General features: G+C 32.2%; 2 protein-coding genes and 1 long non-coding RNA gene across 3 annotated transcripts; all 3 read left to right on the top strand.

Moving 5' to 3' along the window:
• Positions 1-10,372: 10,372 nt before the first annotated feature.
• LOC132745715 (ankyrin-2-like) lies at positions 10,373-38,872 on the top strand (the record flags this gene model as incomplete). Its single annotated transcript, XM_060734677.1, has 10 exons — positions 10,373-10,471; positions 13,232-13,288; positions 28,101-28,163; positions 28,955-29,023; positions 29,274-29,521; positions 31,010-31,298; positions 34,284-34,370; positions 35,835-35,926; positions 37,282-37,422; positions 38,755-38,872. Coding segments are annotated over 10 exons (1,263 nt in total), but the record flags the coding sequence as incomplete, so codon positions are not given.
• A 1,006-nt stretch (positions 38,873-39,878) lies between these two features.
• On the top strand, positions 39,879-40,867 carry LOC132745716 (uncharacterized). Its single transcript, XR_009627896.1, has 3 exons — positions 39,879-40,011; positions 40,259-40,383; positions 40,733-40,867. It is a non-coding gene; the product is annotated as an uncharacterized LOC132745716 (long non-coding RNA).
• A 13,550-nt stretch (positions 40,868-54,417) lies between these two features.
• LOC132745719 (transient receptor potential cation channel subfamily A member 1 homolog) lies at positions 54,418-62,487 on the top strand. The gene is made up of 7 exons (XM_060734682.1): positions 54,418-54,500; positions 57,137-57,312; positions 57,976-58,093; positions 58,568-58,714; positions 59,065-59,265; positions 61,937-62,107; positions 62,410-62,487. The coding sequence occupies exons 1-7, from the start codon at positions 54,429-54,431 to the stop codon at positions 62,485-62,487; spliced, it is 963 nt and encodes a 320-aa protein (XP_060590665.1). The 5' UTR covers positions 54,418-54,428.
• The last annotated feature ends 8,019 nt before the right edge of the window (positions 62,488-70,506 follow it).

Below are 70,506 nucleotides of genomic sequence, written 5' to 3'. Positions count from 1 at the left end.
CGTGCACAGCTTTCGACATTTCATCGTTGGTGGCCACTTTAGGCCACCAAGGCCGCTCATCCATCTGCAATTCTCCCCTGCTCTTTTTCAAGCAGTCCCAATTTTTCACAATGCTATAGGAAGGGGATTTTTTTCCAAGTTGTGTCTATGGAAGTTCTTCATGGATTTCCTTGGGAGACATCGGCCTTCTTACGGAGGTTTTCTTAATGACGGCTAATCAACTTTCTCGATTTGGTTTCTAAATTACAACAATAACCCTCAACTGATTCAAAGTGTGTTTTATGTTAAACTTAATCTGTTTAAAAAACTGCGTGTCACTCAGTCAGTTATTTTCAATAAGATTATCGGTATTTGACGTATCGTGTGGTGTCAGTGTAAGTGGTTAGAAAGTATATTGGGGTAAGAACTGTTTTATTATTAGTTCGTATTTTGTATTTGAGATAACTCCGTAATTTTTCAAAACTTTGTACCTTTAGTGCAAGTTTTGGTGTTTTGTGGCATAAGCAAGTGGTTTGTTCTGGCCCCGGCGTAGTTTCACTAATGTCACATTCTTGGTCGTCCTTTCTAACAGAATTAAGCGGAGCTGATTTTCAAATCTTTGTGCTCAGCTTTTAAAACTTAATGAACATATTTCTTAGGAAGTCATTTAAAACAATACTTTCTGCATCCTCTCATTCTTTCCACACTTTTCTTTTGCAAAGGAAATTTTCTCTTACTTTCCTGTAGGTTTTTGGTTTTTTTGGGGTTTTAATGCGATTTTGGTTTGATGGCCCCGCTGACGACTTCCTCACCTTAACGCCCAACATATTTGCAGCATATTGGATTTTAAACTTGTACTTCCCTTAATATATATCCAGCAACAACTACAGCTAACTGCTATTCGCCCCCTTTTTATCACTTGTTATTACACCTTTCCGTCAGCCGTAGGCAAGGCTCAGTCGTAAAAAATGCCAGTAATTGAAACAATAAAGTTTTTCCCTAATACTTGAATGTTTACTTGGGCCTATATCAGCAGCTCTCATGCTTGCTCAGACTTATATTTTTGGTGTTCCCCATGATTAAGAATTTTTTGCAATTTCTCTCAATTTTCTTTCCCTGAAATGCTTTGTTGTATTTCCTTTATGGTTTGGGCCTTTAGCTGATTTATGTAATTAATCTTCTTCCCGGTAGCTTTTTGGTCTGCCTCTTATTTTTCTTTCTATTTCCATCATTTTTGAACAATCCATTTCGTAAGTGAACTAGGAACCTCAGCGGTTACATCTCATTTACTGTACATGGAATAAGCATTTCCTCCAAAACTAACTCAGTAGCCTTTGCTCTAAGTTGCCTTCGTGCTTGCTCTGTAAAATATTTGCTTTTGTCTTAGTTTTTTTCTTTGTCTGTCTACTTCTTTAGCACCTAATTTTTTTTAACCTTTGTGTAGTACTTTTTCGTGCATTTGCTCTAATTTTCTAACAATTTACCACGTGCGTCTGCTTTCTTTCACTCCCGATACTCTTTCTGACGTTGAGCATGTGATTGCGCCATTATCTGCAATTACACGTTTACATTGTTTTAAGGTATATGTGGTGTGAGCATGTACTTCGTTATTTTTGTATGTTTCATGTAAATAATAGCTCCATATATACATGTTATAGTGATATATGATTTATAATTGTATTTATATATCATAATTATATTGAATTATTATATTTATAATAATTCTTATTTATTTTAGAAAATATCATACATCATACATATTTCAACAGTAATAAACAAACTGGTTATAATTACTTTACACAACATACAAACAAAATCTATACTGATATATATATTTCATATTGGGTTCTTTATTATTTTTTTCCACGTACTATGGAATATTGCCCCGGTATGATACCTGTGAGAGTGATACACACGTTAAAAAGTTTTGAAATTTACAAATTTACTAATACTAATTAACTTGAATTTAACGTGACACTTTTAAACCACATACCTTGCTTTGTAAAAAACACTATATCAATAATGTGGCAATATATTATCAAATTTTCACAAACATAAGCTAAATAGGTTTTTTATGATAATTATTTTAGTATTACATAACAATTAAAAACAATACAATTTTGATAAAAAAAAATACCTTGCGTATTTCAGGCTCATGCAAATGACGCCAGTAAACATTAAATGACGTCATACTATTAACCGATCCAATGCTTTTTTCGTTGTCGTCCACTGTTTTAAGTGCACTTATAGCAATATCTTCACGTAAAGCTTCAATCACGTAAAATTATTTTTTGCTTAGAAACATAATATTATCATTATTTTAGCATTGGCTTTCATTAATTTTGTTAGAATATGTATGAACCATTGTTACATGATTTAAAAGTACTTTTAAACTTGAGTAATACTTCCAGAGGGCTACAATGCACCGTCACGTAAAGGTTCATGGCAAAAGTCCCATATTAATTAAATTAATTTTAACCTTAATTGAAGAAATTTCTGAAATTATTCAGAAAAAAAGTATTGTTTTCAAGTGAAAACTTTTTATTATCCCTAAACTACTTTTATACGACGTCTACGTATCATTTTGTCCATGTACGCATTATTAAAAACCACTGTCACGTAAAATACGTTCATATTGTGAAAAACCATTATTTAAGATATTTTTTTAAAACCATACTACTTCCATTGGCCGACTTAGAATAAACTAGATAGTCTTTTGTTATCAGACTCATATTCGTATCTTTTAATCTATGTTTTTCTGTATAATATATTATTGATAATATGAAGTTTTATCTTGAATTCTAAGGAAAACTTGTAAATTGTTACTGTTATTTTTCTCACTGTACATGTGTAGCATTGTTAATTAAGCGTAACTGTCAAGATTAATTGGAATAACACAAATAAGACTGAAAAGGAGGCAGATCAACAAATGCTTATACAAAAAGTACAAATTTAATAAATATATCACAAATTGTAAACTATCACATTTTGCTTAATACAATGGATTGAAAATTAGATATTTTGAAAGCACGGTTTCATTCGATTTATCATATAAACAGTATTCAAATGCACTATACTCAAATGGTAAAAGAAGTAAAATAAAACCTCATTGTTACTTGAAATTATGCATCATGGGAATGGTTCTCTTATCATATTAATCATTGTATTACACGTATATCAGTATCATATCTTATGTACTATGCTGCATTTTTAAAGTCAATATGATAAAGTATTGTAAACTGAATTGAAATATCACCATAATAATAATCAAAGCTGACTGTTAATGTAACAATTTTAAAAAATAAAGATAATCAGAAAGATTAAACAAAAAGCAGATGTTAGAATTCTAAATACATGTAATAAAATAAAGTTTCAAGAGGTAAAGCCACAACGTTATTGTTAGAATTCAATCAAATGAAATGAAGATATACGTATCGTATATAGAGAATAATTATAAATGTTTTACATTAATTCACAAAAAAGAGTAACAAAATGTACAAGAGATGAAAATAGTGTAATAGCAAAAATTAGAAATAAAAACACAAGATTAAAAGAGATTAAACCATAAGGATTTTGTAAATACATAAAATTTCAAATACTATCACAAGGATTCCAAATAAGACAGTAACGATCCAAGAAATAAAACCACAACGCAATTCAAAGAATTCAAAAAAGTGAAAACAAAAGAACTCTTCAAAAGGTAAAACAATAAAGATATTGTAAGAATTCAAATAAAGATATAAAGATAAGAGATTAGACAAAGCGTTTTTATTTTTTGTTTTTGTTTTTTTGTTTTGTTTTGGGGTTTTTTGGGTTTTTTTTTTTTTTTTAAATTATGAAATATAGCTTTAAGAAATAAAAATATAACGCTTTAAAAATAAGCTCTATATGTAAAAAAGTAACAACGTAATTATAGGAATTAAAATTAGTGAACAAATCGGAGTTGTTGTTCTTGGTGGGTTTGGACCTTCAGCGATGAGAGGCAAGTAGTTTGAAGTCAACGACCAAAGCCACTTGGCAATGGATACGGCTAATGGAAAACAATTATTGATTTCGTTAAATTGTAATAATTTGAAATGATGAAATACAGCTTAAAGAGATAAAAGCACAATTTTTATTAGAACCTTAACCATGAAATAAAGTGTCAGCAGAAAGCAGTGGTAAGAATTCAACATACATGTATTTTGATTATGGTCTAAAAGATAAAACACACATGATGCTGTTACACGTTTTTAAAAATAATTTTAGATCTATTAACAACTAGTGTGTAAGAAACTAAGTGTAAGGACATGCATATGCAACAGCAGATATGAAATTTTACTACAAGCTATTTACCAAGTGCAACTAAATAAGGTTTTTAATTCTTTACAAAACAGGTGTTTAGTATCAGTTGAGTATGGTTTGTAACTGTCCAATTATATTTTGGACACAGGGTAATTCCATCATAATGTTTACATAAGATAACATAATGTCACACTTAATAACATGTTACCATTGAAAAACAGACGTTTGCATTCAAACTTTAGTTTCAGTTGTGTTTTTTCTAGATTCAATTGTACTCCATACCCCTGTTTATTTATTTTTAAGTCCACAACATCATAACAAAAACATTGTTAAACTATATATAGCCTTGTTTTTATTTTCATAGTCCAAAAATCTATGTCAAGTCATTATTGTGCTCAAAAGTAACAAAGTCCTTTCAACCTGTCAAAAATCTGGTGATGTGAGAAAGCGCGTCATCTAATTGTTTATCTACAGCGTCCAATAAAATTCAAAATTGTACTTAACAATGTATAAATGTCTTATTGTATTGGTCCGTGATATCATTATGAGTAAAAGTAGTAAACAGATAAAAAATGACATGGCTAAGGAATGTACACAAAATAAGGATATAAGTTAAATGTGCACTCTGATACATTTGTCAGTATTTCAATATCTCATAAAACGCATGTAACTTACCGGTTAATTGCAATAAAGTCTATTTCAAAAAGAAATGACAAAACAACAGAAACAGTAATCGATTCAACGCTACATTTGACATAAAATATTTAACTTTCAGCTGCATTACTGCCAACTGCATCCAAAATTAATTGCTCGTCTACGTATTTATATTTAGTTTTAGGAGCGTTCATTTTTGTATCCAATCGGGCAACTATTCTTAAAGTGTCATCCTGTAAATAATAATAAACACCGTTTATATTCATATCTGTTTATTTACCATCAATGTCATCAAAACATATAAATATGTTAAATTAGAAAGCATAAATACTGGAACTGTTATTTCCCGTGGATAATCGTGCAAGATCTTTTCCTATTTTCATCCGTAGCATTTGCTAGAAATGTCGCATCATGTGTTGGTATCAGTTTTTCAGCGACTATTTTACTGTTGTGTTTTGCTGCCATTTGGAATAACTGCATATCTATGTTATCAGTCACATTGTTTTTGCTTTCATCGACAAGAAGATCAAACACTTTCACACTTTCGGATCTAACGGCAGTCAATAGAGAAGTAAGCTTTCCTTAAGACAAGCTGAAAATATGTAATGATTTATCTTTGCATTTGGTTTTATTTCCTGGAAGCATGTAAACAAAAGTACTACACACACAATACTATTTTAACGACGTTATATGAATGTTCCTCTGATTTTCTACGAGACCGTGTCCCATTTGATTTAGTCCATTAAATGATTTCAACAAAGTGATCGGATAAAACGGCTGAAACAACGGAAGAAATATCATATTAATTTAGAATGACTTAACACAAATGAAGGAATGCGTTTTCTTTGAAAGGGTTTATGTTCTGTATTTAGAGAGTGGAAGAGAGAGAGAAAAAATCAAAATTTGTCTTACTATGATTACATTGACACCAAACAACAAAAATGTCGTCGTTAATTGATTAAATAAAAATAACTGTCAAATAATATCAAAACTGCAATTCAAAACACAAAATATGACCCCTCATTATCATCAAATTATTACCAGGTTATCAGAATGACGATTTATTGTCTGTTCATAATTTGTACATAACTAATTAATTCAACTTTATGGGTTGTGGGGTTTTGGCGTGTGGGGTTTTGTTCTACATTCTTAGTTATTTCCTAGCAGCGTCATTTCTAACCAGTCTCATGAATTGTTTACATTTTGCAGGAGTCAACTTGGCGATTAAACTTATAAAATATCTAAATTCTTGGATATAAGCTTATACAAACAAATAACTGCTTTGCCCAGGGACGGGACCTACATTGGCCCCAGAGGCATGATAAGCATCACTCTGGACAAGTCTGCAAGGCGATGCTACATACAAAATGCATTAAGATTTGTGCTTTTTACCTTGGGCATGGACAATTTTTATCAAAAAAAACCTGCTTTCTGCTCATTGTCTCATTTTTATATTAATTTTACTTTTTTGCTAAATACAATTTTTATCGGTTCAAAACATAAAGAGCAGACACGAAAATTTGAAATTATTACATAAATAAATAAGTGTGATCTTGCACTTAACATGAGGAAATATGCGTATTGCTTATCGTTTCATGATAGTAAATAGTTCTGCTAAGTGGTTTTAGTTTCCTTTCAGCGGGTACACAACGTTTTTGTTAAAGACATATCAAGTATGTCAAAACTAAATTCGATTATATGTCTGCGGTAAAATTGCCGAAAGAAAACTTGCCTTTTGCAACTGTGAAAAACTTCCAATATTGTTTGTAAGTAGTATCAATAAAATATATTATGATTAATTTTCATATTGCTCAAAGCTGTCTTTAAAATCTGATTCGGTAAGAAACGCGATTGTGTTATTCGTATTGAAGGTTACAAATGATAAGTCCCTACTCTGACCTTTTATTTGAATAAGAATAGATTTAACCACAAATATTAACATGTGATCTTTTTTTAACAAATATGGGGTTGTGATATTCTAATTGTATCTACTAATCTGAATAGACCTGTCAGGGATATATGCATTGGTATCAAATTATCTGGATCTATTATACACTGACACAATTTCAATACCGATACCAAATCTACGATCAAATAAATACCCATTTAAACCCCTTAATCGCATGGTTAATGTTTAACCGCGCGTTCAGCAAGATAAATGTTGTTTTTAATGATTTCATTGTTATAATTTTCTTATAGTGAGTTGGTATTATTGATGTCAAATAACATTGGCACTCATGTAGGTTTTTAACAATACTATCATTTAATGCTATACCATGAGACGGAATTCGACTTAACTTACATTTCAACTTAGTTTGTATAATAAAATATGTTAAACTGAAGATAGCTACAATTATTAATGAGAAAAAATCTTATATATGGAGAAATGTTTCAGATTTTGACGTTTTATAAACTTACCCGTTTAATTTCAAGAACAATTATTATAGTATAAGTGCTCAGGAAATGTAATGTTAAGTGTGCGATGGACTGAACGAAGAGTGTTATACGCTTTGTTTAAAAATGTTACCACTTAAAAGCAAGCAAAAACGGCAGTAATTCAAATACTAACAAGAGCACCGCTAGGCGGATCATTATATGCCCGAAAGTGTTTTTTTTTTAGTTAGGATGAAGCATTTGTAAGACATTACATAAATTATTACCTCCTTCAAATAGCAATCCTTCAATAAAGTTTAACTATTGTGGGCCAAATGGAACTAAAGTTATGATCTGGAAACTTTTTTCAGTCTTGAAGTAATAGCGACCTTGAACTTTGACCTTGTGACCCCAAAATTAATAGGGGTTTCTACCCAATATCAATAGGAGTCTTCTAACCAATATGGACAATCATCCTATGAAATTTGAATATTGTGGGCTAAATGGAACTTAAGTTATGCTCCGGAAACCAAATTGCTAACGGACGGACAGACAGACGGATAGACAGACAGACGCCAGGGTTTAGAACATAATATGGCCGAAATTTTGTTTGGGCATATAAAAACAAATAGAAAATAAATATAGAAGAGTTATCCCAAAACGTATGAACAAATATCATGACAAACGTTTATCGACGTATGTTTTCCTTCTATAAAACCTCACTCAGACTTTATTTCTTTCGCATAAGTTCTCACTCAGTAAAATCGACAACTTTTACCTAACTTTAGGTAATCTTACACTGTTCTAGGTCAGAAATAACAATAAATATAACAATATCTTTCATCATATGTATACATGATAATAATGTAGCATATACAAATCGAACTTTAATTATCAACAAAATGTATAAAGAAAACCGGTTATGTCTCCTCTATGTCCTTTAGATAATATCTACATAGAACATATCTATTCTATTTTGTTATGCATTGACTTCACAAAATTGAGCCTTTTGTATAACATAAGATCACATGTGTCAGCAAATTTTCATAACAGCACGGTAGGTTAAATAATTACCTGTTTCGTAGTCTTAATTTATGACCCATTAGATCATTATGAAAGACATACGTTGGCAATGTTTGAATACTAACAATATTCTAAATATAGCGTAACCTTTAAATACGTATCAGTAAACACATACAAAAACATTCAATTTTAAATTTTGATTTGCGAGCTTATTCAAAAACTATCAATGTTAAATTTTGATTTGCGAGCGCGACTATACTTGCAATTGAAAATATCACATTATTGAAGATTTTCGTGTTAACCAATACCTTTTCGGACCAAATATGATCATGGATTTTGCTTCGTTTTTAAATTATTAAGTTATTTTAAAGTGTCTTTCATTCGACCCTTAATAGTTGACGTAGTGTTAAACCGTTCGGAACACATTTTAAAAAAAGTTTATTTTATTCATACCGATATTTTAATAAATAAAGCTCTGGTCATGGATGTCCTTTTATCACATCTTAATAACTTTTTTCAGGTCAGTTTGAGAAAACAAAATTGGCGGCAGTCATACACGATAGATAAAGAGCGGGTTGCTTTTATCTGATAAAAAGTTCAAGAGTTTTAAAATTTGTTTTACCTGAGTGTGCGAATTAATAAAAAGCAAAATGACAATTTTAATGTCAGACATTGTTTTATAACTTATTTGCGATTTCTTGTTATTTCCTAGTCTTTAACATATTGTATGAAAAGAAATCACCATTTCCATCTTCATACTAAACATTGTTCTCATTAGCAGCCGTAGCAGCAATAACAGCAGCAATTTCAAGATCTTTATTATATCTGTCTCGCAAGTCTAAATTTTGCTCGAGATCATTAACTACCTATTTGCGGGTTTTCTTCTATCGTTTCTTAACCTTGAATATATATTTCTTTTAAACTTTGGCCGTAAAGATAATTTAAGAAATATCCAACGCGAGCTATTGAACGCGAGGCATACAATTGTGAACGACACAATTGAATACAGTATTTTTTCCGTTACTATCAATATTTAAAAATGCATATTTTTGTCACAAACAAATTATATTGATTAAATATTTAACGAATATAGCCTGCCTCGGAAAGGTATTTCTTATTCTTGTTGGAACAGAATTCTGCTGACGCTTGTGGTCCGTGTGATTTACAATAGGAGCTTTTAGAATTTGTATCATAACAATGGAGGGAATAACTAATTAAATTAGATGTTAACAATTTTTATACTTTGTAAAGGAAATATAGGTGAGATAACAGCAGCAGTTCAATTGTGTGTTGTTTTAGTTAAGCTTGGATGCAAGATTATGTACCATTTATTGCAATTATAGGCCTAGTATAATTTGATAAAACCTTTATATCAAAGGAAGTCTGCTAAAGTTTTTTTGACATGAAGGAACGGGACACAAAATTTTCAAGAATTTTGTACCATTTCATGTAGGTATGGACGTAAAATTTCAAATCATCCCCTTACTCCGTTTTTACAGAATATTTATATTTATTGTTCAAATTATCAAAACCCTGAAAAGCGATTGAAACCGGGCAAAACACGTGTAAAATCGATTTTCTTTTTTTATTCTGAGCATATTTCTTTATTTCTGTTTCCTAGATTATTCTATTTTAGTTCAACATTTGATCTATGCAAAAATTTCAAATTTTATGTGTTAAGGATGTTTGACCTCGGTGGAGCTCTTTTAAGTTTAACGTGGATATTTTCGAGTTTATACAATGTTTCGTCATTGTTTAACATGATTTTGAGCTTGCTAGTTATTTTCTGAAAGAAAAAGATGGAAATTTTCAAAACGAAATCAGTATTGGATCCAGTCTTTTCGATTTTATCTCGTTTTCATCTTTAAAGTTAAAAAGAAAATTATTAAGTATGAATTGATTTTTGCTTGAGTTTGTATCTTAAGAGTTCCATAGAATATATTTTCAAAACAAAAATTGCTTAATGCTTGGTAATACATGAATGGTAATCAGCATTAATACTACTTTAATATATCATAACATATCATTAAATATCTTTAATTATCTCTTTGTATTACAGTTGTTGTTGTTGCTGCTGCAGTCATCTTTTCCATGTGGATTTGTTCAAGAAAGTGGCAAAGAAATGTTTCGAGGAAAAGTGCATCCTGAAGAAAAACAGGTTAGGATGTGAAATTCGTTTTCATTACAATGAAAATACCTGATGTTTGTGTTACGCACTACAAATGTCTTAATCATTTAAATAAAAAGAATATTTCCAAATACAACGTATGAACTAAATACTTGAGATTATGTTCTTTAAGCTTACAGGTTCCTACACAAACAAACTCAAATAAATTCTTGATGACATAAGCTCAGGACAAAGGTCTAGGATGATAAATAAAAAAAAAGCAAAGAAGAGTTTCAAAGATAAAGGATTTAATTTAAGCTTTGCATATCGTGCATTTAATAGATGCTTAAAGGTCATTGAGACCGATTACATGTTATTTTGTTATGCCCTTTGATCAAGGGAATAATTATTTTTCTTTTATTAGCGCATGCATGGATCGGGGAGTTTGCAAATAAGCATACCTTCATATCTGTGTTTGAACCGGTACATGGACATATTAGGGTTTTAACAGTTTTTAAAGATTAGTTTTCAGAAATTCAAAATTAAAACTTTTATAAGAGAGTTCTTTTGTATTTTCCGAGGATTTCAAGATAGTCAGTATGATATTCAGATTGTTTTAATTAGTACGGGTGTCGCGTTATTATCATAAGCTTGGTAATATTACCACGCGTGTTACGTGACAATGTAATAATCACACGGTTAGGAGAAGTTCTGTAATAGTCATCCGTACGGTTTTAGAAACACTCCAAATAATTTAAATTATCTACAAATAAAATCGAAAAGAAATTCTGAAGCAAATGGTACAAATATTGTGCGAATGTGATGCATGGGAACAGTAAAATCACAAAGATGAATGGATAAATTTATAATTACGGCCGAGAAAATGCAACATTTATTGAACGAAATCGATAACTTGAGTTAAGAATACGACCTTATTATCCTATGAAAACTCAAGTACTATTTATTAAAAAAGGAAGAAACAAAAGTCGAGCTATCGAATTGACACCAATTTCTTAAAATTAATGTAAGAAAACGCCTGAAATTTTAGGCATTACTTTTTACAACTGCTTAACATGAAAAAGTCATATAGATAAAGTAATAATGCGGTGCAAAAAGATATTAATATTATGATATCAATCAGATTAGATTTGCAACGGGATAAATGCATACTTAAGTTCTGGACAGGCACGGTCAGCCCAAATACGCCGGAATTAGATCTGCAACGAATAAAATACACACTATAGTAACAGGCATGTACGGTCAATCAAGTGTAGTACTTACAAATGAATTATTATAGTAAAATAGGTTAAAATCCATATTCCTACAAAAATATTAAGAAAAAAAACCTTAGGCGCATAATGAAGTTCAATTAGTTCGGGAATATAGTTTGTACATATATAGTTAGTAAAACCATGCTTTAAGATAGTCATTGATTTTTTCCCAAAGTGATATTGATTTTCATGTGTTCGTCTTACAAATGAATTATTATAGTACAATAGGTTAAAATCCATATTCCTACAAAAATAATAAGAAAAAAACCTTACGCGCATAATGAAGTTCAATTCTTTCGGGAAAATAACTTGTAGATAAATCGATAGTAAAACCATGCTATAAGAAAGTCATTGATTTTCCAAAAGTGATATTGATTTACCGTTCACAAGCAGAACAAATAAAACGAAACCAAAAACAGACAGTTACTTCGAAAAATAACGCGGACCATCATCATATTTACACAGACCGCTGTAAACACCCAGATGCTGAAAATGCGGAAATGGTTGAATTTGAGTGACAAAACCAGAAAAAAAAGAAATACGCCTCCATATATATACTTGCCATATAGTGTATAATTATACTGCAATGTTATTACTTTATAGTAACCTTAACATTACCGGTTCAATGATCATATAATTATTGGATACGATCTTATGTTTGGATATTTCATACTGAATCCTGAGATCGATTAATATGTTTTTCTAAATGACTTGTAATAAACGTTTCTAGGATTATAAAAGGAAATATTTCTTATAAATCCTAATACAACTAAGTGTCAATGAAAACAGCAGTCTTTCATTATTATGGTCAGAGTCACATTGATTTAGCCTAAATTCCATAAATAAGCGATTTAAATTGGCTTGTTGATAAGACAATAGTTGAGTTCAAATCCTGAGTACGAGGAGTCAATTGTCAAAAACATTATGTATGGCCATGGTTGAATGATTCGAAATTACTGAATTTTTCATGAGCATTTAAATCAGAAAATCACAAAGATGAATGGATAAATCTATAATTACATATAATTGGTAATATAACTATACAAACATAAAGGAAAACTAGGTTAAGGAAAAACTGTTCAAATTATTTTTAAATTCAAGTACAAGTATTAGGAGTACAATTATTATGTTGGGTTTTTTCGTTGTTGTTGTTGTTGTTTTGGGGTTGTTTTTTCATCTTTTATACGCTCTGTAAATTCTTAGTGATGAAATATAGTTGCTATTATTAAAATTTATTAAATACTGCCATATAGAAAATAAATTTATTATAAATTATCAGAAGTTACATCTGGTAACTGTTTCAAACTTTTTTGTCTTAACTTGTAATTACATCAGAATGAATTGTGAAAGTTGAAAGAGAATTAAACATATAAGCTGACCGGATAAGAAGATTCTCCCAAATAGTGAGATTCAAACATGTGATCTCCAAATGAGGAGTCTGATTCATTCTCTGCCCCAATACTGTCACACTTTCATCATAAGCAACAGAAAACAGCTATTGAACTATAAAAATTATAATTGTTTGCAGATTTTGTTTCAGGCTCCTACACTACAGGGAGTTTATAAGATTTCACCAGGGTGTATGATAAATATTCCAGTAAGTATATTTTACTAGTTTTTCCAAAGAAATCATGAGTCAATCTTTTCACTAACAAGACAAGTATTTGATATAATATTATATTTATATATTATTATATTTATATATAATATAATCTACAAGCACTGGATCTGTGAATGCTTTCTTCTTAATAGTTTCTCAAAGTGCTTAATAACATTTTTAACTGAATATGTTGTGTGAAACTACCCGTACGAAATGCAACGGAATTATCACACGAATTCCGCTCGGAAGTACAGTTATCAGGACACGTCAAATAAAAAGCATATTCTGGGCGGGGTCAATGCAGAATCGGGAGGGACTTTGGCACGAAGTATGTAAATGAGTAGAAAATGTGTACATGTGGAAAAACTAACAAAGATTCAAGGCAGAATCTTGGCACGGAATCTGGGCAGAATCTAGGCATGGCATTTTAGCGGAATCTAGGCACGGAACGGAGCCAAAATTCTGTATAAAAATATGTTTCACTAATTTTGGATGTATACTTTTTCATCGACCTTTTGCGTGACAATTAAACTTTTAATAACTGGTTAAACAATTATATTTAAACTAGCTTTAACTAGCAGAGGTAACAAGTGTGCATCCGAATTTATTTGTTTTTAATACTTTATTTAATATTCTTATAGTAAACTTCTGTAAAAGTTTATGGGTGTATGTTTATATGATTACTCTCAACAAAATCAATTCTTATTGTATTATAATAACCCAACTTTAACATAAAAAATATCTCATTTTATTTTTCTTCATAAATAAACATCCTTATGTTTACATACAGAATACATCAAACATTCACTTTAACATAACAGCTTTTCAACAAACAAGTATTTGTAGATACTGCTGCTTTCTTTGTATTGATCACCTTGTTTTCAACTATTATATTGCACTTAATCTGTCAGAAACCATAAATTCCTTCGAATTCATTCACGATGATCATTAAAATCTAAATTTTGGTTCAATATGTCAGCTTCAGTCCTTTGCAAGTGTTTCCTGTGGTCAAGTCTTGGGGTTGTGTTCATCTTCAAGGACAAAATTTACGCTTACTTTAAAGAGATTGAAAACAATACAATTGTTTCATATTATCTCATACATTGTTGAAACACAGTACTCAAGCAAATTCACATTCAAATAAACTAAGGCTGTATTGGTTTTAGTCACTTGTGATGTTAAAGATTCATGCTTTTTTATGATTAATTAAGTAATTACACAATTGATGACAAAATTGATGCTCTTTTTTGCAAGGAAACGTGTTCTCTAAGAGCGGTTTGCTAGATGTTTAAATATATATCTTTTCAGACTCCAAGATAGCTGGTCAACTTAAATACTTTATTTACTTAATTTTCACAGTCTATAACAGCCCCGGTCTGCAATTATATTCTTATAATTTCAATTGTATGTAATATAACCCCAGGTCTTTAAATTGAAGAATACATAATTTATTGATAATAACCCTACAAACAAATCATTTTGGCAATAAATATTGATGTATGTCAATAATCATTCACAGCATGTAGTTTAAAAACTAATTTTACAACCTTATTTTAAAGTAACATTTCTTTGCTTGCTACCAAAATATAATATGATTGTTTAAAATAACTTGTTTCGCCATAAACTTGTCTAAAAATTAGGAAATTGTTTACTATGATTCCTTTGCATATCTTCTTGCTTCAGGTCATTCTCAATTCCATTCCGTTCAGATTCTTGTCACACTTAGATAAATATTATTTTTGAAATTTCCAAAATATGCACCCTAACATTTTAAGCAAATAATATCTCCAAATTGCTTTGGTCTTGGTGAAAAAGTCGTCTTAAAAATAACAACGTCACAAACTTGAAAAATTTGGTTTGTGGTCCCTATCGACCGTTTGTATTCTGATGAGGTCAGATACTCGTGTTTCCAACGGCGCCAGTATTAATAAATTAACTCCTCACGTTGTCTAGCACATTGCCGAACAGTCGCTGTTGTATCGTCAGTAAACTAGAATGGTAGAGTTGCCAGTCTGCATCCATGCAGTAAGTGTGAAGGTGTTAGGGGCTCTGGACCATCTCTAGCAGATGAAACGTTGGTAATTAGTTGGTCATTCAGCATTGCTCTATTTCCGTAACTTTTGTCTGGAGGCTTGAGCTTGGCCAATTATATTTTGATCGCTGTCTTCATTACACCAATAGACGCTCCAAGGAGCTTTTTATACTGCCAATATGTTGCTCTTTCCGTAAGGGCAGTTTGGAGATTTTGAGAATTGTAGAGTTGACTGATTTGATTGGTTACTGCATTGTGGTATCATCAGTATTGGTAGTGATCGTCTGCTAATAATTTATCTTAAAGCTAACATAAAAAAAAACATCGCAAAGATCAGGAACTAATTCAAAGAGTACAACGCATGTTTTGTCTGTTGGACAAGTGTATTGATTTCTTCTACTCTGTTAAACATGAAACGTTTCAGTGTATTTGTATTTGACTGTCGGATCAACATGTGATTTTAATGCACTTGACTGCAAATGGCCACATGTTGGTTGACACTTGCACCGATGAGTGCTGCAATCAGTTCTTGTATGGGTAAAGTTATCTCTTTGACAGGTTCGATTCTGTTCTTTGCGAATATAAGAATAGATATGTGAACGAAAGTAAGATACGCTACCGCCCATAAGCACGTGTAATTGTATCAACAAACACGTGTAAACTAATATCTGCGGAACTTGATTTATAATTAGTGTTGGGCAAATTTGTCTCCGGACTTTTGTCATATTTGCGCTGTCCATGTCATTGCTTATAACTGTCAATGTGTTTGTTATATTAGCCAGAAGTGGTAATGCCTAGTCGAAAATCTTGTTCCATAGTTCATGAACTAGTTTGGTACGAACAGTTACTAGTCTTAGAAATACCAAAGGGTTCTAATATAACCTTGAAATCAGTTTGAAAATGGAATGTTAGTGTGTTCTCTCAGAGTGTACCATTGTGCGCTGTACAAACGAAATGTCGTTAACATCCTGATCCCCTAGCATTTGTAATACCTTCACAACATTATCGTTTTCTAAGATATGTTCAGTTAGTCTGACAGTCCATGTCGTTTACTAGAGTTTGAAGTTCACTATCGTAGACGGAATCCTACTTCATAAACGAGAGTACGTGCGTACCTGGAAAAGGTAAGAATATCTCTCTTTTTTTGGGACATGAAAGAACATTGTCGACGTATAGGTCTCTGGTAATAATTTCAGTGGCAGGGTTACTTGCATTCAGGGTCATGTGTTTTAGCAATGTAGTATTGAGGATAAACGGAGCTCCAAACAAATAAATAAAAAAAAACAATTCGCAAGCTGGCTCTTGGGATCTGTAGGGTCTGATAACCATAGAAAATCTCATTACATCTCTGTCATTTTCGTGCATATTGCATTACTATCAAGACAAGACGGGCGATGTTGAAATTTTCTTTACTCCATTATTGGGTATTAACTGTACGTGTTTTTCTGTAGAACTTTAATATTCTCTTTCAATGGAACCTCGTTGTTTTTTTTCCTGTATTATTTCGTTTCATTTCATCGACAATAAGTGCTTTTGACTCAAGCGTTTTATTGTACACTTTGTTGTTTATTTGCTATGTCACAGTTCGAGGGAAAAGGCTGATGGCTCTGTTTTCATGGCAACATTGCTGTGTAATATCCGTCTGAGAATGAAATGCCCTTTTTTCTGGTACTGTTGTTGATGAGAAGGGGCATCGGTATCTTCACAGTCTCCTTTTTTAGTACCTATAGATTATATATTCCAAAATCGAGTGAGGTGTGTCGATGTGTTTCAGATACATGGGTTGCTAAGACGCCCATTGCATTGAATGAAGTAGGCCGGACAAGAAGTAACCAATTTGTGAACTTACAGCAATGGGTCAATCACCCCTGATAATCTTGTCGCCAACTGTCTGCCAGAAAAAGGTGTGAAGATCCCCGCCAACTTAGAGTGATATTTCAAATGTGGTATTCGTGGTAACAGGGTCAGCAAGTCTGAGTCCTTATTGCTCCGCGCCACAGGCGTTAAGCTATTTGTGTTTACTATTTTTGTGTCCATGGACCCGATTTTTATCAATTAATCCCTTTGATTTACCGCTAAAAATATGTTCGGAAGCAAGAATTCCTTCCGATGTCTATTATGTAAAGTCGTATTTTGGTTTCCCCTTTGGTGATTCGCAGCATGCTATATTAATTAATGAATGAGAAGGGGAACAAATTTCAAGTATAAAAAGCAGTATTAAAGACAAAGAAATGCACTTAAATTCGGTAATTTATTTCTTACATTTGTATCATCTACAGGAAATTTCTAATTATTTTGTTGTACACAGTGGGTTGTGTACATGTATGTATTTATTGCTGTACTTTGATTCGAAAGCTTTAAATAGATTTGACCGTACCATTATGAAAGTCCGAAAATATCTTTATAGAAGTAGTTTAACGCTCATTTTTGTCGCGCTATGGTTATAAATAACAAACTGGAGAGTTTTGCAGAAAATGAAATGCAAACACATTCAACCATAAATTGCACTCTTTATCAATTTATCAAAAAACAAGAATGTCGAACGACACATATACCCCCCTTTCTAGCCATTGACTCACATAATTGGATAATTTTATTACAGAAACTTGCCAAAAATTGGTACATGGTGTTCAATTATGGAAAAATCAACGAAAGCCATTTTGACATTAAAGGCCCCTGTGACCTTGACCTTTGACCTAGTGACCCCAAAATCAATAGGGGTCATCTACTAGTTATGACCAATCACTATGTGAAATATGAAGACTTTGTAATACATACTTTTCAAGATAATCAGCAGAAACCATTTTGACATTTAAGGCCCCTGTGACCTTGACCTTTGACCTATTGACCCCAAAATCAATAGAGGTCATCTACTAGTGATGACCAATCACTATGTGAAATATGAAGACTTTGTGATACACACTTTTCAAGATAATCAGCGGAAACCATTTTGACATTTAAGGCCCATGTGACCTTGACCTTTGACCTAGTGACCCCAAAATCAATAGGGGTCATCTACTTGTGATGACCAATCACTATGTGAAATATGAAGACTTTGTGATACATACTTTTCAAGATAATCAGCGGAAACCATTTTGATATTTAAGGCCCCTGTGACCATGACCTTTGACCTAGTGACACCCAAAATCAAAAGGGGTCATCTACTAGTGATGACCAATCTTTGTGTGAAATATGAAGACTTTGTAATACATACTTTTCAAGATAATCAGCGGAAATTATTTTGACATTTAAGGCCCCTGTGACCTTGACCTTTGACCTAGTGATCCCAAAATCAATAGGTGTTATCTACTTGTTATGACCAATCACTATGTAAAATATGAAGACTTTGTGATAAATACTTTTCAAGATAATCAGCGGAAACCATTTTGACATTTAAGGTCCTTGTGACCTTGACCTTTGACCTAGTGACCCCAAAATCAATAGGGGTCATCTACTAGTTATGAACAATCACTATGTGAAATATGAAGACTTTGTGATAAATACTTTTCAAGATAATCAGCGGAAACCATGTGGTCTACCGACGGACAGACCGACAGACCGACCGACAGACAGACAGACAGACCGACAGACCGACATTAGCAAAACAATATACCCCCTCTTCTTCGAAGGGGGGCATAAAAATATACGGCCTTGATTTTACTCCTGACAAATATTTTAATAGACCCTCATTTCCCGATTTTTTGCTGTAAGAAGTAAATTCTATTTTGTTCCAATTGCTTTTATGGTGGTTTGAGTGGAATGTTGATTTGCCGAATACTGTAACATTTTAACAACAGAAACTTTGGTCTTCAGTTTAAACATTAGGTGTAATGGGTGGTGTTCAGGATTCAGAAAACCAAGTAAGAAATGCGCTGCAATCTTGTAATTTCGTTTATTTCACATCTACAAAGTTCATATAATTGTAGCTATGCGTAGCGGTTCGATTCTCAACAATGGTGTCCTGTCAATTTAATTAATTTCTTCAATCCTGAATATTTACTGTAATAAAAATATTTTACATCAAAAACCGCTACCGTTAATGTCTTCAAAAAATAAACTTGTTTGTAATCTTTTTATGTAACTTCTGGAAAACTCTGCCGTCCGTGGCGTCGCTAAAAAGGCGGCAACGTTAACGTGACGCGAGAGCTTTTAGCGCCAAAAAGTGAACAAAATTTTAAGAATGTTAATTTATAATTCTTACAGTGCCCTCCATGAAATGTCTTAATTTCATCAAATAAGAATAACACTTAAGCAAATTTTGTTTTCTCACAATATCAATAATTTACTTATCAAATATATATGAAAATAATGTAGTAGAAAAACTAATAGAAAAAAATACTAAAACGTTGTGTATATGTATCAAAAATATAAAAATCTATATGCTTAATATTTTTTGTAAATGAAAATAAAAATAAATATTAAAAAAAACCAACCAATTCGCATATATACGTAATTATTTTGAAAAATGTAAAACATGACACAAATATAAATATCATCAAAGATTGGAATTTTTATTTTTTTTCAATAATTATAATTTTCAACCGCTATCAAGTCATGGTAAGAACATGCTCTTGCAAGAAGTACAAAATACATATTTATAGCTTATAAAATTCTTTTTTGGGTTCTTAAAATGCGAGAAAAAAAATAAAATTAAAAAAAAAGGATCTTGTACATCAGTAAATGTATATTTACTCCGTGCCTTCTAAAAGACATAATTTTGTTATTGGTCTGTTAAAAGTTGTTCCTTGGCAAGAGCTTTCAAAATGGTGCGTGTAGATCTTATCATTCTCTCCCATGCCCCACCCAAATTGCTCGCGTATGGTGGATAAAGTGCCAGTCTACCTTATTCTGCAACAGATATCTACCGATCTTAGACTGGTTCCACTCTTCTAAGGATTTCTTAAGTTCTTTGTCTCCGCTAACCAAGTTGGTACCGTTGTCACTAAATATTTTCTCTGGTTGTCCACGTCTGTATGTAAAATGCTGGTAGGCAGCTATGAATGAATTTTTTGTGTCAAGCAATGGGCTACTTCTATATGCACTGCTCTCGTTGTCAAGCAAGAAAATAGATAACCATATCTTTTAACGCTAGATCGACTTAATTTCACTATCAATGGTCAAAAGTAGTCCACTCCGACAAATGTAACGGTGGTTTGCAAGGTATCGTCTTCTCTGGGATAAGTGGCGCCATCTGTTGAGTAAGTAATGGATCTCTCTGTCGTTTACAAGCAATGCATTTTCCTATGGTCTTTTTAACAGCACTAGGACCACGTAAAATCCAAAATTTTGACCGTATTTCTGCTAGAACGTGTTGCCATCCTATATGTCCATTGTTGCTATGACTATTATCAGCTCTGTCACGTGATCATTGTGGGGAAGAATTATAGGGGCTTTTTCAAAATCATTGAAATTTGTCTTCCAGACATTCGGATGAGTCCATTTTTCATCACAGGGTTAAGCATAGCTAATCTGCTATTCTTTTCAATATGTCTTTTATTTCTTGTTGGAAGTTGATTTTCTGTACATACCGAACAATTGCATGAGTAGCATTATGTATCTCAGCTAGTTTGAGATCTTCACAATTTTGTTCATTTTTATTTTGACTTCTGCAGTATGTCACAAACCTCTGTAACCAAGCGAACGCTCTTAGTAGTCTGTTCCAGTCTGAATAATGGTTGATGATGTCTCCTATAGTCGGCCCAATGTATACCCCAGTGGCATTTATTGCTACGTCTCTTTTAATTTCGGAGTCGTCGTCGGCTATATCGTTTATGTTTACAAATTTAGGTGAAGTAGACTCGTCCTGCGTCAGATAGTCTGGTCCATTAAGCCACAAATAAATGCTAGTTTTATCGCCAGGATCTATACCTCTTGATGCTATGTCAGCGGAGTCCGAACTGGAGTCGATATAGTGCCACTTTTCTGGACTCGTCATTTCATGAATATAACTAATTCTATTCCCGACTAAAGTCTTAAAACGTCTTGTAGTGTTATTTATGTATCCAAGAATGATCATTGAATCCGTCCAGAAAACAACTTTGTCAATTTTCAAATCAAGTTCTTCTATCAGCTTGGCATACAGACGGCATGACACAACAGCTCCACACAGTTCGATTCTCGGTATAGAAGCTTGTTTTATCGGGGCGAGTCGGGACTTGCCAAGCACTAGACAACATTCAGTGTTATCATGTTCGTCAGTAATGCGTAAATATGCGCATGCGCCATAACCCGTCTCAGAACCATCGCTAAACACGTGTAAATGTATATTTTTTAAAGTACTGAAATATTTTGGTTGAAAACAACGGCTTATTCGAACGTTTTCCAAACAAGGTAAGTTTAATATCCAACGTTGCCATTCATCATGATCAATTTGCGGAATTGCTTCATCCCAAACAAATTTCCTTCTACACAAGCTTTGAACGATAGCTTTTGCTCGTAATGTCACTGGTGCTAAAAGTCCTAGTGGATCAAATATCGCACTAACTATGGAAAGCCTTACGCGTCTAGTTACAGGTTTATTTGTTTTCTTGATTTTGAATGTGAGGAAATCGTCATTAACGTTCCAATTAATGCCTAATACACGATCAAAAGGAACTTCGTTTTCGGGACTGAGGCTAACAATCGTCGGTGCACGTTCATAATCGGGAATTGTATCAATGACTGACCTGCTGTTGCTGATCCACTTTGTAAGTCTAAAACCTCCCATTTTCATCAGTGACTGTAAATCCGCTGCTAACTTTGTCGCTTTCTCTTCTGAATCTACAGATATCAGGCAATCATCGACATAGAAGTTTCTTTTTACAGTTTCTATAACTTCATCTGGAAATTTATTCGCGTTGTCACTGGCTGTTCTTCTTAATGCTGCACAGCTAGGAGATGAAGTGGCACCGAATAGATGCACCTGCATACAGTAAGTTTTAGGAAGTACAGACATGTCCCCATCAGGCCACTATAGGAGTGCGTGACAGTCTGCTTCTGTCACATGAACTTCATGGAACATAGCCTCTTTATCAGTAAACATAGCTATCTTTTCCTCACGAAATCTTATAAGTACCCTACTAAACTGTTCATTAAATCTGGACCTTGGAAAGCTGGCTATTCAATGAAGTATAATTGTATTTCGCGACAAAGTTAAGTACCACATGAACCTTTCCTGGTTTGTTAACGTTCATCACAGGGTGGTGGGGTAAGTACCATATGCGCTTAGAGTTTGTACCGTTATTATCTACCTCTTTTGCATAACCTTTATTAATGTACTCACTAACCGTTTTGGTGTACATTTCATGCAAATATTTATCACGAGACAAATTGTGTTTAAGTTGATTCAAACGTGCTAAATCAAGTCGTGTCCTTACAGCATATGGCTGATGACTGCTTCCAGAACGCACTTTATGTGGAATATGTGCTTCGGGGAAATCTGTACCAATTAAAATCCGGACTTCATTAGCATTTACTTTGGGAATTTCTAAATCGGACAAGTATGGAACGCCAATAATGTCATCACTTGTCACTGCAGAACGTGTAGGGATAGGTAACTGTTTAACCGTCCAAACATTGTTAAGGTTAATTTCACCATTTCCAGAAACTGGGCAAAGGCTGAGATCAACTTCCTGTCCACAAGTGGTACGTCCGGTCGAGCTAATGGTCAATATCTGGAAGGTGACAGGCCGGCTGGTCAGATGCAACTGCTGTATCAGACATTCATCACAAAGCGTTTTGTCTGCTCCATCGTCGAGCAGAGCATAAGCTTGGCAAGAGTAACCGCTCCCACCCTTAACAGTTATAGGTATGATCCCTAGACAGATTTTAGCAAATTAACCATTAACTGCCGCACAATTAACAGAATGTTGGGTTATTGAATTATCGGGACGTTTTGTGGACCAATTGTGTAAAAGAAAATGGTGTTTAATGGTACAATCAGACACAGTGCATAATTTATCCCGCCTACATTTGCGTGTCATATGATTGGGTTTGAGGCAATTAAAACACAATTTAGATTTTATGACAAACCTGTTCCTATCTTCTAAAGACAATTTTCTAAATTGATCACATAAAGATTTTCTAATGTATTTTGACGTTTGGTTTTCTGTGTATGTAGTTATTTTACCTTTTGTGGTATTTCCTGACGCAGACGCTTTATTTCCCGGACATTCTACTTTTACAACATCAATGCCGTAAACTGAGCTAGCAACACGGGACCTTTCATCAATAAATTTGGCCAATTCAAAGAAATAAGGTTCTCTCCCTGATTTAAAAATAGAGTGGACTACCTCTGCCCATCTTGATCTCAAATGCATAGTGAGACGTCTTACAATGCGCCTTAAATTCTCAGATTTAATAACGTCAGAAACAAACCCTAGTTGTGAAAGTGTCATTTGACATTTTTGCATATCTAAAGCTAATTGAGACAATCCTTTCACATCAGATGCATTAATATTAGGGCCAAGCAACAATTTATCAATATGACTTCACGCAACAACATGTGGCTTACCATAACGAGATTGCAAAATTGATTTAGCTCGGTTATACCCTACATTTGAATCAAATAACACACAATCTTCTATTCAAGATTTTGCCTCACCAGTGCAATATTGTATTAAATAACTTAATCTTAACCTATTGTCACTTACTTTGCACTCAATGATGGTCTCAAAATTTTTAATGAACTTACAATAATCAAGCGCAGAACTGTTGAATGTCAATAACTCTGGTTTTGGTAAATTAAATCCTTCTTAAATAATTGATGCAAGTCGTTCCACTTCTAAACCGGAAGTACTATTTCCGCAATCTTGCTTCGTAACATCTCCGAATTTACGTACTTCTGCAGCCTCGTGATCTTAACTGGAACAAACACGAGAATAACGTGCCGTATTGCTATCGGCTACATTATCATTTCGATAAGTATGTCCAAAATCCATTTTTTGGCACAATATGTCCATCTTCTAATATGTCGTCTGCTTCTATCACCGTGCTTCCGTCTGCCCACATTGACTCCTCCAGCCTCGCTTCCATCAAAGCACTTTCTTGATCCAGTAGTTGCGATTTATCTTTGAGCTGCTTCTGTATTGCCTCTTATCGCAATTTCTCCTTCTCCAAAGCTTGTTTTTCTTTAAGAGCCTTAAGTTTTTGTTCTGCTATAAGGAGCATAACTTTTGCGTTTCTTAGCCGAGTTGCGGATGAAACGGCACTACTGAGTACTGATGCTACGGGATTCCATTTGGCATATCTTTCCTTGAATACTATAAAGTTCACTCTGCAACTTTCAAAGTTCTTCTCTAGTGTTTCTATAGTTTTTGGATCTTCGCAAAAGTCTAAACATTCAAAGTGTGTTGATTTAAATTTCTCGTATCTTTCACACAGTCGATCAAACAATTTTTTACTTTTTGCTCATTTTCAGTGCTTAACATCAACTCTTCGAGTTCTTTATAAATCTTGGTTAACTGAGCCAAATGCTCTGTCCGCGATTTCCGTGCAGTATCGTAGTTCATTATTTTCTTTTAGCGATTATAGTCGACAGTGTTGTGAATTGTTCAGGATTCAGAAAACCAAGTAAGAAATGCACTGCAATCTTGTAATTTCGTTTATTTCACATCTACAAAGTTCATATAATTGTAGCTATGCGAAGCGTAGCGATTCTCAACAATCCTGTCAATTTAATTAATTTCTTCAATCCTGAAAATTTACTGTAATAATAAATAAATATTTTACATATTTTTATATATATATATTTGATATATTTATATATATATAATATATATTTTTTTATCAAAAACCGCTACCGTTAATGTCTTCAAAAAATAAACTTGTTTGTAATCTTTTTATGTAACTTCTGGAAAACTCTGCCGTCCGTGACGTCGCTAAAAAGGCGGCGACGTTAACGTGACGCGAGAGCTTTTAGCGCCAAAAAGTGAACAAATTAAAATTTTAAGAATGTTAATAATTCTTACAGGTGGAGATTTTGAAGCAATTCAACACAATAGTAGATTGATCTCCTAAAAAATCAATTAACAATAGATCTTTGTTTATAACCAATGTTAAGAAGCTTTTATATATTTGACTCGCATGAACATAATGTTAGTAAATTTCCTCATGCCTGTCTCAAAATTCTGGTAACAGTCTTCCATTGATAGATAATGTTTCACTACATCAACATATCATGCAATTTTTTATGATTTAATGTACCTTTATTTTTGTTTACAAAATAAATCCTACATTTGGCCTTTTTGAGGGTCGTCCAAAATATTTTATTCCAGTGTGTGTTCTACTTTCAGTATTTATCTGTGACTTAAAATATAGCTACTGTATATTAGGTCCCAGGTATCAAAAGAAATCAGTTTTCCTTATTTTACATGATAAAAAAGCATATAAAATTACTATAACAGTCCCTTTTGTTACTATTGATATAATGTCTGTATATTTGTTACAATTATTATAATAACAAGAAGTATCTTTAAAAAAGATACTCGGCCGAATTAAAACTGGTTTATTTGCATATCGTATTATAGGAAACATGGAATAGAAGCATGATCCTATTATGGCATTTTACGTTTAAATTTTTGAAATATTAAAATCATATGCATGTTTTGGCACATCCAAAGTATTTTAGATAGAAACAAAATGTAAAGTCTGAAGTAAATCAAAATTTCAAAAGAAAACAATACAAATAGAAAATACATGGTTGATGTCGGGATGGAAAAGGTTTATCCGGTGAGCGAGAAAGTGTATCTTGGCGAGCTTTAGCGAGCCAAGATTCACTTTCGCAGCGAACCGGATAAACCTTCTCCTTCCCGACATCAACCATGTATTTGATTTATCCTGCTTTTTATCATTTTTTAGAATAATTAAATGGTTTCATTCTTCTTTTCCCCCGATAAAATAGCATTTATAAATATGCAGTTTTGTTTTGCTGCTAAAGATGTGACGTCATCATGTGACGTAATGACTGAAGATAGATAAGTTTATCCGGCAAGGCTTTATCCAGCTGAGCAGGATAAATACCCGGATCAACAGATTTCCAACACCTTTGGAAATAACAAAAGATACATAAAGTCCGAAAAAAGAATCGAAAGTAAGCTTTGTAATCTAAAAATACGTCGATAAACAAACCATTCAATCGTTAGCAGTAAAATAAATTCTTCATAAAATTGTTAAATATATGAAAATTATCAACTTTGTATCCATTTCACATCAACTGGTACTACCGGATAAGTTCGTTTACTTGTGTGTTTTTTGCCATATTTATGCGCATGAGTACACGGGATGTAAGTGGTGGTTTCGTTAATGTTTGACAAAATTTATAGTCCATTAAAGCAACGTAAAATAATCTGTATGAAGATGTATGGTAATATAGAACTTATAATGAGTTGGAGAAGGCATTGTTAAACAGAAGTTATGTATCTGAAATTTAACTTGATAGTAAAACAGCTTGTATATGAATTTAGATAGTTCGTTCCCAGAACTCCTTTAGATCAAGTAAAGATTAGACGCGTTTACCTTGTAAGAAAAATTCCTTTATGTCATTTTACTAAGTTTACAATAGCCATTCAGATTTCAGATTGTAATTTTTAAATGACCAATGGAATTTTTACATATATTAAGTTCTTCCCTGTAAATTTTATAGGAAGTCCAACTAAAATTAGATTGCCTCCGGCCGAAAAAAATCCAGACTTTGTTCATTTTTACTACTGTATTGTATGTTTCACAGAAAATACATTTAATATTCTTATCTCTAGCAAGCCTACCAAAGTTCATGATGAACAATGTTTTTCGTCCGCCCATTCATCTATGATATACATGTAATATTCTGGTAAAATCCAATTAACCATTGAAAAGTTTATAGAATATCTGGTCATCAGATGTTTGCTAGTTCATCGTCACTTGCTGCATTTCTTGTTTGGACTCCCTTTAATGCTTTGCATGAATGCCTTTCTTGTTATAACATGATATACCATTTGCCGCGAAACATGTAACATTTGAAAAATAAAGTCGATGAAATTTTTTTTTTTTTTTTTTTTTTTTTTTTTTTTTTTTTTATTTACAAATTTTATGCTTGTTTGCATCCCTTCACGTTACATTTAATATTTCAAAGGATGAGTTAGCATGAGAGTGTACTGAACAATTGTTATCATGAAATTAAGTGGCTAAAAAGGGTAACTTATATTAGACTTACAACTTAGTGAGTATAGGGCCATTCAAATATTCATTTACTATTACAACACTCAATGAATCTGAGGATGAAAGTTCAAATAAAAGAAGATGAAGTATATACAAAGTCAGCAGATGTATTACATATCTTCCTAAATTATTTTACTTCTTTTTTAATTAAGTTCAGTGTAACTACATCTCGACTGACTGATAAAAGGGCGGTTTCTTATAAGTTGCCCCAAAACTTTCAGATTTACGTCCCATGAATTTCAAATTGTCATGAAAATATATTTTATAACTTTTTTATTTCTTAATGTATCTCTACTCAGTCTTCAAATATATGCTACTTATCATAATACACATCTTATTTAATAAGATTCATACTACTAGCACGTATATCATCAGAATAATCATACTTGAACTTATAAATATATTATAAAAAATGTTTGTGTTCTGAAACTTATTTATTTCTAAAGGTATCGATTTAAACTTCAAGTACGAATATGTTCCATATTTTGACGCAAATCTTGTGTGAAAAGATCCAATACTCTAGCTTGACTATTTTCAGAAATTAATGAAATTTAACGTACTAATAACTGTTCGAATGTGTTCGGTATATGTTTATCTTTTAAGGAAAGCGATTTTGCAGATTGCATCCCTGACAGTCATTTTTCTAGAGAATCTGAATACTCTGAAGTAAGTATCTAAATTTGTTTGTTTGTTTTAGTTTTATCAAGGGTGTGATCTAGGGTAAATTCTGTATGGGTCGGAATACAGCTTCTACGCCGAAGAGAGGAGATATTGCCCATCTATTAAATAGCACAATTCATCAACTCTTAGTACAGTATTTTGAACTAACCCTACTGGATTTCTGTTAGCATTCGCAACTGAGAATTTGTACACGTAACTATACTGTCAGTATTACATCATTTAAAAGCACTGCTAACATTTGTTCATAAATACAAAAATCCGAAATAATTCGTTTAAGTAAAAGTCAATTTATATCGACCACGTTTCTTTTTAAAGACACTTTTTGGTTGTTTTACTAAATTAATTATACATATTAATCTATATATATCCGTGATAAATTTTGATTATGGTAGTTGAATATGTCTCATTTATATACTTGTATACTGTCAGTATTCTGAAGTTTTCGAAATGTATGTTATCTTCATTTTATTATATATAGTTGTTTTTAGCGAGTCGGCCATATTCTTGCATTTAGCAAGTTACATCATAATATAAAATAGGACATGAAAAATTATGCAAGATTAAGATTGAGATTAAGATACACAAAAAGATACATAGATATTATTTTTAATAGACAACAAGTTTCCAAAAATTATTTACCTGGAAGCATTTTGCAAAATGCCAAAATTGCTTACATACGATGAAATATTTTCAAAACAACTTGAGGAATATTGCTATCAGGGAAGATATCGTTCTTTATAATTTAATTTATATGTATTTTTTACCATTCTGTCAAGGATGATGAAACTATCAGCGATAATAACGCGGACATACAGGATGGCGATGAGTGGTATGGTTGTGTTAGTGTGAGTAAGAGTTTACAATTTTTCTGTGTCCTTTGAATATTAAGATAGTATTACGGATAAATAAGGCATTGAAGTAATGTTTTATAGAAATTATTTTTCAAAGACATTTCATGCATCTTGTATTATATATGTGTTGTTATTTGGCAAACGTTTGATATATATATTTATTTAAGTATGAGAAACTGTAATAAGTTGGTTTTGTTAACAAAAACGAAATTTCTTTTAACAATATCTGCGCATTTTTTTGTAGACTATTAGACACGGAGGGAAAGATGATTTATCTAAAACTCTTAAATCAAACACAATTAAGCAGGACACAGACGCAGATGGCAATACGTTCTTGCACATTGCTGTGTACGAAGATAAAGAAGATAAGTTAGACTTCTTACTTGAAAAATATCCTAAACAGATAAATAAAGAAAACAAGAAGAAACAAACACCTCTGCATATCGCAGCAAAACTTAACAGAAGTGAAATTGCAAGGAAACTTATTGAAAAGTAAGATAGGATTTTGAACATTGTAAAAATTAAGAAATGTGAAAACTATTTGGTCATATAAACTTGCAGGTTTTTAGCGCCTGGTCTCATTTTAGGGATGACTTGTAACTGAAAGTTTTGTTGTGTAGGGTACGATTCATGTGTAAATGTTTACAAAATAAGTATAGATACCATTCCCTTGTTTATGTCATTGGTGATCATCTAATTGGTATTTAAATGACACGAAAACTTCAAGGTTCAACTAAAAGTAAAACATAGATTCGCAGATGCACTTTTGACTGTGTACACTTTAGTAGAAAAATCATTTTCAGCTTATGCTAGGAGTTGTTGATTGGTGTTTTCCATTCACAATCACTCATAAACAGACTCAAAACGAGTCAGTAATGATAACAATCTTATGATTTCACTCACGAAGAATGACTCCTTTTCAAGATTTTCTTAATTTGAAAATAACAAGTTATAATGGAGGTTAAGCACACCACACTTTTATAGGACCAAAATCAAAACAAACCATATTTTTACAGATTAATAATGTTTCTGCCAGTAAAAATAGATATTGTGCATAAATCAAGGCGGATTTGTCAACTTTGGCTTTGGGCGATCTAAATGGTATTTTTTACCGTTCATCTCTAAAGGGAAAATGAAAAAAATACAGATATATTATAATACCAGTATGACTTCTATTTGTATTTTATTTGTAGATAGTATTCCAAATAAGGAAAGTAATAACAAAATATCGTATGCATATTTTAACATTAAAGGCGACTTACAAGTCACATTTACGTTGTAGCTACATATTAAAACCATTAATGAACTGAATGTAAAGCTTACAGAGATGAGGCGTTATATATGAAGTTCGAAATAAGTCCCTGAAGTATACGGATATCAGTTAATACGAAGGTTTTACATTGTCTACATTTACCTTAAGTAAATGGTTTGAAATGAATATATAATCACCTTTCGTACACGGATGTACAAGTTTAGTTTAATCATATCTTATGTCAAGCATTTGCACAAAATATATAACACTTATACACATATATAATACAAGAAAAATCAAATACGGAAGCTTACAATGCTTTTACAATTTTTTTCGTGACTTGTACTTCATTACTGCAAATTTAGCGGTAAAGTAGTCCGGCTAGAATGTGCTACATAGAAGTTTTTTTTATTGACGTTTGATTGAATATTTGTATTAACTGTACAAAATAAGTTAAGCATATATCTTGGAAATTTTACAGATAAACAAATGTTGAAGTTTACGAATATGTGACTTATTCTAAGTTCCCATGATAATTCTCCATTTAGTTAGTTTATACACATTTATTTTAGTTCGATTGTGCTGGAAATCATAAGCTTGATGAAACACTCAATTACAACTTCATAATACATGTAATTGATTAAAAACATATAAATCTGAGAGTAGTACTTTTGTTGTACTTGATTCAAGCAAATGCAAGGAGGAAAACATATTTCTATATGCTTCAGGGAAGCCGAAAGAGATATCCAAGACATAAACATGTTCACCCCTCTATTGACTGCCGTTATGTACGACAGTCTAGAAGTGTTCGATCTTCTAGTCGATGAGAGCACAAATGGTGGATCTAAAAATATAGACATGCAGTTACTTCAGATAGCTGCAAAACACAACAGTAAAAGAGTCGCAGAAAAACTGATACAAACACATGATGCGGCATTTCTAGCAAGTAAAACGGACGAAAGTGAAACAAATCTTGTTCACTTAGCCACGGATAATAACAGTGTCGATGTTTTAGAAGTAAGGTGCCACAGTTGCTTCAATATATTCTATTTTAATGCTTATAAAATTATTAGGACACATATCAAGAAAAGACATATGGCTTATATAAAAGTTATGAATAAAAACTTGAAAACAATGGTAGTTTTATTTAATACAACTTTCCAATTTGTAAATGGCTACTTCGATTTAATAAACATGGATTTATTTAATGTAAAACAAATATATATGGACATATGGTCACTGTGGTGTAACATTATACCAAAATCAATATATTTTGCTAGAATGGTTCCATACACTGAATCATGATTTCATATAGCGTATTTGTAAAACTTTCTAGTTACTATAATAGTGTTTTCTAACGGAATATTGTTATCATTACTTTATATCTAATTGATACGATCAATTTCCTCCCTTAGATGCTGCTGAAAAAAAACCATACTTCTGCATTTGTGAATAATGATGATCCATTGAAACCGGAAACCGTCTCTACAGTGAGTAGATCTATTTAGTTTACAAGTCGTACAATTTAGCTGAGTATATTTTCGTTATTATTTTATAACACTTACCACCAAATGAATGTGAAGCAAACGAGTTTAAAATGTTATGTTTACCTTACTTTATTCTTAAAGATCCTGTACCACTTTTTTTCATGGTTTTATTTCATAAATATGATGCTCAAATTAAGATTTGTCAATATTGTAAGTTCAAATAAGCACTATTTATAAAGATATTACCCGTTTTAAAATTTCATGTAAATAAATGGAGGTAATTAGAAATTTATTTTCTATAAATTCTAAGTCAAATTTTCCTATAAGAAATAAATGCATGTGATTTATTGATTAAATATAATATGCATAAATATTTGCAGTACACATTTTACATATTCTTTGATGTTGGAAAATTGTTTTATTTGCATATTTATATACATAATTATATAATTTTTGAGAGTGTGGTATACACAAAGTAGCAATATCAATCACAAAACATACAGGATCGTTAAGGCTTGGTCTGAACAAATACAACCAAAGTACCATCTCGCACAGTCAAGAATTTAATTTTTGGCTCAGTGATCTAGAGCCTTTTCTTTGTCCATTTAAAGCCGGTGATCATACTGGTGGCAAGATTGATTCTGAAATATTTTCATTTAGTAAGAATACAACTTTTAAAGGAAAGAAACAATTAGAATGAGATTCAACATAATCTTTCTGCAATCAACGATCATGTTGTCTCTTTTTTGTTTTACTATAAACATACGTTTTGAATGTATATAACCATGTTATTACACATGTTGTCGACATTGCAGTTATTTCACAGAACACGTCTTTACAGGAACACTTCATCGACAGTTCCTATTTTCAGCATATTTAGATGTTTCTTCTGTCATGTTAGTTAACTAAAGAATTATAATTATATGGCATAACTTCTAGAAAAAGTTTCTTTCTTCAAAAAATATTATATTGAATGTGACATTTAAGGAATGACCTTTACTTTCAATTTATTTTTTCTGAAGTTTAGTTATAAAATAAAATGTAAAGGATAGTTCTTGCCATTATAAAATAAAATGTCAAAGATAGTTCAAAAGCAAAACGGGATAGATCTCTAATTGTCTAGTTAAGTTGCTAAGATTTCTAAATTATGTTTTACCATACATACTTCCATAAAATATTTTAAGCGTTCACTTCGTCAAGATCTTATCAAATTTTCGAGTGAACATTTTATTTTACATTAGAACATTGAGTTAATTTAACACAAGGTCGTATTGAGTTATTAATTTTGTCTAAATAACGAGACCTCCATTCATGTTCACGATCCTGTACGTTTACTCATGCACATGAAAATATCTAAATACACACCAAAAAGTCCAAATCAAGTATCTTCAGTTTATGATGTTTAATAGGTGTCCAATATCTTATATGATCATAGGTGAGTTCAATTGGTATAATGTTTATACATCTTTTCATATATCTTTGCATATAAATCAAGTATTTATAAATTATATATAATTGCCTACGGCTGCGTAGAAATTGAGTTCCCTTACCAAAACATGGCAAGTTCATTTAGGAACGCATACATCTTGCAGTGGTCCATTTTTCAAGATTAATAACAATGCATAAATCGTTCTATTGATTCTTCTGTCAATTGAAACAAAGGTTTTTATACATAAGACAGGTATCTTACGATTTTCCTTTTTTTTTTTTTGGATTTTCAGTGTTTTTTCAGTATTTCGTATGCGTATTGGTTATAATATGTTCACGATTGAAAATGAACTGTTACAAAATCCATTAACACAAAGTAAATTATTCATTTGGTGTGTAGCTTCAGACCCAAACCCTTTCTCACAATTAATGTGGTGGGTGGAGCTATGGTCCACTATTAGGTCTATCTCGAGTTATCACAATTGTTTTTGTTTGTGAAACCAAGGCCGGTAAACAGTGTTTTATAATGTTTTTATATTTTCCCTTTTCATCATAGCTGTTTGTATTAAATCAATGATAAACCGTTCATAAGTTGATTGTTGATTTTATCTATCCATCATACCTTTATCCCTATTTGCAATATTTCATATGTGATTTCTTTATAATGATGCATATGATTATTAAATTTATTAAACAAACGTAAAGAACGTAAAGACAAGCAATAGGGACATTTAGATAAAAACTGTAAAATAGAAGAGGCATTAATATTAATATACTTATAATTTGATTTCTTTGATTATAAAACGGGCTTTTTCTCAGTTACAAGAAATAATTATTATGTCATTGTTTTGCAAGCATGCTAACATTTTTACATCGAAAACTTAGAAATAACATATGTAAGTTAGCCAGCTTTTCTTCAGTCGAGTGTCTTTCTGTTTTTTAAGTCTTATATATATCAATATCCATTAAAATCTCTTGCGCATTAGGTCATGTAGCTATTATTTAGGCTAAATATTGTCAAGAAATATAAATATAATGTATTATAATCATGTAGTCATATATAATTGCATGTATTGGACATTAACAGCGCAAAGATGGTGATAAAAACATCAAAAAACAAATTACTACTCCACTTCATATCGCTGCACGCGCAGGGTACTTGGACTGTTTGAAGGTAAGTTATAAAATTTAAATGAATATGAAGATCTACTTTGAACTCATTGGCTATCGTTCACATGAAAAGTAGTGCCTTAAGCATCAATTGAATTTGGCAGTTAACGTAAGCTGGAATAATTGGAACGTAAGGTATGACTATCCTGATGCCAATCAGATTAAAATCAGCTCTAAATAAAGCTCCGCTTTTAGATCTGACCGTGACCAATCATTTCTGGTGACCTTTTACACAGCTTATCATCTGCGAGCTTTCATAATTTTGAAAGCGATGTGGTTCTTAATTTTAATCCTTGAAAACCTGCTGAGTAGGTAAATTTCACGATTTTGAGAACAAACATGGCGTTGTCTATATAATCGACAGGTAAACTGGCAAAATAATCTTGCCCATTGAAATTGACTCTATTATTTCAAGTTAATTTCTAACAAAAATCAACAATTTGTTTAACTTCCACGGATAACGGTTTTTTTTTATACTTCTGTTAATGCCTATATAAAAACCGGTTTGATTGCATGGCTAAAAATAGCTTTCTGAGACTCGAGAAATCCCAATTATAAAGAAGGCGAAATATATACGGTCGTCATCAGATTTACAGAAAAGAAATAAGTAGATGAACTTTAGTCAGATTGATCCTAATGCAAAACATCCGCTTTGAAGAGTATTTTTTGTAGGCTACAAATACTGTCAACTGCATTTAAACTGAGGATCGTAGGTTCAAACCCAAGTAGGCTCAACTACTTTTCTTTCATTTTTTTCTTTTATCATTGTTTAAGTATCATTCAGATCATAGTGTTTAATTTTGATTATATAATAATGATAGGAATTTATTGGCTAAATAATGCTGAATTTATTTATTCATTTGATAAGAGGCCCTTAACTGGGTATTTTTAGGGATATTTTAAATAAGACTCTAAGCAGGAAAATTGTCAAATGATGTTACAAATGGTGGGGTAGTGTACATGTTTTTACATATTTCAAACATTGTAATTTTGCTTCAGTCATTTGTTTGCTGAATGTTATCATTTACTTCTTCATAGTTATAAATAGGAAAGGATGATATAATAGATTATTTAGACTTTTCATATTTGTTAAAATGAGCCTTCTAATATAATAAAGTGTCCATAACTTGTTAACCGTACGGTAAATTTTGTTTCAACTTTGCATGCAGGTGTCCAGGCATATGACAGACCTATTTTGACATTCTTTTCAGTTCTTTATAGTGCCAATTAGGTTGGTCATACTTTATGAAACTTCTTATCATTTTTTTCTGTTATTTTTTTTATAAATATATTATAATCTGATTCATTGCATGTCAATTAAGAATATTTCAAGCTATTCTTACATATTTTCTTCACGAAATTGCTCATAAAATATATCATAACATCATAATGGATCAGCTAAGACGGTATACGTGATTTTTTTATAAGATATAAAGTTAAATACGAGTTTTGTTTCTAACTGTATCAGGTTTTAATAAGAGTTCGTGAGGTAGACTTCTATAGACAATCTGAACATGGAGAAACAGCTCTACATCTAGCAGCTGCAAATGGAAAGAAAGGGTAATTAGGTGTTCAGCTTGAATGATTTTTGTCATTTAAAGCTAAGATATCTTACGTAAATAAATTATCAGGCTTCTTGTTTAGTTAAATCATTTTAATTGTAGTCAGCTTTATTTGTCAGCATATGAAATCCATGTCTTTTTGTTTGTTTGCTTGGGTTTTACGTCACACCGACACAGTATAGGTCATTTGGCGATATTCCAGCTTAACTGGCGGAGGAAGACCTCAGGTGCCCTTCCGTGACTTATTTCAGGCCCAAACGGGCACCTGATTAGAACCACCGACGTTCCATAAGCTAGCTGGATAGCTTTCTCACATGAAAGAATCCAAAGTCCCTGTCGGGATTCGAATCCACAGCGGTGAGGGGCAAGTGGTTTGAAGTCAACGACCTTAACCACTCGGCCACGGACGCCCCATGTCTTTTTGTAGTTTACGTGAGTTTTAAATATCATTTAATGAATGAGTATAAATCTGTTAATAGAAGTTGAATCGTTTGTCCATAAAACGTACTATGTTGCTCAGAAAAAAAAGTACCATGAATGTATTCATATGGCGAGAACTGTTCTTGGTGAAAGAATTTAGTTATTACAGCATTACCTTTAATTCAGTACTTTACATTTAAAATAATTGATACTAATGTCTCTACTTTGGTCATGTTTGCTATTTTATTTAATAGTTATAACAAGAACTCTTTAAAAGAATATCTTAACCAGTGGAGTATGTGAAATAACGATCATATTCTTAATGACACGTTCCTTCTAGTATAACGAAGCTCTATGAAACAGGTTATTTATCGGGAGATAATATAATTATAATTCTAAGCACTGCTTTATATTTTGGCCAAATAAACCCGCATATTAAGTATAGGGACCATTCAAGTGTTCAATATTGTTCAATTGGCTGGCAGCTACGCTGGTATAATCCATAGTCATCGATTGACCTGGTCCACGTCAAAGAACACATGGGTTCATTTGTGATACTGTTGACCAAGCAATAAATAGAAAACGCGGAGCTAAATTTTCTAATGTCAGTAAAGGTCCATGGGCACAATTTTCTGTTCTTTAGAAATTAAAAACATCTAATATCACTTCTTCCTCGTCCAAGTTTTTAATTTCTGTATAACAGTTAGGATGAACACGTAACTAAAAACTTAATGATATAGAATTGTCAACTTGAAAAGTTATTTTATCTGATATTAAATGTGATTCTTATGTTTTCAAGCAATGTTCATATACATTAAAAATGTCGTTCTTCTATTCATGTGTTGTTATCTTTAATATGATTAAAATATTCATTCAAATTTTTTGATAAAAATTCAATGTGTTAACTTATACAAGTAACGTTGTATTTTAAAGAGTTGTTGAAGAATTGCTTAAAGCTGCACCAGAACTGAAGGACGTGAAGGATGCATCGGGACAAACTGCACTTTATTCCGCAATCAAACATGTGAAAATCGTAGAGATTCTTATCAAATCAGGTGCTGAAGTAGATGACACGTAAGTAATATGATATTGTTTAAAGAAAACTTGCCGCTATTATAATATTAGGTGAAAGTGTTAGGACAACACTTTCTTTCCTCTTTGAAGACCACTGAGAATCAACACACTATTAATATCATAATTTTGAACGCTTAAAGCAGCTGACCTCTAGAAGATAGCAGAAAAACTGCCGTCTTGCTAATATTTCAAAAATCTCCCTCAAAAACATTATTTAGTTGAAAGAAACCGAAATTACACTTCAAAATGTTCATATTTTAGTATTTTTGCTCTGAAAACAAACAGTTCGCGTTTCCACCAACGGGAAAATTCGTCTTTTATTATACCACGGAATTCTTTATCCGGGTTTTTTTTTTAGTATCACGTGGTCGTACAGGACAATATCGCGACCTGTGCTCCGGAATGCACGGAATCCAGGATTTTATCAAGCATATAGGGATACAAATAACTGCTTTTGCTTTTATATTTGTAGTATTTCATGGCACTAAAATTATATTTGATTAATTATTTTATATATATGATGACCAATTAATCAATTTAACCTTTAGCTTGAAATGTAATAGGGGTCTACTAAATGACAAAAAATTGATAAACGGTCTAGGGCATACCGGATTCCGGGATTTTTCCGAACCACTGTTGTGACACGTGACCGCGTTAAATAAATTATCTTCTTCTATTTTTATTGGCTCCTGCGTTAGTAACGTAGTAGATTATGGAAAAGAAAAACCTGATATATTAACGCTTTTGTCAACATTCTTTCTTGAACCAAGGTGTCAGTAATGATGGATTTATACAATAAACCTATCTAGATAAGTATTTTCTGTTTACTTGAAATTTTATTTCATTTTTTTCATTTTACATTTTCATTTTACCATCTGGAGGACAGCTTTTTTGTTTTGATTTGGTTTTACGTCACACCGACACAGTATAGGTCATATTGCGAAGTCCAACTTTACTGGTGGAGGAATACCTCAGGTGCCCTTCCGTGCATTATTTCAGGCACACACGGGCACCTGACTAGAACCACCGATGTTCCGTAAATTAGCTGGATAGCTTCAATACATGAAAGAATCCAAAGTCCCTGTGGGGATTCGAACCCACATCGGTGAGGGGCAAGTGGTTTGAAGTCAACGACCTTAACTACTCGGCCACGGACGCTCCGGAGGTCAGCTACTTAAATGACAGAAAGTAAATTATCTGATTCAGCCTAGATCGCCATGCAGTGTAAACAATTTGAACTAAGTACTATGATTCATGTGTGTTTAAGCAATTAGGCAATTTAATGACGTATATTATTACACTGATTTTGTCCAATTTATTGTATAACTGCAGAGACAATCACGGTAGAACGCCAATAAGCTATGCTGCCGAAAAAGGACTGTTGGAATGTACAAAAAGGTTGATAGATAAAGCGAAAATCAATGAAGGTGATAACGAAATGGTAAATTAAAGAAATGCCACAAGGAACTACTAAACAGCAAAAAATTGTGTGGTGTAGACGTCATTTGTCCATGACCCTCAGCCTGTTTGTCAGCTTCGCTTTTTCGAATTTTCAATTTTTGTGACCCTCTAAATCGGTTACATTGGGTAATCATATCACTCCGGTCCATTATGTGACAAAACAGTCAATCATATTTGTTTCAAACTTAGTTTACCTGATCACTTTCATATTTTGAAGCAATATTAAAAGGATTTAAGCCCATAGGCTAGTAATTCTATGGATTTGTCTGATATTCATACTCGTATACCACTTGTTTAAAAAGTTGCATTTAGCAATAAATAAGTCCTGTGTACGTAAGTCCTCAGATACTTAGTTTTGACTTTATTAAGTTATAAAAGTGTATTAATTTGAGCTTAAATTCACTAATTCTCGATTCAAACCGATTCTAAATTTCAAACTAACGTTCAATATAGTGTTCATTTTTCAAACGCTATCTAGAATAAGTGACTATTGTCATGTTGAGAAACAAAACAATTCGTGTTGTTCTTCTGTTTAGGCTCATTTAGACTTAAATAGAATGTTGATAACCATACTTAATATTTAATGAGAAAAGGGGTGAATTATCCTGATTATGATTGGATGATTACGCAAAATTCCATTGACCTTATGATGGTTAGTGGTTTGTGCAGTTCTATTTTTTAAATACAAATGAAAAACGAATAGCCCTTCGAATAATAACTTTGTTGGATTGCAAATTGAATGAATGATACGTCTGTTTAGTCCATAATGTTATCTCTTCATTAAACCTTAATTAACATTGTTTAACTCTTTTATTGTTCATTATACATAGCTTTTTAATACAATTTATCTTTCCTATTAATTAACAAATAATGATGAATAAGGTTTTCGTTAGTGAGCATCAGAACTAATACATGTATAATACAAAACTACAAAACATTTCCATTGCTCATTAAAGTACAAAAAGAACGATCTAAGTATTTTTAAAAACAACAGATGAAGCCAATACATTATGCTGCAGAGAAAGGGCAGTCTGAAGTGTTTCGTGTGTTGCTTGAAAAAACCGACCGAGATGAACTTAAAACTTCTTTTTGGAATTGTTTGGATCTGGCGATTAATGAAAATCAAGTGTAAGTATTTATCTTATGTTATTGTAACTTCTTCTGCTTCGTTTTCTTCTTCTTCTCTTGTTCTTGTCTTCTACTTCTTCTTCTTTATCTTTTTTATCTTTTTGATGACTAACTTCTTTTATAATTGCATTTTCTATACCATGACATATCTCAAAAAGGCTATGTCATGGGTTTCATCATGATGTATTGCAAATACTATTTGACATTGGATTTTGGAGAAACACAACCACTGTTTTATATTTTCCAGAGAAATTGCTTATATTATCTTTCAAGTGGAAGATTCTGAAAAATGGCAGATAATGATGCAGTCTAGATCAAAGATTGATGAATCTGTTGACACACCAATGAGGAAACTTATAAGAAAAATGCCTGGTGTGTTGAATTTTTCATGTCAGTTGCTATTGTTTGCAAACTACGCAATTACCTTTCTTATATATCGATGATTGCATTTTCATGCTCTTTATCTCTTTTTTTACATTTCGTAAAGTATGCCAAATGCATGAAACAATGAATTTTACATCATATGACAAATGCAATTCAGGTTTAACTTGTTACAAATTATAACATAAAAACAAACTCTTTTCATCTATGTAGCAAACTTTATTTTGGCGGCATTGTCGAGTGTTTAAATTTAATTGTAAGTGACATCTTGATTGTGTTTTGCCTTTGTAATTTTGTGATAATCACTTTAAATGTTATGTTTTAAACTTTTTTCTGTAAGACGTTGCCAAGGTGGTATTTGATAAATGCGTACAGATCGAGTCAACAAAGGATGAGAACTTTAATGTGAACTTCAATTATGAATTTCTAGATGACGCGTGCTATCTAGGCAGATGGAAAGAAACAACACGTAAAAAGAAAGGTTTTGTATTATAATGCCTAAATTTCAACTGATGCATTCACACAATATCTATATGTCGTGACAAAAATCAGAATTAGGGCGTTGAGGGTCACCGAACATACTTTGTGTGATCTGCACGTGAACTTTAATATGTGAGCAGAATTCAATTTCAAGGCAAATGATTTGTCACAAGTCTGACAAACCTAAGGATTTTACTATTGGTTGATTTTTTTGCACAGCTTAACATTTCATTGAGTTCCAATAAACATTTATGTTCGACATTTTTTGTTTAATTAGAAATTAAAAGAATATAAAGACTTTAAAGAATAAGCCATTTTCTAAAACATAATTGACATACATAAAGAATAAACAAACTCAATTCTTGAAAAATATATACAGTTACTCAGAAGAAGTCAGCTACTGGAAAAGCAAATATATGGCCTTTGTAACCATGTTAAAATCAAACAAATACCCTCTGTACTGTATTTATTTGTTATGTGCGTAAAATATGTTCCATTTTATTCAAACCTAAAGATCCAGGAAATGTAGAACAGACAGATAAAGACATAAACAAGAAAACTAGTGAAGGTATGACACACTGACTCATTTGCTTTTCTACTTTATTTTATTAATCACTAGACAAAGTGTTATTAACCATTGTCTACTTTACTCAATAAAAATGTAAATTGTTTTGTCTTGCTTACTTCAAAGGTGTGATATCATAATGATTTGATTTTTATATGCCCGAAAGAATTTCGGGCATATTATATTATACCCCCTGGGTCCGTCTGTCTGTCCGTCCGTTAGCAATTTGGTTTCCGGAGCATATCTTTAGTTACATTTGGCCCACAGTGTTCAAACTTCATCGGATGATTGTCCATATTGGGTAGAAGACCCTTATTGATTTTGGGGTTTATGGTCAAAGATCAAGGTCATTTTTACTTTAAAACTGAAAACATTTGCCGAGGCATAACTTAAGTTCCCTTTGACCCACAGTGCTCAAACTTCATAATGGAATTGTCCATATTAGGTAGAAGACCCCTATTGAATTTGGGTTCACAAGGTCAAAAGCCAAGGTCACTATTACCTTAAAACTGAAAACAGTTGCCGGAGCATAACTTAAGTTCCATTTAGCCCACAGTGTTAAAACTTCATTATATGATTGTCCATATTGGGTAGAAGACCCCTATTGATATTGAGGTTTCTAGGTCAAAGGTCAAGGTCACTATTACCTTAAAACTAAAAAACAGTTGCCGGAGCATAACTTAAGTTCCATTTAGCCCACAGTGTTAAGACTTCATAATATGATTGTCCATATTGGGTAGAAGACCCCTTTTGATTTTGGGGTTACTAGGTCAAGGTCAAGGTCACTATCACCTTAAAACTGAAAACAGTTTCCGGAGCATTACTTAAGTTCCATTTGGCCCACATTGTTCAAACTTCATAGGATGATTGTCCATATTGGGTAGACGATCCCTTTTGATTTTGGGATTACAAGGTCAAAGTTCAAGGTCACTATTACCTCAAAACTGAAAGCAGCTTCCAGAGCATGACTTACGTTCCATTTGGTCGATAATATTCAAACTTCATGGGAGGATTGCTATTTGAAGAGGGTAATACTTTATTTAATTCCCATGTCTTACAAATGCTTCATCTTTATAATAAAAAACAATTTCGGGCATATAATATTTCTTGTTTTAAAAATTGATAAAAAGTGTGAATCAAATTAACAAAACATATGTAAGAAGAAATGTTAATTCTAAAACGGAAGCTCTGTACTGTATATATTTGGTTATGTGCGTAAAATATGTTCCATTTTATTCAAACCTAAAGATCCAGGAAATGTAGAACAGACAGATAAAGACATAAACAAGAAAACTAGTGAAGGTATGACACACTGACTCATTTGCTTTTCTACTTTATTTTATTAATCACCAGTGTTATTTATCATTGTCTACTTTACTTAATGAAAATGTATAATGTTTTGTGTTGCTTACTTCAGAGGTGTGATATCTTAATAATTTGATTTTTATGAAAATGGATAAAAAGAATATAAAGACTTTAAAGAATAAGCCATTTTCTAAAACATAATTGACATACATAAAGAATAAACAAACTCAATTCTTGAAAAATATATACAGTTACTCAGAAGAAGTCAGCTACTGGAAAAGCAAATATATGGCCTTTGTAACCATGTTAAAATCAAACAAATACCCTCTGTACTGTATTTATTTGTTATGTGCGTAAAATATGTTCCATTTTATTCAAACCTAAAGATCCAGGAAATGTAGAACAGACAGATAAAGACATAAACAAGAAAACTAGTGAAGGTATGACACACTGACTCATTTGCTTTTCTACTTTATTTTATTAATCACTAGGCAAAGTGTTATTAACCATTGTCTACTTTACTCAATAAAAATGTAAATTGTTTTGTCTTGCTTACTTCAAAGTTGTGATATCATAATGATTTGATTTTTATATGCCCGAAAGAATTTCGGGCATATTATATTATACCCCCTGGGTCCGTCTGTCTGTCCGTCCGTGAGCAATTTGGTTTCCGGAGCATATCTTTAGTTACATTTGGCCCACAGTGTTCAAACTTCATCGGATGATTGTCCATATTGGGTAGAAGACCCTTATTGATTTTGGGGTTCATGGTCAAAGATCAAGGTCATTTTTACTTTAAAACTGAAAACATTTGCCGATGCATAACTTAAGTTCCCTTTGGCCCACAGTGTTCAAACTTCATAATGGAATTGTCCATATTAGGTAGAAGACCCCTATTGAATTTGGGTTCACAAGGTCAAAAGCCAAGGTCACTATTACCTTAAAACTGAAAACAGTTGCCGGAGCATAACTTAAGTTCCATGTAGCCCACAGTGTTAAAACTTCATTGGATGATTGTCCATATTGGGTAGAAGACCCCTATTGATATTGAGGTTTCTAGGTCAAAGGTCAAGGTCACTATTACCTTAAAACTAAAAACAGTTGCCGGAGCATAACTTAAGTTCCATTTAGCCCACAGTGTTAAGACCTTATAATATGATTGTCCATATTGGGTAGAAGACCCCTTTTGATTTTGGGGTTACTAGGTCAAAGGTCAAGGTCACTATCACCTTAAAACTGAAAACAGTTTCAGGAGCATTACTTAAGTTCCATTTGGCCCACATTGTTCAAACTTCATAGGATGATTGTCCATATTGGGTAGACGATCCCTTTTGATTTTGGGATTACAAGGTCAAAGTTCAAGGTCACTATTACCTCAAAACTGAAAGCAGCTTCCAGAGCATGACTTACGTTCCATTTGGTCGATAATATTCAAACTTCATGGGAGGATTGCTATTTGAAGAGGGTAATACTTTATTTAATTCCCATGTCTTACAAATGCTTCATCTTTATAAAAAAAAACAATTTCGGGCATATAATATTTCTTGTTTTAAAAATTGATAAAAAGTGTGAATCAAATTAACAAAACATATGTAAGAAGAAATGTTAATACTAAAACGGAAGCTCTGTACTGTATATATTTGGTTATGTGCGTAAAATATGTTCCATTTTATTCAAACCTAAAGATCCAGGAAATGTAGAACAGACAGATAAAGACATAAACAAGAAAACTAGTGAAGGTATGACACACTGACTCATTTGCTTTTCTACTTTATTTTATTAATCACTAGTGTTATTTATCATTGTCTACTTTACTTAATGAAAATGTATAATGTTTTTTGTTGCTTACTTCAGAGGTGTGATATCTTAATAATTTGATTTTTATGAAAATGGATAAAAAGAATATAAAGACTTTAAAGAATAAGCCATTTTCTAAAACATAATTGACATACATAAAGAATAAACAAACTCAATTCTTGAAAAATATATACAGTTACTCAGCAGAAGTCAGCTACTGGAAAAGCAAATATATGGCCTTTGTAACCATGTAAAAATCAAACAAATACCCTCTGTACTGTATTTATTTGTTATGTGCGTAAAATATGTTCCATTTTATTCAAACCTAAAGATCCAGGAAATGTAGAACAGACAGATAAAGACATAAACAAGAAAACAAGTGAAGGTATTGAAGGTTATTAACCATTGTCTACTTTACTCAATAAAAATGTAAATTGTTTTGTCTTGCTTACTTCAAAGGTGTGATATCATAATGATTTGATTTTTATATGCCCGAAAGAATTTCGGGCATATTATATTATACCCCCTGGGTCCGTCTGTCTGTCCGTCCGTTAGCAATTTGGTTTCCGGAGCATATCTTTAGTTACATTTGGCCCACAGTGTTCAAACTTCATCGGATGATTGTCCATATTGGGTAGAAGACCCTTATTGATTTTGGGGTTCATGGTCAAAGATCAAGGTCATTTTTACTTTAAAACTGAAAACATTTGCCGATGCATAACTTAAGTTCCCTTTGGCCCACAGTGTTCAAACTTCATAATGGAATTGTCCATATTAGGTAGAAGACCCCTATTGAATTTGGGTTCACAAGGTCAAAAGCCAAGGTCACTATTACCTTAAAACTGAAAACAGTTGCCGGAGCATAACTTAAGTTCCATTTAGCCCACAGTGTTAAAACTTCATTATATGATTGTCCATATTGGGTAGAAGACCCCTATTGATATTGAGGTTTCTAGGTCAAAGGTCAAGGTCACTATTACCTTAAAACTAAAAACAGTTGCCGGAGCATAACTTAAGTTCCATTTAGCCCACAGTGTTAAGACTTCATAATATGATTGTCCATATTGGGTAGAAGACCCCTTTTGATTTTGGGGTTACTAGGTCAAAGGTCAAGGTCACTATCACCTTAAAACTGAAAACAGTTTCCGGAGCATTACTTAAGTTCCATTTGGCCCACATTGTTCAAACTTCATAGGATGATTGTCCATATTGGGTAGACGATCCCTTTTGATTTTGGGATTACAAGGTCAAAGTTCAAGGTCACTATTACCTCAAAACTGAAAGCAGCTTCCAGAGCATGACTTACGTTCCATTTGGTCGATAATATTCAAACTTCATGGGAGGATTGCTATTTGAAGAGGGTAATACTTTATTTAATTCCCATGTCTTACAAATGCTTCATCTTTATAAAAAAAAACAATTTCGGGCATATAATATTTCTTGTTTTAAAAATTGATAAAAAGTGTGAATCAAATTAACAAAACATATGTAAGAAGAAATGTTAATACTAAAACGGAAGCTCTGTACTGTATATATTTGGTTATGTGCGTACAATATGTTCCATTTTATTCAAACCTAAAGATCCAGGAAATGTAGAACAGACAGATAAAGACTAGTGAAGGTATGACACACTGACTCATTTGCTATTCTACTTTATTTTATTAATCACTAGTGTTATTTATCATTGTCTACTTTACTTAATGAAAATGTATAATGTTTTGTGTTGCTTACTTCAGAGGTGTGATATCTTAATAATTTGATTTTTATGAAAATGGATAAAAAGTGTGAATCAAATTGACAAAACATATGTAAGAAGAAATATTAATACTAAAGCGGAAAATTCTAATGAAACATTAAAATTTAACAATTAAGTAGTCATGATTAGACAAATTGTGCGTCATAAGACTCAAGTACATATAGTGATTCCGTTATTTAATATCTTTCAGATCGTAAGTTCGAAAGTGATTATTTGGTGCTAATTGCTGAAGTTAAAATATCAGGCTTATGTAATTGTAACTGATTTTTGTGTTGCCTGATATAGAGTGTCTGCTTCATACAGGGGTTACTTCTCTGTCGCCCGTCCATACAGACTCAAGTGACATTATAGGTTGAGTTTCCGTGTTATTTTAATTCTGTTCAGATCGTATATGTTGGGAAAGGTTGATTATTTGGTGCGAATAGGCTGCATATAGGGTTTTAGATATGACTGGAAGTTAATGGAATTACCCCATACTTTCAAGACAGGAAGACCGTCCATCTGTCCGTCGGTTACAAAACTTGTCTGGACTACTCCTACTGATGTTGCAATTTCATCCAAACTTTACAGGATGTTCAAAATCAGGTCTAGATGTACATTTCGTCGTCATTTTTGTCAGTTCAATAATATTCGTCAGAGTTATGAAATGTTACAGGACCGATTGTATGGTTTTGGACTTAGTGATGGGCTTCAAAAAAATGGCGATATTGTCCATTAATGATTTCTGTGGCGCCCGCACCACCATTGTTCCGACATGCTACAAAGCAGCCGCAGACTTTCCAATTAACTTTTGGCAGAAGTGCTTAATTTTGCCATCATCCGTCAACACATGTCCTCACTTATCGCTTCGTTTCTTTATACCCTTTAATCTGTTTACCATACAATGGTTTAGAAATATTCGGTAGTTACATATCGTTTCATATGTCACAAAACGACATTATATCAATAAAAATGGTTTGGTAATGCAAAACCATATGAAAAAATGCTAAAAGGGTTTAGATATTTATTTTGTTAACAGTAATACTTAGAAAAACATACATAATTTTTTAAAAGTGTTTAATAAATACAAAAAGATCAATTCAAAGGCAAAATGTAGGTATAAATTAGATGAAAGTAAAAAACTTGACAAAAAAAACATGGAACGAGCCACGTAAATTTTGGCATCAAAAACACTCTTTAAAGTAAAAGTAATTATGTATGAACATTTTGCTACATTATTTGGTAAAAATATTGAAACAATAATAAAGGACCATGAAGCTCACAAAACATTACAATTCTTATTTTCTAAAAATCGGGGTTTTTTTTACTTTTGTAACTTGTTATAAAGTAAATTGAAAACAAGATCCTCAGTGGCAATATAGCAAACTATCTGTAGCTTCTTTTACAATTGTTATAAATCATTGTTCCTTACATTTTGTCAATTATTTACAAAATATTTGAAAATGGACGAACGGTCACAAGAATAGAACATTCCTTAAGTTGGCTGGATAACATACATTATTAAATAACTATATGTTATTAGTCCTATAAAAAAGCACCGCCACGTTCAATAACACAATGGCCTGTCTTAAAACAATGTCAATATCTATATTACTTTTTCGGCCCCGGTTTGGCTTTTTCTCCATCATCTTTAAATATTTAAGATACTGTTGTCTCCATAGCCATTTCACTTTTAGTTTAGCAATTTTTCAGAATATTTGTAACATGAGTTTCACAGTAGTCAGCTCGACAAATTGTTGCATATTCGTAAAATTGAATCTTTAAGTGAACATATTACATAAATATTTTTAAAAACAACCTCAAGAATAAAGAAATACAGTTGACTCTCAATAAGTCAAAATCGCTTTACTCGAAATTCCGCGTTAGTCGAAGAATTTCTAAAGTCCCGTCAAATTTCCTTCTTTATCTTTGTATTTTATTTCCGCTTAGGTCAAATTTTGACTTACCGAGACTCCTGTTTAGTCGAAAAGAAAATTTGGTCCCGTCAATTAAAGTCCAAGATATTTTCATCTCAATTAGTCGAAGTGTGAAAACAGCCGACTGGTCAAAGGTCGGCGACATCAAGTTGAGATGTTGTCACTCGTGATTCACACGTTTCATAGTAATTTTAATTGCCGGTCATCATGTTTTATTAGCACGTCGTGAAAGTGGCTTTAATCGGTTTCAGGACTTAATTGGTTTTAACAGTTAGATAAGTAAATTCAGATTTAATTAATTTAATTGTACCAGCCTAGGTATTGATTTGTGTTTTCAACGTAAATGACATTTTTATAATTAATTTTCCGTCATATTGCATACATTATTATTTACTTCCGGTTCACGATAGTTGCTACTTTCGTTTTCGTCCGATGATCAATTTACTTTAAACATTAGATATAATTGTTGTTTGAAATAAATGTGTTATTGTGCTTTATTGTAATGAATTATCATGAGTGCGTATTAGAAACATGTGAATTACTGATGAATACTGACTAACTTGCATTTATGTCATTGCTACGGATGCTTGTGTTTATATTTCACTATTAATTTACATGTATTAAATTTTGAATAATATATTTTGTTCATTTAAAATTTGTATTTGTAAGTGATTTACAGTCATTTCAACGGTTAAATATTGCAGCATTACGCTATCAACAATAACAAACCTACTTCTTTGCACATTCAATCAGGTACATGTATATATATGTACGAATATCAACGTAATGGCGGCAGATCCACGTTACTCGAATTCCGTTTCTCTCGAAGTAAAAGTCCCTGAATTTCGAGTTATCGAGAGTCAAACTGTACTCTCAATGAACAAGCAATAACTTTCGGCCGTGAATTACGTTACAAAAACATTCATAATATTAATTGTTTCTAAAAAAAAACTATCAAGAAAGTGGACTTTAGTATACGCTTTTTTATTTATTTAACTCTTGAACATTGAAAACAATTAATAGTTAACATGAACTTTCAAATATATAAACAACATGTAGAATTAAAAAAATACATTAATTTCTGTTTTGATTGTTTTGCTTCAGAGCTAAAATAATTTCACATGTCAATTAATATAGATAAAAATTCCTGTGACATATTGTGACATGAATATTAGAATTCGACAAGTGCAACCCTTTTTCAAATAATTTTCCATAATTGTGTGTTCATATGAAACTCGGCGTAAAACAGTCTGTCTTGATATACACTAACGGTAACGTAAGTCACCATTATACAATTATTTCTTAGTAATTGATATTGTGTGACACATGTTGTAGGACGATTCCTTTCTGAAATGATTTTTTGTTTTTACGACACATTAACGCTTCCGTCATTACTTTTCTGTCATATCTACTGAACAGTTTAGTACTGGCATTCAACAACCTGAAAATGTGAACTATAAACATTAACAGTGCGACGTTGTAATACAAAGATTCCTTTTTTACCTTTTAAATCTATAGAGTATCCTTACATGATAAAGCTATAATAAGTTGATTTATTGTTAACAATTTTACAATTTGTCATATCCAAAATGATATATAGTCGAAACGCTCCGGTGAAAGAAAGGAAAATATTACATATTTTAGTATGCAATGACATCAAAGAAATTTTGTCAATTATTTACAAAATATTTGAAAATGGACGAACGGTCACAGGAATAGAACATTCCTTAAGTTGGCTGGATAACATACATTATTAAATAACTATACGTTATTAGTCCTATAAAAAAGCACCGCCACGTTCAATAACTCAATGGCCTGTCTTAAAACAATGTCAATATCTATATTACTTTTTCGGCCCCGGTTTGGCTTTTTCTCCATCATCTTTAAATATTTAAGATACTGTTGTCTCCATAGCCATTTCACTTTTAGTTTAGCAATTTTTCAGAATATTTGTCACATGAGTTTCACAGTAGTCAGCTCGACAAATTGTTGCATATTCGTAAAATTGAATCTTTAAGTGAACTTATTACATAAATATTTTTAAAAACAACCTCAAGAATAAAGAAATACTCTCAATGAACGGAAGCATATAACTTTCGGCCGTGAATTACGTTACAAAAACACTCATGATATTAATTGTTTGTAAAAAAAACTAACAAGAAAGTGGACTTTAGTTATACGCTTTTTTATTTATTTAACTCTTGAACATTGAAAACAATTAATAGTTAACATGAACTTTCAAATATATAAACAACATGTAGAATGAAAAAAATACATTAATTTCTGTTTTGATTGTTTTGCTTCAGAGCTAAAATAATTTCACATGTCAATTAATATAGATAAAAATTCCTGTGACATATTGTGACATGAATATTAGAATTCGACAAGTGCAACCCTTTTTCAAATAATTTTCCATAATTGTGTGTTCATATGAAACTCCTTTGCGTAAAACAGTCTGTATTGATATACACTAACGGTAACGTAAGTCACCATTATACAATTATTTCTTAGTAATTGATATTGTGTGACACATGTTGTAGGACGATTCCTTTCTGAAATGATTTTTTGTTTTTACGACACATTAACGCTTCCGTCATTACTTTTCTGTCATATCTACTGAACAGTTTAGTACTGGCATTCAACAACCTGAAAATGTGAACTATAAACATTAACAGTGCGACGTTGTAATACAAAGGTTCCTTTTTTACCTTTTAAATATATAGAGTATCCTTACATGATAAAGCTATAATAAGTTGATTTATTGTTAACAATTTTACAATTTGTCATACCCAAAATGATATATAGTCGAAACGCTCCTGTGAAAGAAAGGAAAATATTACATATTTTAGTATGCAATGACATCAAAGAAAGTTGACACGATGAGCCATAAATCATTATTATGTGATTTATCTTATATTTTATATTGAAACTAAGAATAAATGTTCACCTAACTTTTTATTTTGATTTTTTTGTCTGCATTTAATAACTGTATTTCTTCATCTTTAGCCTAGACTAGTATATATAAAAAATCATCAATTATTGCCAAAGTCGGATTTAAGTAGGCTACCTGTACATAGCCGATGCACACCGTCGTAAACATCATATAAACGTTTTAGCAAACTCTACCGTTTCTTAAGTATTTTGCGACAGTAAATTTATTTTGCAAATTTAAAAAAAAAATTTGATTGTATGGATTATCTCAATTATGTTTCATATAAATTTTGGCTAAATTACAGGGTTTTTCTTTTTTTATATTTAATATTTATTTATTTATTTTGTGTTTGAGGGGGGTACTTGCATGCGAGCAATTCCCGTCCAAAAATCGTATTTACTTAAGCATTATTTTTCATAACACTCACTCATAAAAACAAATGATTGTTACATATCAAAATTTGGTTCGTTACACACATTATAGAAATTCCATTATGTTCTAAACATAGACACTGCGGTATACCGTACCACGGATATTGCTCGATATTATGAGGACTTTCATCCCAATTCGCGACTGCAAACGGGGGACAAAGGTAAGTTCAGCGACGATATTTTCCAAACTAATGTCTATTTCATTTATCTCAATGGGTTTTATATATCTAGAGGTATTTTTGTAGCTCTAAAAGACAACAAAGTATTACAGATATTTGTAAAACTACCCCTAAACGATCGGCTGCTCACTAGAAAATACTGACCACGATACTGTAGAATCGTTGGAAATTATTATATTACCAAGATTAAAACATTCTGAGTCGAGCATTTTTTTAAAATCATAATCAAAGTATGCTTAGTCCAAATTGCAGGCAAAAAGTATCAAAGTACAAAAGAATACAGGCCAAAAAAGATACAAGAAAGTGTACCGAGTATTGATTTTAAGTGTACAGAGTATTGCAAAACAGCCCAACTTTAGTGTACAGTGTATTGCAAAACAGAATAAGCAAATTAGAATAGATAATCGATATTTTTTTCTAATTTTTACGTCTGTCTATTGATGCCATTTTATTTTGCCGGTAATGTACTGTTTATGATATTTATTCAAATATTTCTGATTCAACAATGCATATATTCAGTGTTATTACTGTTCTTTTTCTACGGACAAATACAGAGTTTTAATTTCCCTTTTGATTGAAAATCACACAGTACGGATGAAATAAAGTTTAAGCTGTTAATAAGGCTGGCGTTTAAGTGTGTGCTTATAGTCGGCGGCAAGGTCGGGAGCAAAATTGACGATAAAAATCTTTAAATAAATGTCTCAAGAAACTGTGATCAGGGAGACCCAACCCTAAAAAGAAGAAAAACACATATTTATATGGCATTAATTATACGTTTTTACAGGGCAAGTGTGTCTTAAGAAACATATCGACACACAATTAAGTAAATTATTGGCCCGAGGTATCGTCTTAGGGAACATAACCGTTTTATTGCATTTGCTGCCCTTTAATAAATCCATTATTCGGTTTGAGATTTACCCGCTCAAACGTCATAACTCATTACTAATGACGTATAAAATTTCACGTGCAGACAGTCTGCCGTTGCTAAAATGCAGGTGCAAAATGACCTAAAGTTACCTTTATATGGATTTTTGGCATAATAGAAAGTGGGTTGATATCAGACATTGGCACACTTGCGCAATACCGTCTAATATTGACAATTCTGAGGCATCATAATGCACTTTCGATGCAATTTTGTTTCTTTTTTTGTTAGATATGTAATAATTATTAATAAAATCTGAGAAGGTTGATCCTACGATAGCAACAAGAGCTTTGTAAACACAGAAAATTGCTGACTTTGTTTGACTGAGTTTTTTCATTAGCAGGAATGAAAATCTCACTGCCTATGGATTATTCGCAGATGTTTCAAGTAAAGTACCTCCGCACTCTGCATGTTCTGCACCAAAAATGTCAATACGTATACACAATAAGAAGATTGAATGTGGTAAATACTCTGTGTTCACTCGATGTTAATAACCAATACCCGTTACACTAAAAAGCAATACTCGTGACACCGGCAAGCAACTCCAACGCAATACTCGGTACACTAACATGTTCATGTATTCTCAAAATGCGCTGACATCTGAAATTCTATTGTTGATTGAACATTTACAACATAAATATTATCATCGCTATCACATTTCACTCGATTCAACTTTTTCTTTTAAGGTAGTATATTCACAAAATCATTAAATTTGCTCATTTATCACGAGAGCAAAGAGAAAAATTTTACCTCCTAATTATTCTCAAAATATTTGGGTTTTCAGTAACTAGAGAAATTATCAAAGTATTTGTTTTTCTATGAAATTTATATCTAACCAATTCAAAATGACTAAATATCGTCAGTGAACTTACTTTTGTCCCCGTCCAAAATCGCAAAATGGGATGAAAGTCCTCATAATGTCGAGCAATATCCGGGGTACTGTATACCGCAGTGATAGAATATCTGTAAGTTATGAGGCCTCTTAAGGGGTACCGAAATTAACCATTATTTTGTGTGAAGAAAAGTAGTTCCCGTACATAAAATATAACCCACTATAATTAAACAATATTGTTACATAAGACCAATTTTTTCATTTAAAATTGTTGAAGATAACATATTCCCAGAGGTAAATACGTGTCATTCAGGATATATAGCGAAGACTAAACTTAAGTATCTATTACCTTGTACAGTTGCCCCTACGCCTTCACATGCAAGGGCGTGCTTATATGCTTGATATTTCATCATATTGCCCACTTATCTGTACACAGTTGGTATAAGTGGAAATGCTTTAAACGGTACACAGGTGTTATTAGTGGAAATCCTTTCAACGGACCTCATTTGTAAGTATTTTGCGCATGCGCGCGCAAGGACGGAGTCCACCAATGTTCATAAGGTCACGTTTTGACATCGCACAGGTGAAAGTGATTTAAAATAAAACTTTTTATACGTACTGCCAAGCTGACACTTAGATTTTGTTTTGTTCATAAAATGCTTGATTTGATATCATTTCTTTAAGAATGCAAGTAAAAATGAAGCGTTAAAATGAAAAAAAACGGGTACTGCTTCTGTACGGAAACTGTTCGCATGCCAGTAAACATTAGGATTGATAATTCATTTAATCTTTGATTAGTCTCGTGTTTAAGATTTCCATGTTAAGATAATGTCAATGTTTTTATTGTTTATTAGCCAAAACTATGCATATATGACAAGGTAAACATTTTTTTTTTAAATTTTGATATTAATAACCTTTGCAATGGTATTTTCAGATACACCATACACAAATGATGGAAAGGTTATCAAAACGAATCACCCTCTAATGATAATGGTAAGGTAACATACTGATTTTGATTTTACGATTTCATTTTATGCAATTTTTTACTTTTTCTTGTTGCATTATTTATTGAGAATAACATACTGTCTTTTGAAATCAATTTTATCAGGCAAGGCTAATATAGGCTAGAAAGCGGCGAGGCTATATGTTATATTTTCGATCCTTGACGATTGTTCAACACGACATTTTGTTGTGTATACATTTTACATGGTATTTCTAGTTTCTTGAATTTGGCCTTTTTTAAACATGGGTGGTTCGAGTATTCCTACTTGCAGACTGTATGTAGATCTAATCACCCTTAGCATATGTTGCCAGCTTTTTAAATTTGTCTCTTGACGTCTTGTCTGAGATATACAGGAACGCCGCCTTTCCTTGTTGATCTTGTTTATCATATTTCATAACCTCAGATCCTTTTTATTAGTTCCGCCCATTGTTTTCTTGTTAAGGGCACACGCATTCTTTTACTTGGGGACCATAAGCCGCTTTTCTTAGAATTACATTACTGTGTCACATTGAAGGTTCCATGATGCCAGATGGCAGCCGTTTGAACACATCTGCGGATGTTTCTAAATTAAAAAAAAATTGATTAACAAGATGTTTCTGATTTTAGTTTCATAATTTCACTATTTTTGTGTTTAAATGTTGAATTCTGCTTAAGTCGGTGCTAGGGGGCGTAGACCTAACTTGCACTTTCGTGTTGGGCTTTCTTTAGGGATTCTGTTTTTCTTTATTTCATTGTCACATCCGTGAACAGGCTCAATCAAACCGAGCCTGCGATATTTTACACTTTTGCGTGTTGGGCTTTCTTTAGCCCTCTATTTCTTTGCCGAGCCGTTTATGCCCCTGATAAAATTGATATCAAAAGACAGTAGACTAGCATGTCTTTCTTTTTATCATGTAATACTGTCAAAACTACAGAATTATCTACTTTTAAATAACGACTTTTGTAGGTTTTTTTTGTTCGAAGAAATAATTCTTGAAAACAAATCCCTGTGCCCCTGAAACTTAGAATTTGTAAATGGCGACCATCTTTTTCTTGCGACTCGAGATTATTTCCTTTGATAAAAGATACAACATAATTAAATAAAATAAGATTCTTACCTTTTAACATCGATCCAAAAATATCCCTATGAATCACATAAATTAAACTGCATTTTTTCCGTTAAATATCAAATTCAAAAGTTTATCATAATATCTGTTTCAATCAAAGAAAAGTCAAGTCGGCAATCAAACACAAGCTACATAAACATGCGTCTTATTTTCTGATTGAAACTATTTGTGCACTATTTAATTAATAATATTCTGGCGGAACAAATTAAACAAAAATTTACAGGTTCTCCAAGAAAACTCTCTACAGTAGATAGCATGTTTCTGACGTACTGTAGACATCGATGATGTCATTTGCGAAATGAATTATGGCGTCACTTTATTAAATTGGTACTTAACTTTTCGCTATCTAATTTGTTCGCAATTGAAGACGAAATAAAAATAATAAAAATGACATTTTGATTCGAGACTTGTAAGGGTATAAGATAAAAATGTAGAAATTCAAAGGCTGAGAAAAATGAGAATATAAGCAATTGAAAAAAGTCCGTTGAAATGGCCGGGCTTGTTTTTAATATAAGGTTACTAACCTGATATCAAAGATATTTATCAGGCAAGTGTTATCGGGCAATTCCACAGCAGTTGCATGATAAATAGATAATAACATGCTACTGTCTTTTGATATCAATTTAATCAGGCGTGGCTGATATGGGCTAGAAAGGGGCGAGGTTTGATATCAAAAGACAGTAGCATTTTTTTCTATTATCATGTAACACATAAAAACTGTCAAAATAACAAAATAATCTACTTTTAAATAGCGAATTTCGTAGAAAGGGCATTTTTGTTAAAAGAAATAATTCTTGAAACAAATTCCTCCGCCCCTGAAAATTAAAATTTGTATATGGCGGCCATTTTTTCTTTCAACTAGAGATTATTTCCTGAGGTAATAGATACAACAGAATTTAACACGATAACATTCTTACCTTTAAACATCAATAAAAATATCCCTAAGAATCACATAAACTTTACTTGAATTGTCAATTTCAAAATTTCACGATAATTTCAATCAAAGAAAAGTCAAATCGGCAATCAAACACAAATGTGTCTTTTTGTTTAACGAAACAATTTGTTCACTTATTAAATAATAATCTGACGAAATAAAGTAAACATTTACAAGTTCTCAAAGATCGTCTAGCCTGTTTGTTTGTTTACATGTATAATTTGACGTTGACATCGATGATTTCATTTGCTATATAAATTACATGACGTCACTTCATTTAGTTGGTGCAAAACTATTTGCTATCTAATTTATTCGTAATTGAAATAGAAAAAGAAATAATAAATATCGAATCTTGATTCAAGACTTGTAAGGGTATGAGATAAAATTGTAGAATTCACATGCTGATAAAAATGAGAATATAAGCAATTGAAAAAGGTCTTTTAAAATGGGCAGGGCTTATTTTTGATATCAGGATACTGACCTGATATCAAAAATCATTAGGCCTATCGGGCGGTTACCATAGCAGTTGCATGATAAAATAATTTACCATTGATTTTTTTCTAGAACTAGCACTTTAATTATTCAGGTAAAGTCCAAACAGACACAATTGCTGGACCATCCACTAGTTTCAGCTCTTCTTAGAAGGAAGTGGATAAGGATTGGTCTTTTTTTATCTTTCGCTAATTTTTTGCTGTATGCGGTCTTTCTGTTATTGCTTACTGGTTTTGCAATCGATGTGCGAGCTCCATATGAATTCAATAAGTAAGTTATAATAATTATATACGTATTATTCATTGTGCCTTTATATATTTTTTTAAATCATGTACAACTATATGTATTTTTTAAAATAATGTATGTGACATGTGTTAATTAAATTCCGGTTAAATGTGTTGAATTTGTTTCGGAACACTTTACTCAGTTTTCATGTATAATTAATATGTTCGTACAAAACTTTTTCAGCATAGCGTCATATCAATCTCAAATCAAAGTGATTTGTAAACAAAGTTTGCCATGATTTTAACTTTTTTCTTGTTAACGATAGCTTGATTACTTTTAAGTCATCGATTGAAACCTAAAATTTTGTTGAATTATCCAACACTGTTTTGTAAAATAATGACTCATAATACGACCTTTAATGGATAAATGGCCATGGGCAAGCCTTAAAACAAGAGAAATGCGATTTTAGCTGTAAACATTTCAGTATCATACTACGAGAAGGCTTCATTCAACTGCTATTGCATATCAATTTCATAATTACAAATGTTTTTGCAGTTTTATTCTTCGCAAAAGGTCCCATTATTAGGACGTAATATAGTATATATTATAGTATAAAAAGTACTTCTTTCAATATGGTATGCATTTGAATTTAAAGTGCTGTTAATTATTTAATTCTGTCATGAATTTTATCTACATATTGCAATAAAGTTCGCCATCTTACAATGAAGTTGAGTGTTCGGAATTTGAAAATGACAGAATTCCAGAATTTGCAAGGATTGCACAACCCGGAATCATCATCGTGGCTGTTGTAGTTATTTTGATTGAGGTAAATAAATTCCGTCTGGTTTCATATACTGTTTTTTGTTGTTGTTTTTTTGTTCGTGTGTACATTCGCCAGTTCTATAGAGCGTCGACATCAGCTAGGTTCATGAGCAAGCTGATACAAATGAGTCTGCAAATTTTTCAATTGTGTGTTTTTAATGGTTTTTAGGGACTACGGTTTTGTTTTGTTTATGCTTTTATTTATATTTATTTATTTATTTTTCTTCTTTTTCAACCAGTATTTCATCTAATCAAAATTCTTTTACAAACATTTGATAAATAACAGTTTATATTTTTATATTATAGTTTATATCGATTTCATATTCATCATTGGTGTTTATATTGATGACTGCAATAATGAAGTCAGAATCTCAATTTTTTATTGGAACGTGTTGATTTTTCCCTACACTTCTTATAGTATTTTATATGCCAAAAGAACTATTGTAATAAATCTACTTTAATTTCCTATAATTTACAGATTCTAGAAATGAAACAAATGTTTTCTTGGAAAGTGTGGTTATATTTTATGGAAATAGAAAATTGGCTGGAATGGGTAACATGCATTACTGCAATTATTTTTGTGGTGGATATAAATGGTTGTGACATCGAGTTTGGATATAAGCCGGTATGACTAATTGCTACATATAACATTGATGAGAAACGAGCGGATTTTTAGATATTATAATATTGTCTTCCTGTAAAGGAAATAACTCTTACGTTAAGTACAGATACAGATGTATCTTTAATTGATTTGATTTTATTCAATTATAATAAAGTCTTATGTTTAAATTTTGAAATTTACAAAGGCAACCACCTTCCATTTCTTTACTGTCCTTGATGTCTCATTTCAAGCTTAAAATTAGAATGAAAGTGAGTAGTTTCTAGAGAAATTTTTCCTAAAATGTTTATTGAAAACATATTTAAAATTCAGTTTTACTTATCGTTTTAAATTCACCCAATCAAAATATATTCCAGCCATTTCAATGGATTTGTGGGACGATCTCTGTGTTCTTTGCTTGGACCAATATGTTATGCATCATACAGAAATTTGACTGGCTTGGAATATACGTTGTTATGTTGAAACGAATCATCAAGATGTTTACAAAGTTCTTTCTTGTCTTTTTCTATCTGATTGTAGCATTTGCCATATCCTTCCACTGTCTGTTTCAAAACCAGGTAAGATGACAGAATAGTATCATGGTTATTGGTCAATGTAAGATTATTATTTTATCTAAATTACAAAGTTCTGCAAAACGTTTATTTTAAACGACATTCGAGAAGTAATAATGATAATAATATCTAAGAAAAATATATAAAAGTTCATTTGCATGTTGACTAAACTTTATTTTTGTCATAAATGAATGTATTTAATATTGATGTTCAATAAATGTAAAATTTTAAGACGGTTAATGACATATGATGCAAAAATCAAATACATTTATAACGGTATATAAAAGTGGCCATATCATTAATTTTCTTACTTTTTTATAAAGATATAATCGTGTACATCAGTTATTGGATACTTTTAAGGTATATACATTATATTTTGCTGTCACGGGTAAAAGTTTTGAAATGACTAAAATGTTCATCCTCTTTCACATTATTTGAGCAGATTTTCCCTCTGAGGGTTCCTGATTACAAACGTTTTAGACTCAAAAGTGTTATGAGTCGTGTTGCCAATTAAAAACATTCATTGCGGTATTATTATATTCATGTGGTCATTCCGTGTCAATGATCCCACTGCCTATTTTGTAGAAGATCAAATATAGCTTATGGCAGGTCAAATGTGTTGCTTGTTATGATATCTATCAATCTGCTGTTTAATTTTTATTTCGTGTTCATTGCTGTCAATCGGTCACCACTTCCAATGATTGTTGATACAGATTTTCACGATACAGTTTATTTAACGTTGATGCTATCAATTTAATATTTGCTTCAATGTTCTGTCCTATAGTCTATCTTACACAACGTTTGTGCAATATTGTTGTAGATATCTAATAAAAAGTGAGAGAAAATAATTTGCAAGTGATTTAGTTTGTCCGAATATGTTGCCTTTTATGCCCCGTTGGACGACTCTTTCAACGGAAGATTTAAAACTGAATTAATATAAGTTTCAATTTTCATCTTTGAGTCTAGAAATTCACTGATATTTCTTACATATTTGGAGATTTCATTTTAAGTTATCAATCATTTCAAAATTGTTCCTTTATGTTTAGCAATTTATCTGTGTTTGGAAATTGACCTATGATGTATGTTATATCGTATTCTCAGTTTTTGTGGCAGAGAATCAAAATGAACGAAATGGCTTATATTTGCAAGAAATGCATTTTTTCTCGCCTTGAAAGGGACGGCATATAGGAGTCACTTTTGTTGGCGGTATCGGCGGAGGCGGCGGCGCCGTCCCCTTAGGCTTGTCCGGAGCATATCTCAAGCACTATGCAGTTTTATTAATTTTGACGTCACATATTTACAATCAGTTCAAATGCCACTAAAGTTAAAGGTACATGTAAATTGCATGAGCAGTGTGTATAAAAAAACCTATATCTAAGAAGAAAATGCCTAACTGACAGCTATGCTGTTGGCAAGGCGACACATCCGACTCGCGGAGTTCTAGTTTTAAACGGTTGTTAGACAGACATAGCTTACTATCAATGGCAAAAAAATAGTGTTTGAATAATGTCCGAATATGACTTAATTCACAATGAAGAATTATGTTCTTTTGAACAAACCTCTGAGAAGAGACTTTACATCAAAAGTGCGAGCAATGACAGTCATTTATTTTTTAAAAAGTTGGTTGTTTTATTATCTATTGTTTGCCTGTAATGCCAAGAGTTTGACAATGGATTTTTTTATAAATCATTCTAAATGCAGTAGAAAAGTCTTAATATTGCATTGTTACATCCTTTTCATCCAGAATTTCGTACTTTCTGTAAAGTTGATTTATTTAAATGAATTTCCTGAAAGTTTTGTGGATATAACAGTAAGTTTCTAAACCTTGACTACTTTTTACAAACATACAGATATGTCAGATTTCTAAATTCACCATTTTCTCTTCTTTTTTCTTTTTATTGTTTCATTTGACGATTTATGAAAATGACGTGCATTACTCTGTTATCAGTACGCCTTTATTTTACTTTTTTTCTTTGCAACTTGTGAGTAAATAATGTATGCTGTAAGAACATGTTGATGACAGATGTCAAAGAAATTTTACCAGATACACATGGCGACGATTTGCGGAGCATTATGCTTTGTACTGGTATATTTAATCAGATATACATAAAAATAAAATCGGCAATTTCGGCATATGATGATCATTTCACCGTCGTCAGTTTGTCCGAATGGACTCAAGTAACATTATGGAATAAATATCGGTGTTTATTTCGTTCAGACTGTATTTGTAGCGAAAAAGGTTTCTCATGGGTTTAAGAGAACAAAGGGATAATCCCATAATGTCACCTCCGTCCGTCCGTCCGTCCGTCCGTCCGTCTGTCTAACAGAAACTTGTCCAGGATAGTAGCTTTGACATGCTACAATATTACCCGCGACAAATAGGTAACCAACTGTCAAATCACCCTTCAATAAAACTGATTTTTTTTCATATTCAGGCGACATGTGATCGCTAATCGCTCTTGCTTAAAAAGAAACTTGAATAGTAGTAATTTCGTATTTTCCGTACAATTTGCAGTTTAGTCAGGTATAAACGAAAGTAAATATATTTATTTACTCACAAAAGTGTGAAGAGTTTGTAATACGTTTACTTAATAAACTTTAATGCAATATTTAGGATGTCCCTCGTACATAGCTCATTTTTCGTGAAGATTGATGAATGTGTGTTTCTCCATTGTAGCAACATTTTGGTACATTTTGGATATCATTTATGAAAACTACTTCAATGATGATTGGTGGTCCGGACTTTGTCACCACATTTTTGGATGAGACCGTGCATTATAAGCCAATAAGCTATGTGTTTTTCTACGGCTTCATGTTGTTGATGACCATTGTTGTCATCAATCTTCTGGTAATTTAATAGAATAAGATTATTCAACCAACACATTACAAAGCTCCTTAAACATCATTCATCCATTAAGTGATATTTCTGTAATACATAAAATTATAAAATTATGTTCTACTGGTCTTGTTCTACGGGTCGTCTCTTTTGTCCTACTACTTTACTTTTCTCAAATTACAAATTGATATAATTGATATTCATATACCGTTGATAACATTTTAAGTTATAAGTTTTAAAGATTTTGAAAAGAAAGCAACGAACAGATTCAAAATTGATGTGTTATGTAAATATTATTTTATTTTTATTTTAAGGTTGGCTTGGCAGTAAGCAATATACACGAATTCCAGAAAAAGGCTGGTCATACTAAGAAACAAATGCAGGTAAAATAGTGTACTGATAACTATGCTAAAATAAAAAATCAAGTTTATCATTTAATCTTGACAATAACATATTAGTGTTTGTTTGTTTTTTAATTATTGAAAAACCTTAGATAAAATGAAGCTGAGTGCTGGTGTATTTATTCTTTTTGGAAGCGTAAAAGAAACAACGACCTTACAGTTTGCATCTCAATTTGTCAAAGGTTGAAAACACAAAACGAGCGTCTATTTATAGTCATAGATTGTGTTCAAGTTGAGCTATTTTATCTTTAAATTTGTGTCGCCAATGTCAACACATTGTACTTTGTTGATAGTAAGGCTCTTTTACAAGCAGGTCCATTTAACCAGTAAAAATTTAATTATTGGGCCCAAAAAATGACATTTGCAAACAGTATTTGTTTTTTCGTCTGTGAAATAACTATTATGTCTAGCACAACAATACAAAACTCTTGGCCATGTAAAAAGATTTAAATGCCAATCTGCCTAATATTAGGTTCACCGAGTACATCGGATTTTTGTTTTTCTTGTTTTGCTTTGGGATGTGTTGTTTTTAGCTCACCTGTTACAAAGTGACAGGGTGAGCTTTTGTGATCGCTTTTCGTCCGGCGTCCGTCCGTCCGTAAACTTTTACTTTAAATGACATCTTCTCATAAACCACTAGGCCAATTTCATTCAAACTTCACAGGAATGTTCCTTTGGTGGTCACCTTTAAAAATTGTTCAAAGAATTTAATTCCATGCAGAACTCTGGTTGCCATGGCAACCGAAAGAAAAAACTTTAAATATCTTCTTTTAAAAAACCCAAAGAGCTAGAGCTTAGATATTTGGCATGAAACATCTTCTAGTAAGTGTCTACCAAGTTTGTTCAAATAAAAGCCCTGGGGTCAAAATTGGCCCCGCCCCAGGGGGTCATTGATTTTCCCTATATACATATAGTAAAAACTTAAAAAATCTTCTTTTAAAGAACCCATGGAGCTAGAGCTAAGATATTTAGCATGAAACATCATCTAGTAAGTGTCTACCAAGTTTGTTCAAATAAAAGCCCTGGGGTCAAAATGACCCCGCCCCAGGGGGTCATTGATTTTCCCTATATGCATATAGTAAAAATTTAAAAAATCTTCTTTTAAAGAACCCATGGAGCTAGAGCTAAGATATCTAGCATGAAACATTTTCTAATAAGTGTCTACCAAGTTTGTTCAAATAAAAGCCCTGGGGTCAAAATTGGCCCCGCCCCAGGGGGTCATTGATTTTCCCTATATGCATATAGTAAAAACTTAAAAATTCTTCTTTTAAAGAACCCAAAGAGCTAGTGCTAAGATATTTAGCATGAAACATCTTCTAATAAGTGTCTACCAAGTTTGTTCAAATAAAAGCCCTGGGGTCAAAATTGGCCCCGCCCCAAGGAGTCATTGATTTTCTCTATATGCATATAGTAAAAACTTAAAAAATCTTCTTTTAAAAAACCCAAAGAGCTAGAGCTAAGATATTTAGCATGAAACATGTTCTAATGGGTGTCTACAAAGTTTGTTCAAATAAAAGCCCTGGGGTCAAAATTGGCCCCGTCCCGGGGGTCATTGATTTTCCCTATATGCATATAGTAAAAACTTAAAAAAAATTCTTTTAAAGAACCCAAAGAGCTAAATCTTAGATATTTAGCATGAAACATGTTCTAATAAGTGTCTACCAAGTTTGTTCAAATAAAAGCCCTGGGGTCAAAATTGGTCCCGCCCCAGGGGGTCATTGATTTTCCCTATATGCATATAGTAAAAACTTAAAAAATCTTCTTTTAAAGAACCCAAAGAGCTATAGCTAAGATATTTAGTATGAAACATGTGCTAATGGTTGTCTACAAAGTTTGTTCAAGTAAAAGCCCTGGGGTCAAATTGGCCCGGCCCCGGGGTCATTGATTTTCCTTATATGTGTATAGCAAAAACTTAAATAATCTTTTTTGAAAAAAACCCAAAATAGCTAGAGTTTAGACATTAAGCATGAAACATCTTCTAGTGAGTGTCTACAAAGTTTGTTCAAATAAAAGCCCTGGGGTCAATATTTTCCCCATCCTGGGGGTCCTTGATTTTCCTTATATGTGTATGGCAAAAACTTAAAAATCTTCTTTGAAAAAACCCAAATAGCTAGAGTTTAGATATTAAGCATGAAACATCTTCTAGTAAGTGTCTACAATGTTTGTTCAAATAACAGCCCTGGGGCTAAAACTGGCCCCGCCCCAGAGGTGTCATTGTTTTTAACTATATGTGTATAGTAAAAACTTAAAAAATCTTCTTTTAAAAAACCCAATGAGCTAGAGGTTAGATTCCAGGAAACATCTGTTTGTGGGTGTCTACCAAGTTTGTTCAAATAAAAGCCCTTGGGTTAAAATTGGCCCTGCCAAAGGGGTGGGGGAGGTCATTGTTTTTCATTATATGTGTGTAGTAAAAACTTAACATCATGAAACATCTCCTAATGAGTGTCTTCCAAGTTTGTTCCAATAAAAGCCCTGGGGTTTAAACTAGCCCCGCTCCGGGGGCCTAAATACAGGTGAGCGACCTCAGGGCCATTATGGCCCTCTTGTTGTTTGTTGTTGTTGTTGGTGGTTGTAGTTTTTTTTTTCGTGTTTTTTTTTCTTCTTTATGTTATTGTTGCTCTTCCTTTATCTCTGTTGTTTATTTTTAGTTGCTGCTGTGGCTTCATGATATTTATAAAGTATTCCCTCATAGGTCTTTCTTGATAATGTATGCAAAATATTCTTGATATATTCTTTTAAACAATTTGAAAATTACGACATCGATGTTTATTTCCGTGTTTCATTCATAAATGTTACTGAAGAATTTTGTAAGACAAACAGAAAAGACTATATGTGTTGTCACTCATGTTGTGTATTTCTTTTTTAAATAATTACAGATAAAATTTATTCTTGAGTTGGAACGAATTGCTACCTCCAGATTTATACTGAAAAACGTGTTGAGTAAATTACAGCGAAAACCAAAGAAAACAGAGAAATTGTGCCCTAAGGAACAGTGCTGGTTACAAAGGAAGTATGCAGAATCTTGGAAATTAAGTAAACGTCACATTACTGCAGCAATGAATACAGGAAAGGTACACAAACATACTACAATTTAGAAAAAAAACGAACGTTTTTGAACACATTTTCTAGTAGAAAAGTAAGATAAATAGAATATTTTATCAAATAAGAAACGAGCATTATAGAAATTATTATAAAAAAGATATTGGGGTGGCATGTTGTCTGTCGAGGTCGTTCCTAGTCGTTATTAACATCGTTTATTAAACAAAGCCTTTCCCGAATTAGATAATGAACTCGAACCAATAATCACACGAAAGATAAAGACTCTACTAAAGTTATTTATCAAATACCTGTGCCGATTTTGCGACTACGTAAAAATGGTATTGTACGGCAGTGCATATATTGTGATATGACGTCATTTGCGTTCTTTAAACATAGGGTAAAGACGCGCAAATTGTAAGCGTTACACTATTGGCGTGTCAATGACAAAAATATTAATTTGCACTTGAAATAGTCTTTATTTAGCATGTGTGATAAGTGGAATAATATATTCGTATAGTTCCATTACTGAATTTACTGCACTCAATGAATATAATAATATTTTCCTCGCCAGAGGCATGCGTAATATAATTTTATTCAACTCGTTCATTAAATTCAGTATTAAACCTACAATTATTTAATATCTTTATAATTATAATTATGTAATGGTAAGTTCAATCTTTGAACATGAAATATTTAAAAAGAAAACTTACATTCTGAAACTATAACGCACAGGACATGCAGTATCACCTTGTGTTTCCTTACAAAGGTTGTATGAATAACGCAGCTTACAAAGACTTATATCAAAATCGCCTTAGTATTTGTAATCAAAACTATGGCATTTGGTGTTGAAGCAACACCTTTAAATTATTTACAAAAGTCATGTTCATTGTTATATATTTATCATATCAACTGAAGAAACATGTAGTGGTAAACTGTGTTTGTTTGAATTTTTTTTACTATAACTACAAAAGTCATATAATTACTGCCAATATATGGTCAAAATTGTATTCACCTTTGTACATACAGTTATATATACGAAAGTACATTAAAATTTTCTTTTCAAAAAGCACACTTTTTAAGCATTTTAGCATATTTTATCACCTTGTTGACAAATTTACAAATTTAAATATTTAATTTAAAAGAGAGGACAAAATTGGTCCCGCTTTGTCACTTACTTTTCATAGCATTATTTATGAAAGCACATTTAAAATTTAGTGTGTATAAAAATTGTTTATCTATTTGCAAAGCGTTGTCCTATGTACAAGTCTAAAATAAAATGTCTGGTCTGTTTTGTTCATGTCACGAGCTTAGATATATTACTACTCAAAATTTGATAGGGATCACTACTGTATATATTTCAAGGGTATCCAACAATTAATTAGGTAAAAGTGATATTTTTGAACTTTTGATATAAAGTGTGTTAATTTGTTGGAATTGTTTAAGTTTTGATTAATCACTCAAGCGTGACAACGTTTTTATCCGGATAAGGGTGGCTTTTTATGTTTTTGTGCATGGGTGATACAAGTGGAATGGATATGATAGTGAGTTGTCCACATCAAGTGTGGTGACTGTTTGCGTTGATTACGGCCTGACATCGTCTCCTCATGCTTCTGATAGGCTCGCGTATGGCGCCTTGTTGGATTCGAACCCACTCCTCTAAAACAAAAAAGTAATTCATTGTCAGTTGAAGATTTTTATACTTATTTTCAAGTTTACAAAGCTAGATACATACAACATTAAATACGGAAGCTGAGGCAATTTGCAGACGTCATGATTATTTGAGGCGATATTGTTAACGACTAACAGAATAGCCGGATATTGCAGTACACATATTGTAATAAATGGCGTCTGGATGTGAATGCTTTTAAGACAAAAATTATTGTTTGTAGAAAAAAGACCCTTTTCAACGTGATGAATGTTGGACTTTCATTCAATTTGGATTTTGTTTAAACAGGTATATTTGTACTAAACCAAAAAACATTGGTTGGTGAAGGTCTTATTGCTTTTAATGTTTTGATGTATAATATCAAAGGATTAAATCTTAAACCTAGCGTTATTTGCCAGCTATTTGACGCCTTTGTTACAGCTACTCTCAATTATGGGTTTGAAATATGGGGTTTCGGTAAATCGAAAGAAATTGAATGAACGTATCCATTTAAACATTTTCAAATTTCTTTCGAATGTTAAAACAACTTGTAGTACTATGGGTGTTTATTTACCCATTGTATATAAATAAATGTGTGCATATGTTCTATCTTTAATAATCAGCTGAAACTTCTGGTGAAAAATAGTATCGTCTTCTAATATATTGTTAGCAAAACTGTATGAATATTTTTAATGTAACGTTAATAAAAATAACTGGGCGTATCAAGTTAAATATCTGTTAGATTGGTAAGGTTTTTCATGTTTTAAACGGTCCATTTTGTGTTTGCAGATTGATTAAAATAATCATACGCAAGGTATTTATATTTCTTCACTAATCTAATGACTTACTTACTTACTTAATTAAGAACGGTATTTACTTTATTTACAGGATGACACTTCAATTGCAGTTGCCCGATTAGATACAAAAATGAAAGCTCTTGAAACCAAGTTGGAGACACGTATGAAACATGTAGACGATCAGTTGGAGACAATTCTGGAGACACGTATGAAACATGTAGACAATCAGTTAGCGGCAATTTTGGACAAACTTGGCAGAAAGACAGAGGAAAATTAAAAATATTTTGTCAAATGTAGCACGTAGTTGATCACTGTTTAACATGTGTTTTATGAGTGACTGTAAATAAAGTTGCATTGTAGCTACACTGTACCTTAATGTTGGGTCATATTTTGACCAAAAAAAATGTGAAGTTCGGATGTAGAAAATTCATGTTGAAAAAAAAACACTACATTAACGATAACATTGAACATTTTATTTTAAAATGCAGCAGAACTCTTGGAACGTTAATGAAAAATGTTTCTATAAAACTATTACGCTATAATTTGATGCAAAGGGAAAAGCTTTTTTGAGAAGTATGAAGTATTGTTAAACGCCTGGAATGAATCAGTTTGGATACACATGTAGCACATGTTTTGATGACCGCGTTGTGTCTAGTGGACTTTTTTACACTGGCTCAAGCAAGGGAGTTAAGACACTAATTCAAAGTCAATTTCTGTTTTATTATCGGTTAGATATTGTCAATTAATACGCGTTTATAAATAGAATTAATTTCAAAGAATGATAAAGCTCTTCGTTTCCTTAAAGTTAGATAAGGAACAGAAAAGTACGTAACTTAGCCGCCCTGACGCTAAATTGGCAAACTTGATCTAACGTGAAAAGCGAATTCTCAGTGGAAGTGCGCACTTGGACAGCGTGCGCGCCTTATTTTTAAGGGTCAGTTAATTATTCGGGTCATCGGGGTTAATTGATCATGCATTCAAATGTTTGCCAATCAAATCAGCTTAACCGATTAACACACATCTCGGGAACTCAAACCTATAAGATATCCAATATTTAGAAATGACAGAACTTGTGTGCAAAAATATACTGACTAGGTTGATTCTCGGTATTCAGCTGTGCATAAGGGCGGAACGACAACAACCCTCCCGGTCACAATAAGCCACAAATAACTGACATGTATAAAATATGTGCTTTGCTTGACCAATTTCTACTGTCCGACTTGTGCCAATGTACTTAGTAAACATGTATGTACATTAGGCCTACCGACATAGTGTTATATACACAACAAACTTAATTATTTGTTATATGTTAACAACAATTAGATTTTAGTGTATATCTAGTGTTTACCGTTTTCTAAATATTAAAAATAATTTTTAACATCTGTACTATAGATATGTTAATAATAGTATGGAAATACTACTAATAAGATATAGAAATATTTACATGTAAATGCATATTTTAAGTTTGCCCTTACTTAGAAGTGCAAACATTTATAGGCAAAATAACCATTTTTAGTCAAATTTTCAACAATTAATTATACTGGAAGATCATATGGTGCAAGCGCTTGAAATTCTTTGGTAACATTTCATAAGGAGTGAAACAATGTTATAGAATGTATACAATATGTTGAAATTATCACGGCTGTGTCACTGATATGAATGTTTAAAACAAAACTGTGACTTTTTAACTGTTTTTTGTCATACAAATGACTCTACCCAGTAACGCTATATAAATGCTTACAATTGCTTTGGTATGTTGGGATTTCTCTTTTCTTTTCTTTTCTATCCTTTTCTTTTCTTTATTACTAGATAATATATAAATCGAATTGTTTTTTTTTATTTTATCTTCTGGAGCTTTGTTTCATTGTTTTGTTTTCTAACAATTATTATGTGATTTAATTTCTTGAAGCTTTATTTCATCAGTTCTAATTTTTACAATTCACTGTATTTTCTTGGAGCTTTATTTCCTTAGGGACGTCCTTGGCCGTGTGCTAAGGTCGTTTCTTCAAACTACCTGCCCTTCACCGTTGTTGGTTCAAATCCCTTTCATGTGAGGAAACTATCTAGCTATCTTACGGAACGTCGATGGTTCTACTTAGGTGCCCGTTTTGCCAGGAATAATACACGGAGTGGCAGCAGATGTTTTCTTCCACTAGTAAAGCTCCAAAGTCGCAAAATGACCTAAACTTTGTTGATGCGACGTAAAATATATCTCATTTTTGTGTCGCCTCTACGGAGTAGTGGCGACATATAGGGATCACTTCTCCGTCGTCTGTCTGTCCGTCCGTCCGTCACAAAACTTGTCCGGACTACTCCTCATAAACTACTGGTGCAATTTTATCCAAACTTTACAGGAATGATCAGTACCAAGTTTAGTTGTGCATATTGTCAGCATTTTTCGGTTCAATGATTTTTGTCAGAGTTATGGCCCTTTAATAATTTTTATTTTTAAAGTTTGTCCGGACTACTTCTCTTATAACACTAATGCAATTTCAATGCAACTTTACAGGATTGATCTGTAGCTCAAGT

Source organism: Ruditapes philippinarum, unplaced genomic scaffold (genome assembly GCF_026571515.1).
Source record: "Ruditapes philippinarum isolate M1 unplaced genomic scaffold, ASM2657151v2 ctg1107_1_1_1_1, whole genome shotgun sequence".
NCBI classification, from domain to species: Eukaryota; Metazoa; Mollusca; class Bivalvia; order Venerida; family Veneridae; genus Ruditapes; species Ruditapes philippinarum.
The sequence above is the reverse complement of the archived record's forward strand: the minus strand, read 5'-3'. Positions and strand labels throughout refer to the sequence as shown.

Coding starts and splice junctions, on each gene's coding strand:
- LOC132745719 (XM_060734682.1), top strand. CDS start 54,429: ATGGTATTTTCAGATACACCATACACAAATGATGGAAAGGTTATCAAA. Junction 54,501..57,136: donor ATCACCCTCTAATGATAATG/GTAAGGTAACAT, acceptor TTAATTATTCAG/GTAAAGTCCAAACAGACACA. Junction 57,313..57,975: donor GCTCCATATGAATTCAATAA/GTAAGTTATAAT, acceptor ATTGCAATAAAG/TTCGCCATCTTACAATGAAG.